General features: G+C 33.0%; 3 protein-coding genes and 1 long non-coding RNA gene across 7 annotated transcripts; 2 read left to right on the forward strand and 2 right to left on the reverse strand.

Moving 5' to 3' along the window:
* Nucleotides 1–781: 781 nt before the first annotated feature.
* Nucleotides 782–11,058, reverse strand: LOC127724301 (ubiquinone biosynthesis O-methyltransferase, mitochondrial-like). Its single transcript, XM_052231232.1, has 5 exons — nt 10,900–11,058; nt 7,866–8,151; nt 4,811–5,047; nt 3,017–3,176; nt 782–979 (listed from the first exon to the last, which is right to left on the reverse strand). The coding sequence occupies exons 1-5, from the start codon at nt 11,016–11,018 to the stop codon at nt 822–824; spliced, it is 960 nt and encodes a 319-aa protein (XP_052087192.1). The 5' UTR covers nt 11,019–11,058; the 3' UTR covers nt 782–821.
* A 286-nt stretch (nt 11,059–11,344) lies between these two features.
* On the forward strand, nt 11,345–32,824 carry LOC127724302 (arginine/serine-rich protein PNISR-like). Of its 4 annotated transcripts, none has more exons than XM_052231236.1 (13): nt 11,345–11,492; nt 13,814–13,917; nt 16,625–16,840; nt 17,890–17,969; nt 18,987–19,109; nt 20,360–20,513; nt 21,374–21,591; nt 22,407–22,538; nt 24,573–24,684; nt 25,841–25,894; nt 26,808–26,978; nt 30,505–31,450; nt 32,614–32,824. In XM_052231236.1, exons 2-13 carry the CDS (start codon nt 13,839–13,841, stop codon nt 32,618–32,620), a joined length of 2,292 nt encoding a protein of 763 aa, XP_052087196.1. In that variant the 5' UTR covers nt 11,345–11,492; nt 13,814–13,838; the 3' UTR covers nt 32,621–32,824. The 4 variants fall into 4 exon arrangements, with proteins under 4 accessions (XP_052087196.1, XP_052087193.1, XP_052087197.1 ...); XM_052231233.1 differs by having other exon boundaries at nt 11,345–11,459; XM_052231237.1 differs by having other exon boundaries at nt 11,345–11,459; nt 18,987–19,067.
* LOC127724303 (uncharacterized) lies at nt 27,995–30,498 on the reverse strand. The gene is made up of 2 exons (XR_007992439.1): nt 28,406–30,498; nt 27,995–28,240 (listed from the first exon to the last, which is right to left on the reverse strand). It is a non-coding gene; the product is annotated as an uncharacterized LOC127724303 (long non-coding RNA).
* Nucleotides 32,825–46,385: 13,561 nt separating the features above from the next.
* On the forward strand, nt 46,386–48,681 carry LOC127724304 (uncharacterized). The gene has a single exon (XM_052231238.1). It carries the CDS (start codon nt 46,493–46,495, stop codon nt 48,296–48,298), a length of 1,806 nt encoding a protein of 601 aa, XP_052087198.1. The 5' UTR covers nt 46,386–46,492; the 3' UTR covers nt 48,299–48,681.
* The last annotated feature ends 12,314 nt before the right edge of the window (nt 48,682–60,995 follow it).

Below are 60,995 nucleotides of genomic sequence, written 5' to 3' on the forward strand. Positions count from 1 at the left end.
TGACTTGTTATATATTCTCCCCTGTAATAATATCTGAATATTACACAATTGTTTCCACCTTTATATTGGCGTTGGATTACCACAGCTTTTTAAAAATAAAACAGCATATTCACATTTATAGACAAAATGATATGTCTAAATTAGAAGTGAATGAACTTATAAAAAAATTGATTATTCACTTTTGCCAACCAATTCAACTTTTTAGATATATGGGAGATAACTCCTTTTTAACTATTTTAGAGTCAATTTTGATTGAGGAAATGATTTACTTATTAGTGCAAAAAAAATGTATTAGCTTTTTGGACATTGTATCATGAAAGTTAAGGTCTCAAACTCATTTCTATTTTGTATTTTTTAGGGTTTTGGACATGTATCACTAATTTTACGTTTTTCTTTCTAATATATGCATTTATTTTAATAAATGTTTATTTTTTTTAAATTTATTTTGACAATCTGGCATATTTATCAAAAGATAATAAATTAAATTGAGAGAAATAAAATTGCAAATCTGTTAAAAAACAAAATATGAAAATATGCTTTAAACTTTTCACCAGATTTAAGATTTTACATGAATCCAATTTGAAAGTGCAATTTATAAGTGTTTGAAATAAATCAAAATTTAAGCTAGTTCTAAATAAGACAGAATTATCAGTGTTTTTTTTTGTTTTCTCTTTCATCATTGCTCAAAGTGTTCCACTGGAAGAACAGCATGAGTTAATTAAACTTTTATCTGTTGTTTAAGGAATTTTTTCATTTGAAGTCAAAAACAAAACAAATGCAATTATATCATTTTACATTTTAATAATGTGAATAATAGGAAATTAATAATCTGTCTGTTCTATTGTATCATGTGGGTGTATAGACTGGGTGGATTTTACGGCATACATGGCATAATTAATATTCGTGTTACTAATCCATGACCATCTGTTGATAACTGGGTTATAGCACATTCCATGTAACAAACGGACTGTCATTCCATCTGGAATCAAAAGAAAAATAAATTAATCCTTTAATGTCAGGGCTCTTACAAAATTTATCAGGTAAGGGGATGGGAGGCACTCAATTTAATTAAATATGGGTGGTTGCATTTTCCTTAATAGAATTTTGTAATAATTACAAGTAAAATGAAAATTTGCATTTTATGGGTGGTCAAGTTCTTAAATAAACAGCTGCGCCATGAGCGCATGATACGCCCGTCTTCTTGTGTGTGAATTTTTATGCAATAGGCATAAATAGTTTCTGACATACGGCGTGACATGCGAAAACCCCCTTTTTTTTTACAAAAAACTCAATATCTCTAAAATAAAATTTTGAATCAAAACCAAAAAGTATACAGATCTTTAGATTAATGTAACTAAGAAGTGTGTAAAATTTAAAGCAATAATCATAAATCGTTTTTGAGATACGGCGCGACATGTGAAAAAAAACACACACCTGTTTTAGTTACTAAGTCCCGTAACTCAAAAAGTTTTAATCTTATTTTCACCAAAAAGTATACAGATCGTTTCACCATCATAAGAAACAACTATGTTAAGTTTCATGAAATTTGGATAAGTCATTCTCAAGTTACGGTGCGACATGTTTACGCCAGATAGACAGACGAACAGACAGACGGACGGACACCGGACATTTGTATACCATAATACGTCCCGTCATCCCGACGGGCGTATAAAAAGTGCCCCCATGTCCCGCCATGCATTTAATTTTGGAACAGCCCTATTAAAATTGTATCTGAAATTTAAAATATAGATTATTTAATTAATCAAAATTTATGCAATTTACATACTGCTGAATGGCTTTTTTGGAAAACAAATTTGCCATTTGATATTTATTTCACCATATTTGTGATCAAATTTTTTTTCTGGTAACAAATCGCTTATATTCAAATGTACAGTATTTTTAAAACATTCAAGAGAATTCAAATCCTTTTTTTTTTTCTTCAGTGCCAGGGTCAACATTATTTTGTATGAAGAAAAATATCCTCCAAGTTTCCCTCCCTCTTTCCAAATCAAATTACACTCTAGAAAGCAGTTATCTCAATATCAAAGGTTGATGAAATGATTTGTAGATCTAAATTTGCTTATTTATCAAATATTTCTGCTTTCAGTCTATCTCTAACCATCATTGTATTCTAGAGAGTATACAAAAAAAACTCAAGTTCATACAAAAATCATCATAAAAGTCAATAACTTCAATAAACAGTCAATTGACAGCTTTGTTTATATGACTTTTTGCATAAAATATATCTTCGCCTTGATGTTTATTTTTGCTGGTTACAGTTTCTGTTGATCTTTTACAGTTTTCAAAATAACAAGCAAAAACATTAAAATTAGTTTATTTAAGGACAATAATTCTGTAAGGAAACAACTGTTTATTTGTATTTTGTAGACCATGTATTGCTAATCAGTTTTGCTGTTTATAGTTTGTCTATCTATTATAATTTTGGGATGATAAGCAAAAATGTTGAATGGTAAAAGAATGTCATGTAATTTTGGCATTCTGGTCAATCTTGTATTGCTGATCAGTATTGCTGTTCACAGTTTCTATCTATAATAGTTTTTAAGATAATCATGATAATAGGCAAGTCAAAAAGATATCATTGTAGGGCAATAAAACAAAAGGATATAAAATAAGGAGATGTGGTATGATTGCCAATGAGGCTACTATCCACTAGAGTTCAAATGACAAAGATAAAATGCAATTATAGGTCACTTATGGTATCATTTATTTAACCTTTTTTGTAGATATTGTATTGCTGCTCATTTTCGCTCTTTACAATGACTCAATGTACGGTATTATAGTTTTCTAGATAATATGCAAAAACACTAAAATTGGTCAATAATCATGATAATCATCAAAAAAGGGCAATTACTTCTATAAAAATTCAACAGAATAAATATGTACGTCTGATTCCCTGTGATGTCATGGTTGTTCACAGTGATATGTGGTTATTCCTGAGCAACTCATGGACATTTACCTTGTCTATGACGTAATATTTTATCTGCACAATACTTACTTTGCTCCAAGGAAAGTTGAAGATCCTCTGGTGGAATAAATTTATTCCAGTCATGTGTACCAGGTGGGACAATTTTTAACAAGTGCTCAGCACCCAGTACTGCCAGCAAATAGGATGGATAAGTTTTATTTAAAGTTGTCAGGAAGAAATATCCCCCTGGCTGAAATGGAAAAAAAGACTAAATACTTGAACAAGTTTTTACATCCTGATAACTTTGAAAACTTTGCGAATGCCATCTTGAAGTGTTGACCGTTATGGAATATCTGTTTCACAGATGACGACAGATATGTTCTAATTGTCATAACCACAATCCCAAACTGTTTTTCTTCGAATGTGACCTACTGAATTGGACTTATCACTGGGTTTGTACTTACATGAGCAACACGATGGATGTGGAGCAAGATCTGCTTACCCTTTCGGAGCACCTGAGGTCACCCATGGTTTTGTTGCTCAGTCTTTAGTTTTTTGTATTGTGTTTTGTATACTGTTGTTTGTCTTTTGGTAATTTTTCATTGTTGCCATGACGTTATTGGTTTGGTTTTTTGACTTATGAGTTTGACTATCCCTTTGGTATCTTCTGGCTCTCTTTGTTCAATGTTCTAAAGTCAATGGAATTATAGATTATCGATGGTTTTTCAAACGAGAGGTGGTTTCTCAGCTACAATCTCATTGAAGGGTGATAGCCCTGAGATGAGATGTTGCCGAGAAACATTCTGGAATTTGAAAGACCATTGATAATCTGTTTATCGCTATTTTGCCTATGAGGTTGTTGATGTTTACATTGACAATGTCCAATGCACCCTTAGTTTCTGACAATGATTTTATATCTCAAATGAATAGTGTGATATGATAAATTATCATAAAAAATAGATCAAAGGAAAAATACGGAAAATAGCAATAATAAATCATATCAATCAGATGCATATGTTTCAGATGAGAACAAAATATCTAACTGACCAATAAATAAGTTGGTTTATAATTATTAACAACATAGTAATTTTAATTGAATTGATAATTTTTTTTAAGCTGATTCTTTATCTTTTCTAGTTTGAATGTTCAGAGGTATTATACATGAATCCTATTTCTGCTTTGAGTTAATAATACCATATTCCTGGGTCCCATCAAAAAAGGAATGTTAATCCAGTGCCCCATGTCCTTGTCATGTGTCCATCATTTTAAAGTATAAAATATTCATTTTCAATCTGATAATTCAACCTTACAAGAGACAATAAAGCAATAAAGAAATTACCTCCCCTTTTCATATTTTCTGTAAATCTATTTTAACACATAACAAGAAAAGTTGCAATGCAAGAGATCTCTCATTGCAGATTGCACGTCCAAGAAGCTGAAATGTACTGTAGATTCATTTTTTTTCGTGGGTACCAATTTTTGTGGGTAGAAGAAAAATTGTAGTTTAGTGGATATCTGATTTCGTGGTTTTGCCAAATCTGCATACAAACCTATTGTAAATTTGTACTTCATTGAACATTTAATCTCTAAACCACCTAAATCCACAAAAATTAATATCCCACCAATAAAAATGAATCGACAGTTTGGTTATATTGGCTATTAGAGCAGCATAAAAATCACACATTTTGAGATGTACCAGTCTGCGCCAAAAACTTTTTCATCTACTAGTCCGGAAACTAAATATCAAAACTTGTTCCTATATGACTACATAAAATTTTGAAAATTTTCACTAGTCCGAATCAATATTTACAAGTCTGGGGCATCAGACTAGTGGCGAACGGTACAGACTGATGTACCATCATGTACTAAACACTTTTCCCTCACCTTTATGAGTTTACAACATGATGAGATAAACATGTCAACATCAGATACGTGTTCTACCACTTCAGAGGCCACTACAGCATCAAACTTCCCTTCCTCCGTCAAATCTTCTACGGCACCATGAATATAATTTACACGTCCTGCTATTTCTGGATCTTGAGAAATATGTGTCTGAGCTATTCGTATGTTCTCTTCGACCATGTCTATACCAGTTACTGTAGCTCCTAATCTTGCTAAAGGCTAGATAAAAAAGGTTATTTTGTTATATTGTGGATTCATTATTATTCATGTGATACAGATTTTCTAGGGTGGTTCTCTCCGGGCACTCTGGCTTCCTCCACCAATAAAAACTTACCACCACGAAATAGCACAATAGTGTTGAAAGTGGCGTTAAACATAAATCAATCAATACAAATTTTCTTTGATTTCATGGGTATATGGAAACCACAAATTCAAATTTTCAATGAAGTAACAAGTTTCTATAGGCTTGTATACAAACTTTTGCAAAACCACAATTCAAATTTCAAAGACAATACCATTTTTGCCCAATTTTCGAAAGTGACAATGGTACCAATGAAAATAAAAGAATCCACAATATGTCAAAAAATGTTTAATCTTGCCTTCAGTAATGAGGACACAAGTCAAAGAATATATCTGTGTTGAATTTATCCAAGAATAATGAAGATACATAGTGAGTCTGATGCACTGTACAAGAGAAAAACACCAATTACCCAGTAAACCATTGTATTCCTTATGTTATTGTCTACATTCTACACATACAGCTATATCATTGGTAATGATCTTAAAGACCGGGGCTAGGGTATAAAAGGGAGACAATCTATGAAAATATGGATATATTCAAATTTAAGGCAGGGTTTAGGTCTGTGGAACATTTTTTAATATTTCTTATTCATTACTTACTTTTTTTACTATAAAAAATGTACAGAGGTGGGAACATAAACAAGAATTATTTAGAGCCAAATAGTTTGAAAAAATTCCAATTGATAATTAAAACATTTTAAAATGAAATTCTGAGGTACAAGTATTTTCAAATTCAAATCTTGTGATTGACAGATGGGGAGGAGATACCCATGGCAACAGTTTCTTGTTTATATTTACACAGGAAGTAGTGTGCAACATGTGAATAAATTCATGTCTAGATTATACTTCATGCACTAATTTACTGATAATCCACTTACCAATCAACATGGGAATAAGTATTATTATCCTAGTCAAGTATCAAGAAATCCACAGAATGATCACTGATAAGTGTATTTTACACCACAAGAATTATATAAAATCTCTATCAGTATAAGTTTCAATTTCACAGATGAACCATGTATTCACTTTTTCAGCATGTTCAGTATTTTTGAGAATAAGATGTTTTATGAGGTCTGGATTTAAAACAAAACTAGGTAAATAAAGGATTATTAATTGTAAAACTTATGACTTGGCAATTGTGGCAAATATGGAAAAGACAAATAAACTCCATTTATCTGTGACCACATTTTTGATAGACAAGACACTTTTCAAAACTATTAAATTCTACATAAAAATTTGGAATTACGACAAAAAAATTAAGAAAGTGGATTAATTTTATTTAATTGTTATTTTTCATTCTCTATATTTAATCTGGATATTTATCATGTAAAATATGTGTACTTAAGGAATGACTGTAATATTTTTTCTGTCTATGAAGAAATAACATCAAAAATGTGGTGCACACTGAATAACACGCGTAGCGGGTTATTTTAAAGTGTGCACCACATTTTTTATGTTATTTCGAATAGACAGAAAAAATATTACAGTCATTTCTTATAATTTAATTTAAAATTCCATTTTAAACTGGAGTAAACCATGAAAAAACGTTGATGACGTCACGGTCACATGACAAAATTATGTCTATGAGCTGATAAACAAAACAACGTAAGCCAATCAGAAGACGCGTTACATCCAAAATTAAATTATAGTAAGTTATTTTATTTACATACATGTCCTTCCATTTCAACATGTGTTATTGTTTACATTATCATCATCAGCTGTTTGATCCATTTCTTATCTATCTTAAGACCGCCCATATCCAAATAGGCTTAATTGCTGTAGGGGTGTAAAATTTTCTAGGTCATCCCCGGTCTTTAAGTGTCTTTTCACAACTTAAAGACAAATTTGTGTCGTTATAAAAATAAAGGAATAATGTATCTATCATGTCCATGGGACACAGATGCACCTGCTTGTAAATATACGGTAAATTCAGCAATTTTTCCATTTACAAAGGGACATAACTCAACAACAGTGAAAACGATGCCACCAAAATTCAATCTTTATCTGTGTTTGGTGGTAATAAGCATTGTGTATAAGTTTCATAACATTTGGTAGAGGCAAACTCAAGTTAAAGAACGGGAACCAATTTTGGAATATACAGACGAACCAAGGGACAGATGTACATATGTACAGATGGACAATGCCGAATGGTAAACCTATATGCCCACTTCATATGATCATTTGCTTATATGTGAAAAATATAAGCACTTGATAAAGTATGACCATCATGTTAAAGCATATGGTCAAATTTTCCAAGAAGCATTATATGATCTTCATATTAAAGCATATATATGGCCAAATTCTCCAAGAAGCATTATAAATATGACTACACAGCAGTTAACTTACTATTTAGGAACTAACTGTAGCCATTCATACAAAATTTGATGATGACGGTACTCAAATAATCCTCTTCAACATTCATGAGACAAACATGAAAGGTTATTTCGTTGTTTTACAATGTGCTTCTGACTCTTAAAATTTAAGACAGTATACCTATATACTGTGGATTCATCTGTTTTTGTGGATTGAAGAAAAATTATATTTTCATTCATACTTGATTTCATGGCTTTGCCAAAGCTTGTTTACAATCCTTTGAAAATTTATACTTTGTGGTTCATCTATATCCACAAAATCCATGAAAATTGGTAATCAACATGCCCAATGAACAATAATGAATCCTCAGTAATAATTTTTCCTGCCCATAACTCCTGTCCAACTATTTTTACTTTTTACCTACCTCTGTAAGAATTCCACCTCCACTTCCAACATCTAGAATTAATATATCTTTCAACGGAAATATCTTTGATCCTTTATCTGTAACATCGACAAAAGCATCACGTATCAAAGGAATCCTCAATCTGTTCATGGTATGAAGGGCATAAAATTCTCCTTTCTCATCCCACCAATGAGATGCTAGCTTTGTAAACTTATGATGTTCGTCTTGGTCTATTGTAGTATTCACATTTGGATTGTCTGCAGTTGATGTGCTGTTGAATCTCAAAGACTGTGTAGCAATAGAATTTCTAAAAGAAAAAAAAAGATATCAATTGAGGTAAAATTTATGTTCTTAAAATTGCAAAGAACAGTGTATATTTTTGCATAATGACTATTTTCATGTACACCTATAGGAAACAACAACTTTTGAGTTCACTGTTTTCCATAAAGTTATAAAACATGGACCCTAAGAAGCCAGGTACTGTATTGCTCTCTAGCTAAGTAATACCCCTTTTATGCCTTTGATCATATTGATCAGGATGTCTTGGTTATAAAGGATTTTTGTCGTACAAATTACTGAAACATAAGTTATTATGCTCATTTCTATTTTATCTATCACATTTTGTTGAAAAATCTACTTAAACTTTTCTTACCTACCCTACCTTTTCTTCCAGGAGGCAGGAAACAATAATATTTTTACTTTGCACCTGCTGACAAAGCAGCCAACAATGTTGTTGGTGTTCAGCATAAGTACTATTAGAATATATGGAAATGATCAAAGCTGAGATAACAAATGCAAATACTATCATACATGTACATGAACCTTCTAATAAAGAAAAGATCTTAGATGAATATGCTTCAACAATGACTGAATTGAAAGCTGATGATATCACCCCAAGGTTCCCGTTATGTTTTGGCTGTCTCAATTACACAAGAAACAAATATAAATGTTGATTAATAGCTACAATCATGTTTCTGTAAATATCCATAATCATTTTAAAGATTAAAACTCCCATAAGGAGTCTGGTGAAAATTTATTTGTAGATCATATTATGTTGAATATTTTGCTGGTTACTATTTCTCTCTATCAGATACTGAGAGTTTTGATAAAATAAGGGAAACAATTGTCTTTAAAGGGCAATAGGTCCTATAAGGGGTCAGTTGACTATTTCCACCATGTTGACTTATTTGTAGATCTTATTTTGCTGAACATTTTTATCATTTGAACTAAATTGAAGAATCTCTAAATCTGCTGTAGATTCAATTATAAGCAATGCAAAAAAATAGGTTAAAATCATATATATGATTCCTCCAAGGTCAATAACTCCTAATGGGAACCAATTGACCCTTTTGGCAATATTGACTTATAAGTAGAACATTTTGTTTTCTGAACATTTATGATATCTACAACTTCCTTGTATTGATTGTAGTTTCTGCAAATAACACAAAAAGATGAGTAAAACTTGTTTTCAAGACAATAACTCCTAAAAGGGGTCAATTGATGATTTGGCAATTTTGACTTAGTCTTGTAGTTCTTAATGTACTAACAATGACCTTAATAACTTAATTAAGTCTGAACTTTAATTATTTTAAAACTTCATTTAAACATTATGTTTTTACAACAAAATTCACCTGTTTTAAACCAAAAAACTGAATATATTTCAACTTTAAGTAATTATATATTTTGAGAAAAAAGAACAAATGTAATTTAGTATATATGTTACAAACTAGGGCAAAAACTAATAACTTTTCAGGCGAATCTACCCAGCCCTAAACAACCATATGTGATTTTGAATTGGGGTGTAATGACCTGTTACCTTTGTTGAAGTAGGAAAGAATAACACTAGTTTTGCTGCATTGCCTTGGATAGTGCATATAAATAGCTTTGACTGAAAAGAACACTACACCCATTAGAATCAATAGATGAGAGGGCCCCCACCCCCTAGATGAGTTTCCAATTTCGCTTTTATGAACAAGAGTGCACACGCTGAAATGTCCTACCTGCTTTACTGACCATTGATTTAATGTTGAAATTCTTAAAGATAAAGGTTTTTACTATAAGTATCACATAAACCTGGGACTATTATACTAGTCATGCTAGTATAATAGTCCCAGCATAAACTTAACATTTTCAAAGATCCATGACAATGAGGTCAAGGTCCATTAAATCCCGACAGACAGACATGTACACCTTACAATCATTCCATACACCAAATATAGTTGACCTACTGCTTAAAGTACTTGAAAAACAGACCAAAACACAAAAACTTAATATTGACCAATGACCAGGAAGATAAGGTCAAGGTCATATAGTTGACCTACTGCTTATAGTATCTGAGAAACGGACCTAATTAGTAACTTTAACCTTGATCACTGATCCATGAAATGAGGTCAAGGTCAGTAAACCCTGTCTGACAGACATGTAGATGTTGCAAGGAACCCATATATACCAAAATAATAGTTACCCGATTACTCATTCAATTCACTTGACAAAAAAATCCAATTTTTTTCCAGCAGTCACTGAACCATCAAAATGAGGTCAAGGACAATGGAAATTATGACAGACGGAAACTTCGTAACATAAGGTATCCGCATACATAGTTTAAACATGTTAAGAACATCCGTTGTTCGACCTGCTAGTCAAATGCGTTTTGTAAAAATATACTTTTTCACTTTTTTGGTCTTTTGGAAAATGTTGTTTGTGCTGTAGTTTAGACCCTTCTACCAAGAAATTTGTTTTGCATGCACACGTATAAAAATTGCGGTTTTTATCCAACCCTTCATAGGTTTGAACGTTGTTTTCAATTTAGACTTATTTATAAAGCTTTATATTTATACAAATACTTAATAGTTTACATCACTGTTGCCGAATAGTAATCCTTATGTCTCGCATAATGCGACTTTTCGCAGGCAAGACAATAAACTACCCCAGTTAAAAAGGCGTCATAGGTCATTGTGATGTGAAGATCTTAGTATTCACTCTATTAAAATCTTTACTATTTTAATATATAATCAGTAACTTTTGACTTATTTTAATGTTTAAGGTGCATACTAACTGGCATTTTCTGGGATTATTTTGCAAAACTTTTCCACATGTCTTAATCAGCTGATATTGCTTTGTTCTAGTATTACTTAGGACAGTATAACATTTGTGGCATAATCTCAGAGATGTCATTTTTTCTAAAAGGGAGAGTCAAGGTGAGCTCATTGTTGAAATTTAGACAGAAAACCAGTCGGTGTGTATTATAGTGTTCATCAAAATATTTATATATTTTATCGCAGATATCACAAATAATTGTTTAGCGCGTATTAAGAAAAAATAGTAATTTAAGACCAGTATTATTTATTGCTGATGATGCAATAAATAAAAAATTTAGACACCAGTATTTAATCGTATGTATGCTAAAAAGTCAGCATTGAACTAAAATAGCGGAATAAAATACATGTCTTTTCCGTTAAAAGATTTATTCTAAATCTAAAATTTGATTGGTTGATTTACAGACCATAAAATATCAATGCAGAACATGGCGGCGGAAAATTACATGCGTTAATGAAAGACTTTCCTCAATGTATTAAGCTTTAATTTGACTTCATAATGTATGCAATATATTAATAGGTACTATCCGTCATCAAGTTATTATTAGCTAAGGTAAAAAAATGTTGGAATTGTACTGTTTACATTTAGATTTGTTTGCTCCTCAGTCCGGCTCAGACCTTACTTGTCCTTAGCACGAAAAAAACAGGCACTTGTTTCTATCCATGGGAAGATCCACTATCAACGTATATTTAGCTCCTAAATATACGCTGACAGTGGATCTTCTCCTAAATATACGTTGATAGTGGATCTTCCCATGGATAGAAACGTGCCTGTGATGAAAAAAGTCGCATGATTCACCATAAAATTGAGAATGGAAATGGGGAATGTGTCAAAGAGACAACAACCCAACCAAAAGTCAGAAAACAGCCCAAGGTCACCAATAGGTCTTGAACACAGAGAAAAAATCCTGCGCCCAGAGATGGACTTCAGCTTCCCCCTAAACAAAAATGTGTATTAGTTCAGTGAAAATGGATGTCACACTAAACTCTGAAACATTTAAATGAACTAAAATTCAAAAAAGATACAAGACTAACAAAGGAAAGAGTCTCCTGACTTGGGACAGGCAAAAAAATGTGGCAGGGTTAAACATGTTTTGTGAGATTTCAACCCTCCCCTATATATCTAGCCGATGTCGAATAAACAAACACACAGTAAAACTCTGTTTAAAAGAAGATGTCCGAATAGGTAACAGAAGAAACTAAGCAAAATGGCAATGATAAATAAATTAACATTTGGACTACTAGCAGTAACTGACATGCCAGCTCCAGAACACAATTAAACTGATTGAAAGATTATGTCTTCATCATATGATAATCAAGCACTGTCCCTCCCGTTCGGGGTTAAGTATCATACCATCATAAAATATATGAGAAGAATATAACCTGTATCATGCCGTACCATCATCACAATCGTAAATTTGTTGTAAAAGGATAGTTTTGCTCAATACTCTTTCATGCTTTTTAAAAAATGCAGAGTACCAAAGACATATGTAGATTCAAACACCATATCCGTGTTGGGAACTTCTAGTCTGGAGCAAATTTTCTGATTTGGCACCGACAGAACCCTTATCAAGCAACTATTTAACTGTATTTGGGAATTTTTTTAACTAATTACCTACCCTTAACCTGAGCATTTATGCCTACAAATGAACAGCATCATTGTACATGAATACCTGTTGGTTCGCCAAATTTGGTCTTGTTAAATATTTAAAAGTTCAATAGAGCTTATGTTTCATGACCCCTAGCATGGGACCTTAGCTCTTAGAACATGGTGGTATTTTTGACTATTTGCGGACCATAAAGCTACAGATTTTTCCTATTTCAAAACATTTGGAATTGCAACCCAGGTTCAGGTCACACTTATTTTCCAAAATGTTTATTGTTTATCGCCTGTGTATAGCTTGTCAATGTTTAAGGTTCGTTTGTTGGATATTTTCTAGGATACAATGTACCTATTATCATTATGTTTGAATTTTTATTTCCTTGACACTTATCTAATTATTTCCTTTTGTATACGTCTCTGTCTATTTCATTCAGCAATTTGATTCTCGTCATGACGTTATTAAAAACAAGAACAGATAACTCTAATATCGGGGTGGAGGGGGCAAATAGTTTAACCCTTGTATCATGTGTTAGTCTGTCTGTACGTCCCAAAATTAGTTTTCCTTCTCTAACTAGTTTCCCTCTACTAAATGTTATGAAACTTATACACAATGCTTATTACAACCAAACACAGATCAATTTTGAATATTGGGGGTGTTACTTTTGTTGTTCTCAAGTTATGTCACTTTATAAATGGAAAAATTGGGAAATTTTTAAGGTTTCCACACCTTAACTATGCCTTGCCACAACCAAATGTTCTGAAATTTATTCACAATGCTTAATACTGCCACATACAGATCAAGTTTAAATATGCTAGCATCACTTTTACTGTTCTTGAGTTATGTCCCTTTATAAATGGAAAAATTGATGTATATTTACAAGCAGGGGCAATCTGTGTCCCATGGATACATTCTTCTTTTATTAATATAGTATGACTAAAATAGATGTGTTTCTCAACAACAATTAAAGGAACAAGCAGATTGAAATCAAACAAATTTAAGAATCAAAATTGATGAAGCACTGCAGAATCAGACATAAAAATGATAAAGAAACAGTAGGCTGTTGATCATGTTGATGTTGAAGAAGTGTTTATATAATAATAACAAACAGTTATTACCTAAGCAGGGATCTCAATGGATGAAAATGTAACCTTCATGAGATGTTGTAACTTTCACCATTTTTATGCCCCACCTAAGGGCATTATGTTTTTCGGTCTGCGTTCGTTCGTCCGTCTGTCCCACTATGGACACATTCTTGTTTTTTCTCTTTCAGATATCATAAATTTTCTGGAGACATAATGTGGGCCAATCCATTTCCAGGGGGTATGAACCCCATGATGCAGCAGTCTGCTATTCAAGGCATGCCTCATGGACAAGGTAAGCTTCTTTTAGTTATCAAAGCAGTATCTATTAAGGAATAAAACCACTAATTCATAGCTCCATTGCTTTCTATGTTAAATACTTCTTCAATTTCAAGCCTTCATGGCTATTTTGTCTGAAGTTCAAATAAAGTGACCGTCATTTCATGTCAAAACTTTACCTTACCCTGAATTGTGCTGAAAAATTCAACATACCTTTAAATGCATATTAGATGGCACTGGTTCCCAGAAGTTAGGTAGTTCAAAAACAGGTACTTCTGATCTGAACAACAGGGCAAATATGAACTGCTATTTTGATTTCATATATATATTATTAATAATAGGAAACTTTTCAACAAGGGTCTACAATGATTCCAAGTCCTTAACGGCTGAAGCTTTCATTTCATGCCAAGTATATCAAAATATTTTACTTGTTCATAATAATTGACAAAGTTACAGCCATGCATAGGAACTATTTTGTTTAAATATGTACTACTTTCTTGTATGTTCTTTCAGACCAGGATTTGTGGTTCTATACCTCAATATATACTGTATTTAACTTTGTAACCTAACCATGCTAACTGTAAAAATAAGAAGGTGTGGCATGATTGCCAATGAGACAACTCCATCAGAGATGAAATAACATAAAAGTAACTATAGTTAAGCGCACAGCCTTCAACATGAGCAAAACCCATACCACATAGTAAGCTATAAAAGGCCTGAAAGGACAATTGTAAAACAATTCAAACAAAACTAAAGATCCGATTTGTGTTTATGTACAAAACAATAAATGTGATAAATGAAAAACTAATAAAATAAATTGCATGATTTGTAAAGCTTAAATCTGTTTGAGAAAAAATTGACATCGAAATATTTTTCATGCAGATAATCATGATCAAACTTTTATAATTTTTTAGCTCAATTTCATCTTGGATACAATCAATCAATCCTCTTAGATACATTTGTACATGTACATTTTTGAAATTTTATTCACATATACATGTATATACACTGAAAATTTTTTTTATATTGAAATCATGTTATTGCTTTGTGTATTGAATATTTGACATGAACTATTATTATATGACTAAAAATTCTCTTTTCATATTGGCTAAAACATAGGGAATCTTCATTGATAAAAGGTTTTGTTCACCGCAAAGAAAAATTATGAGAGGTTAATATAAGATTTTGAACAGCGAACCTGTACCTATAAAAAGTTTTTTCCTATGCAACATCAATAACGTAGAAATAACGTTATGAACACTGTCATTTTTCTTCTTCTTTTTTATACGACAGCAAAAATTAAAAAAATTTTGGTTGTATATTGGTATCACGTTGTCGTCGTCTTTGTCAGTGTTGTCCGAAGACAGATGGTTTCTGGATAATAACTTTAGTATAAGTTAATAGAAATCAATAAAATTTTAACACAAGGTTTATAACTACTAAAGGAAGGTTGGGATAGATTTTGGGGGTTATGGTCCCAACTGTTTAGGAATTAGGGGCCCAAATAAGCATTTTTGTAGTTTCCAGACAATAACTTGTGTTAAAGTGTATGAATCTCTCTGAAATTATACCACAAGTTTCCATACTACAAAGGGATGATTAGGATTGACTTTGGGGGGTTATGGCTCAAACCATTTAGGAATAAGCCATTAAGGGGCATAAAAAGGGTAAAAACAAGGGTTTTTCTGGTTAAAGGACAATTGAGACAATTTAAAAGCAGTGTAAGGGAGGTAATCCAAATCAATTTGAATAACAATGTTTGATTACCTCCCTTACACTGCTTGTAACTAATGTATTAAGAAATGATGATTGTCTGAAATACTGACAATAACTGAGGGAAAGAATTATTTTTTGGAATAAGGGAAAGGGGGAGGTGAAAAAAAAATTGGAGGGGGACAATTTTTCTCATGTCAGAAATTAAAAGAAAATTTCTTCAAATATTTTTTTTGGGGGGGTTAATATTCAGCAGCATAGTGTATTGCACAAATGCAAAAAAAAACGGGTACAATTTTTTTTTTTGGGGGGGGTTGGGGGTTGGGGGGGGTGGTCAATTAACATAGTGTATTGCACAAAAGCAAAAAATTGAATATAAATTCAAATCAAATAACCAATTTGAAGTTTTTTGACTACAGTTATTCTGTGTCAGAAACCTATGTGTCAAAAATTTAATTCCAATCCGAATTCAGACCTGTATCAAGCATGTATATTGTGTCCATTTTGGCCCCAACTTTTCAGGGTTGGACATCTGCAGTTGTATCCAGCTGCGCTCAGCGAAGCAATTTATTTTATGTTATTCTTTTAAAAAATGAAGTTACCCTCATCCCGAGTTAGAAATGGTAAGTCTTTCATTTGTGTGTGTCTGGTAATTTGAGAAATCCCTAGATATAAATTTTGGTTGGAATGACAGCAAATTACAGAGTAAGGTCCCCTTAATTGGTAATTTTTAGTGCATTTCAACCAAATCATGTCTTGAAATACCAGAAAAGAAAAAGGAAAAGAAGGTTATATTTGTGCACCATTATACATAATGAACTTAAATTAATGTAAACATGGAGTCGGTTTTTTTTGTCATGCTTTCACCACTGCCTGATTCTTAGGCAGATTGGCACTTAATCAAAATAATATTTCTTATATTCAAGTAAATGGTTTTGACTGATTATAATAGCATACTCTGTTTAAACAGTTGAAACTTGAATTGAAATAATGATTTTTTTTTTTGACAGTTGATTGGGCACAATTGGCAAAACAGTGGATACAACATAAAGAAACAGCTGACAGCAGCCAACCAAATCATGGAGGTGTTGACCTGGCACAACCCCCTCCTCCCCCACCTCCCATGCCTCAAAATGATGACATGGAGGTGGTGAATGAAGGGGAGACCTCTCAAGATTCTAATAGCAATAGCATGTATTCTGGAGGAAACACTGAACCTACATACAGTATGTATCTTAGCTTGATTATTTTGACTGTTGTGTAAACAAAAGTAGTCATTTTCAAAAGTTAGTTTGTAGATTTTTATAAGTGTTATCACCAATCTCATTGAAATACAGACCCTGCGTCCACGCTTTGCTTGCAAAGCTCTGACAATGCTCGTTCTACATTATGTTTTAAAATCCTTTCAGAACTATCTGGTTTTATTGTTATGAAACACCTTAAAAAATATGATGACTTAAATTTTATTGGCTGATGCAATAATTACCAGAACAGACTGTTGTCAGATTCTTCTAAGCAAAGCGTGGACATAGGATTGTATTGTAAGCAGATTTTGTTGTCACAATACAATTCTTATATCCTGCAATGTACTGTTATATGAAAGCAGATCATTGCAATACTAATTAATTTATTTCATAAACCAACTACCTCAAGCAAAATCTTATTCCAGAACACTAAAATCATATCTATTGCTTCAAATAGAAAATCTAATTATGTACATTTTTGTAGCTTTTTAAGCCATTCCATATCTAAGCAGATTTATTAATTAATACCAGAACCTGGTTCCAAAAAAATGACAGCCTGTTGTTGATTTTTTAGCAAGGGTTGTGTATTCAACATGTTTAAGTCAAATGTTTAGATTTGTGTACTTTTACTGAATTTACTGTTATATGGCTATGTGCAATATCTTTTAAGGCTTATTTCAGTACATAAAATTGAGAATGGAAATGGAGAATGTGTCAAAGAGACATACAACCCAACCAAAGAGTAGAAAACAGCCGAAGGCCTCCAATGGGTCTTCAACACAGTGAGAAAATCCTGCAACCGGAGGCGGGCTTCAGCTAGCCCCTAAACAAAAATGTGTACTAGTTTAATGAAAATGGATGTCACACTAAACTCCAAATCATATAAATATTTATGGATTCAACATTAAATGATGCAAATTTTAATAATTTTGATATATATATATATATATATATATATAAATTGTAATATTTATGCATCATTGTTTGGAGGTTTTGTATTATTTATCAATACTATTATTTTTATTTTTAAGCATACCCAGGTCAAACTGGATGGAACTGGAACACACAATGGAATGCACAAGGCTGGAGTGTGCAGGGTGGAGAAAACAAGGTAACATCTGTCTTAATGAAAGAAATCTGGTTGAGATCGGCTGGATTACCTGGCTATCTAGAAAAACCTTTTGTACATTTTTTTTTTTATAAAAAAGGAGATTTGGTATGATTGCCAATGAGATGACTATCCACAAGACTCCAAATGATATGGATTTAATCACTTATAAGTCTCGGTATAGCCTTCAACAATGAGCAAAATCTTTACTGTATTGTCAGCTATAAAAGGTTCCAACACGACAAGTTTTGATAATAGTCTAATGTATAAGAGATCCTTAGTTGTTCAATGTGGTGAATTTAAAAGGCTTGAAAAAACTAAATTGTTAAGAAAACAACTTTGTCTAAAATTTAGCTATCAGCATAGATTTCAGTTATCAGTTGACATCCAACTTGGAGGCAAAGGAAATAACTAACTCAAATTACGTCAACTAAAAAACTATAATAAAAGTAATTTCTCCCTATCCTTAAGGATGTACTTAGGTGAAATAAAAAAAATCTAGAATTTAAAATTGATACTATAAGTCAGAAGAGCATTAGTTAAGAAGCAAGATAAGCTAAAATTATTGATAGGTTATGGAGCTCCTTTTCGAGATAATTAATTTTTAGAAAATTGCGGGAAAAGGCTGCATTTGCATTGGTATTATTTGGGTCTCAAATCGAAAGAATAGAAATCTAGAATCTGCTTAAATTTTTGTAAATGACCTTTTATGAGCTATTGAAGTCTTCTTTGAAAAGAAAAATGGGTGTTATGGAGCTAAATATTTTACCCTGTATCGTAGGAAAAAAACCAAGGAGTCCGAACATCTGACACAAATTCCTAAACCTGACCTAAGTACATCCTTAAGTTCTTGCTGCTACTATATTATACAAATTTATCGTTTTTGGTACTGTATGAAGAAGTTGAGGAATCAAAATACTTATGAATACTTGAATCTTTAATTTAGTAAGATATTTTGTATGGGTTACCACAGCACACAGAAAGGATATGTATTTTGAATTGATAAAATTTATTCTCTAGGATGAAGGTACATTTGAGTATAGTCATGGTAACTTTGGAGAGCAATTTGAATACAATCATGGTGGACAATTTTATGATCAGGTATTTCAGTCAGATAATAATGGAGAACAGATGCATTATCAGGTTAGCCTTTCATTTGTGCATTTATTTGATGTTTTGGTGATATGTTCATTTCATAGCTGTTATAGACCCTCAAACTGTATTACAATGATAAACAGTAGTACACATAAAGATATTGGGCCATTTCTTGTCAAATACATGTATGTTGATTACTTTTGACATCACAAACAAAAACAATACCATCAATTTCACTGTTCAAAGCTGAATTTTGTCAAATATTTCTAGGGTTTTTACAGAAATATTTGTTATTCTGATGGGAGCTATTACATTTTACAGACCCTTTGATGCACAAAATGTTTCCTTTGATTGTTTCAAGCCCTTTAAAAAACTACATAACTGCATCTATTCAGGGTTAAAAAAAAATGTTATTAAGGATCGAAGTATCTCATATTTTCTAATGATTTGAAGATGTCATGCATGCAGTTAAAAAAAAATGTTTACTTGGAATATAAAATGTTGGTTATTTCAAGTGACATCATCACACATGGCAATCGTTTTGTCTGTCAGTCTGTTTGTCTGTCCATGTGCCTTGTAAGCACAATTCTTCCAAAACAGCTTCACAGATATTAATGAAACTTATCTCAAATTTAGAGTACTACCCAAGGATGTACATAAAGATTCTACATTTTTAAGGGGAGATAATCAAACTTACTTTGTTTCAATGTTGCAATATGTGGTAAAGGTCTCTTATTAGCCTAACCCCTCCTAAACAGATAGATGATTATTCAGAAAACTTGACACTTTTATGGAACACTACATGAGGATATGCATATTGGAAGATAGTATTAGTATATTATTATCTCCCCTTTATCCTACATGATAAAGGGGAGATAATAATATAGTAATACTATCACAGGGTTTGGGGTATCATTTGGTTTAGTTCACTCAAACTTCTAGTTTCATGCAGGTGTAAAGGCAAACTCTGTTACCAGATAATAAATTTGACGACATCATTGAATTTAAACCAAAGAAGTAATTAAAACAAATGCAAATGTGTTTATGAAAAACTGAAATATAAGAAAAAATGCATGCTAAAGAAATAATTTGATAAACATAGACACACAGGCGTTCATACCTATAAATATATTTTATATATATAATTGGTTGTACAGGTTTGGAAAACATTTGCATAAATTGGCACAGAATTAGAGAGTAAAATAAAAAAGAACAAAAACTAAAAACATTTTGAGTAATTACCAAAATCAAATAAAAATAGGGTATGAATAGGTTATAGATATCATTTATTTTTATAGGGCGATCAAGGAGAATACAATAACCAGTACTGGAATAATGAAGAACAAGAAAATCATCACTATCACCGCCCACGTAGGGATCGTAATAACAGACGAGATAGGGAGAGGTTTAGACACAATGAAGACAGTAATCCATCTGATGATTCTGGAATTGGTTTGTTTATATTTGTTATACCCCCCGCTTTAAAAAAGTGGGGGTATGCTGTTTACCTCTGTCTGTCTGTCCGTCGGTCCGTCCCCTGAATATTTTTCTTCGCATCTTTCTCAGGAACTACATCATAAGGATTTCAGAAATTTGGTTTCAGGGTTTATATAAGTCAGCTTTACAGTGTGATGCGTTTTCAGATTCATCACTCAACAACTTCCTGTTTACCGAACACTTACATATTTTTACACTATTAAAATTATCTAGTTGCGGTGGGGGTATCATCAGTGAGCAGGAGTTTGCAGTTTCATTTGTTTTGAAAGTGGCAAATACTTTTGCACATGTCAAATCCTTAAAAAATCCCCCCCCCCCCCCCCCCCCCCCTTTCCCCCCACACTGGTTTATTTATATATAAAAGTCTGCTGATGTGGGAAATTTCCATCAAACATTGAGGAAATGGCCAAAATATATTACTAACAAAAAATCATAATAAAACAAAATTTATTATCACTTATGACATAACTACAACAAAATGTAAAAGTATACAAAGTAACGGAAAAAACAGTAAAGACAAAATAGTCACCACAAAGCAGTACTAGACAAAAGATTTGCCAAAACCACAAATTAGAACTAGACAAAAGATTCACCACAAATCAGAACTAGACAAAATATTCACCACAAATCAGAACTAGACAAAAGATTCACCACAAATCAGAACTTTTATTCATATATATATATATACATACATGTATATATATGTTTGTGTATCCAAATCTTGATTTAATTAGCTTGAGAATAGAAATGAAAGGTATTCATTTGGTCCAGACATGACAATATTAACTTTATGTAAATTGTAAATTGACAAATAGATGCAGCCAAAAGAAAATCTTTACCAGCTTGGATAAGAGAGGGATTAGAAAAAATGGAGAACGAAAAACAGAGAAAGCTACACAAGGAAAAAATGGATTTGGAAATGCAAGAAGAAGAGAGACTGAAGGAAGAAAGAGAGAAAGCAGCAAAGGAAGCCATCATGGCTCAAAAAGAGGGTAACGACTCAGAACCTACATTGCCCAAGAAAAGTCGATTTGTAAGTTTATCTAACTCGACTTGTAAATAACATTTGAGAATCCATCATTTGTATAAAATATTAAAATTGTTTTGTCAAGATTAGAATGTGATCCAAACCACATTTGGAAAGAAATGTTGAATCAGAGCTGTGTGATTGAAATGTGTATTCTTGTATTGCTGATATCCATAAAATATTGTTTAGTATGTAATCCTCATTAACACTATAAAGGGAGATATGCCAATTACATTAATCATCACGAATTAGAGAAAGATGATTTACATATAAATATCAGTAATTGATATGTTAACCTGTGCTCCAGTATGAAAATGAAAGGGACAGAGTACTTTTTGAGGTTGGGGAAAGGGTACTTCTCAATTTTTATGGTACATTGCCAAAAGGCACAAGTGAATAGGGTTTAGGGGGCAGAGGAGCTCGGATAAGGGCACCAAGGGTGCAGCCCCCTTCTATTTTGGGCTAACGAGACCACTGTTAATTTAAAAATCCCTAATTTTAATCAAATGTGACACAAGATCGTAAACAGTAGTGTTGCTTAAATGTCAATTTTAAAATTTGAGGAAGAAATCATTTTTGTACGATACTGCTATGGAACACACATGTATATACAAAGCTTCCTATGTAGAATTGAAGCAATGTATACTGACAAAGTGAAGATGTGCTGCCATCTGTTAGTCCTTTCTTATAAAAAAATTTCATAGTTTAAGTTCCAGCTTAAGAATAACACTTTTAGAAGAAGAAAAAAATCCTAACTAAGGAAAACAGATTTAACAAGGCTTTATAAATTTATTTCTACTGTTTTATTTTATTCATTTTAGGACTCAGATGATGAAGCCAGTGACAAATCTAGGTCTCCAAGTAAAAGTAGGTCACCAGAGCCTAGTCCTATAAAGAAACGAAGTCCTTCACCAGATGAATTTAAAACTGAGGAGGAAAAGCAAATGGAAATGGTAAATGGGAAATTTTTTAAAATATTGAATTCAAAATTAACTTAAATTTATATAGACCTAAGTCAGGTGAAAGTCAAAGGTGCATAAAAGTGCATCCAATTTCAGGAAAAACATTGTTAAAAAAAGAACATACAGCGTGAGTAGAAAAAAAAGTATATTTCTGAAGGTAACATTTAAAAAGAAAGTTTTAACATTTAAATTTATGTTATCCAATTTTTGTTGACAAAAATGAAATAATGAAGTCGGTGATAGGGCTGCCTTTTGTCTTTTGCGAAAGTTGTAAGATGCACTCAAATCTTCTACCTGTATGTGATCCAGCTTTTAAGTTATGTCTATGGATGATAGTGCACTCTGGTTTTCTTTAACAAAAAATCTGGCCACCATGTAAAAATATGATAGTAAAGAGTTGATATAGGTTGTTCTGGACATGCATGAAAAATTTGCCACTGGACATTAAGCAACCAACAATCAATGATATGTTGTCAATGAGGCAAGACCAAAGCACCAGAAAGAGAACATCTTCAGATCATGCCTTAATTTTCAACTACATGTAAAGGCCCAAACCACATATTAGAATGAGGTATTTAAGCCTAAATCAATTATCAAGTCGGCTTTATTTAAAGTTAACTAGATAAATATAACAATACAGCGTATTTGCATTGAGTTTTGTAATTGACATTTATAACATTTATGCAAATAATAGATTACGTGCAGAGGGACTGTAACACATATAACACATTCAAAGCACATATAGAATACTAAGTTGTACATAATAAGCAAATACACATGTAGCATAAGTAGTTAAAAAGCAGATACACATATACATAAAATGAAATACGAAAGCAGAAAGCAATAAATAAAAATATTCTGGCCTATCCAACTAACAATATGGCTGAGAAGTACATCTTTAATATACATTTTGAAAATAATACAGCATTGTATATTTAATTACTGTTTTAAAATTTGCTTTTCTTGTATGTAAAAAGTGTATAAAAAATATTGTTTCTAAATTTAGCAAAAACAGAATTGAAAATTTGTTTTACGATACATTTTATAAGATATTTTTTTATACAGAAAAGCGTGATTAATACACAATGTAAATATAGCCATGCTCCCACAGAATGGGTGTATACTGTCAACCCCTATCTGTCTGTCTGGTGGAATTTCCGTCACATTTTTCACGAGAACTACAGATTGCTTTATGTTAACATGTTATGCCCTGTAATGCATTTTCATATTTATCGCTCATATCAATTTCCTGTTTACTGAATACTCACAAAATGGCCATGTATGAATGAATGAGACGGCAAACTGCCAACACAAAAAACCTAAAAACATCAAGATATCAATGGACAGGCTTCTCCAGTCTAAATATAATGTGAATCAAAACAAAAGACCTATCAAAACATCCTGTCATCAACACCAAATTCCTCAAATTCAAGCCTTGATATCTCAAAGTTGATCACACTGACAATTAATATTCTAGATTGATTGATTGTTGGTGTTTTAACACCACTTTTGGCACTATTGGCTATATTGTGACAGCCAGCTTTAATTGATGGAGTGAGCCGAGTGCCCAGAGAGAACCACCGACCTTTGGAAGGAAAACTGGCAATCCTAGTGAATTAAGATTGGAGTTGAGCGCACCTGGTAAGTTCAGGGTTCTAACTCCCAACCTCAGTGTGGACAGGCTAGTGATACAGTAGATTAACTACTGTGGATTCATTATTATTCGTTGAAAACCAATTTTCGTGGATTTCGTGGGTAGAATGAACCACGAATTCAAATGTTCAACGAATTACACATTTTCTATAGGCTTTGTGTGCAGAGATTGGCAAAATCACGAAATCAAATATCCAGGAAAATGCAAGTTTTCCTCAATCCACGAAAATTGGTACCCACGAAAATAAATGAATCCACAGTACTAGACAACTAGGCCAGTGAGGCCCCATATGATTTAGGATAATGGTAATAAAGGATGTACGATAAAAATGGGAAAAGAAATTAACTCTATGATATCATTTTTCTTTGCAGATGATCAAAGTGAAAAAGACATTAACAGAAGTATTATTAGATGTGACTAACAGTGAAATACAGGAAATTGCTAGAGAAGTGTTCTCTAAAGCTAAAACAAAAGCAGCTAAAGGTACTCATTGTTTATAATAACAAAACCTTTATCCTGGGTGCAATTTGACCTGATTGTGGATGTCTTCTTATAATTACATGTGTAACTTTTATCTGCATGCAGAGTTTATTTTCATCATGGCTAAGAAAACTACAAAATTGGTACCAGTGAATACATTTGATTCTGCACTATCTTTTTTGCACACAAGTCTGATGAGACATTTTACTATGACAATTGAGAGATCAGCGTGATGCAAAAACAAAATCTTCAAGTTTTATTATTCCAGGGCTCTTGGTCATAAAACTTGACTCAGTACTCAGGGCACAAAATTTGTTCTCAAAACACCAAATCCAGTATTTTGATTGGGTGAATTCTGAATATGATAATCGTACTGGAAATTTCATTGACCGCAAAGCCTGATGTGCAAAAAAGGATTTGTTTAGAGATCAGTTCCTATTATTACAGAGTTAACATTTGAAGTTTACGTATTTTCTGTGAGCTTTTTTGTTTGTTTTGATGTCGTTTTAATGTGTAAATTTGAGCATATTTTTATACCTATCGCCCTTTTGAAAAAGTGCACCCCAGAGTCATTTCTGTCTGGATACTTGGAAAATAAAACCCGCTTTAAATTTTTAATTTGCCAAAAGAATACAGTTGTGCAGCAGGTTTGAAATTGGTAGATCCTTACTCTGCCCGAGTCGAAGAAAATGCTGAAGAAAATAAATTTCTGAATTCATATTGCTTTTATTCAATTAGATAAATTAAAAATTAATGAACAAAACTCGGTTGCACCAAGTCCTGAGTAGAGTGAAGGTATTTAATAATACACAGGACCGGCAGATATGCGTTTTCCTGGAAAACGAGTGGGTTGTAAGTGACTCAATTTTTTTTTCACCCATAATTTCCAAACTGGGTTTTATGAAAATGATAAATTTTGTTCATATAAAGTTAACAGTATCATTTATAGCAAATTGTTCAATATCTACTGATACTAAGTAAAAAATGAAAAGTGTATAATGATTCATAATTTATTATGTGTGTTGTAACTATGTCCATATATTAATCAAGATTTGTATTACAGCATTTTTGAGAAGAAAAAGTTACCTTGATTTTCAGGGGATTTTCTACTTTCACTTTTACTTTGGAGACTAATCATATTTCTCTATAATTATAAAAGCTCCAGCTAAGCAGCTTGCCAAGTCCACTGCTTTAGCCACCATCACTGGTCTCGGTAAGTAATATTCTAATTTTAGATTTGTTCTTGTTATGTTAAAAAAAATGGTTACAGTTGGTATTATGCTAAGTAAAATTAAGGCAGGAAGGTATATTTTTCTTTCTAAACATGTGAAGTCCTCCCTTGAATCTTTTTTCTCTAATTTGAGTGGTAGAAATTTCCATTGCATTAGATATTACAAAAGATTATATCACATATTACCTTATTGCTACCTTTACAGATTTTTTTTTATAAAACCCCAGACTATCGTCTTACAGTGTATGTGTTCTTCAAACACCCTTTTGTAATTAGTTGGAAATGTTTCTGCTTTAGGAATTTATTCTGATCTTTTTTAAAACTTTCTTAATCATTATAGTCTCTAAACTTTTGTTTGTTGTATTGCATAAGTACTTTTATTTTCAGAATTCTTTTTCAAGTTTGGATAATGTCTTAAAAATACAATGCATATTTTGTATATAATTCTTTCAACACTAAAATTCCAATGGTTTAAGTAAAAATATCTAGTAGAAGTTAAATTCATATATGGGCTGTTCCAAAATGTATCAGGTGGGTGATGGGAGGCCCTCAAATTAATAAAATATTGGTGGTTGCATTTTCCTTCGAGTTTTGTAATAATTATGAGTAAAATGAAAATTTTATATTATGGGTAGTTGGAGTCTAAAAATAAGTGCCTCCCATCCTTCCATACTCAAATGTGGAACAGCTGTTATTGTAGTAGGACTTAGCTCAAGAAATTTGTACATTTTTCTGCAAGGTCACATGATAATTCCTTTTCTATAAATAACTCATATTCAATATTGAACTGATATTCAGATTTAGTACTTAATTAATTATTATAATATAAGTTGAGTAAAGTTTTGGGAACTGTAAGGAATGGTCTGTATTCAATAGTTTTCTATGTCCCATTTAGGACTAGGCTATGGTACAGACAGTGAGGATGATGAAGATGATAATGTAGATGGGAATGACAATGGTGGTGGTGGTGACTCAGATGCTGAGTTAGAGGCATCAATCAGACGAAAGAAAAGAGAGTTCGCGGAAAAGATGAAGAACCAGGCAATCTATATGGAGGACGAAATTGGTAAGTTTAAAAGAAAAAAAGAATATTAAGACAGTTTAAAAACTGACACTGCATTGTTGACTATTAACCATGTTAACAATGAAATACTAAAGTAGATTTATTCAAGACAAATGCTCCTTTATATAAATAAAGTGTTTACCATATTTTTATAGATAAAAGTTTGAAATTAGAATAGGAAGTATTGAAAATAAAGATAATACAGAATGAAAACAACACTAGTACTTTATGAATTTCATGCGTCCGAAGCGCTATCTGGATTTACCTTCACCAAGAACGCTCAAGCTGAGGATGTATAATAATAGAAACAGTTAAAGTGATTTATGACCAAAAGGACCTAAAGATAATAGCGAAATCTATCAAGTTCAACTTTGCCTGAGGAAAGATCACAATTAGATATTACATCTTAATAAATTAAAAACGAATGTGCAAAACTTTCATTGAATATACCATATGAAAATATGATAAATTGATATTGTATTCTAACCATATACTATAGTATTGTTTATCTCTACGTTTTTCATGAAACAATATTTTGAACAAACAAGATTTGGAGTAAATATATATGAGATTGTTGTAAGTGATTTTTTTACACCAGAACCTTTACACACAAATACATTGTGTAAGTTCATTGCCAAATGGCATATTTTTATCTCTTCAAGAGTATAGTGCCTTCACATACATTGTCCGATAGAACCAAATAAACATTTTTCTGTTCTATGGGTAATAAAATCTGTGAAATAAATTTTCAATACAAGAAAAATAGCCATAAGTTGAAATTGGGTATTAAATTGTTCTTATGTATGTCTTATTCTGATTTACTTAGGCACTATCATAGTGAATGTTGTTGAGGAAGAAAAGTTATTATACCCCATGCAACGAGTTGCGGAGGGTATAATGTTTTTGACCCGTCCGTCCGTCAGTCCTGTTTCTTGTCATCGCAACTCCTCTCAAACCACACAACAGAATTTCACGAAACCTTTTTAGATAATAAGGACATACTATGTAGTTGTGCATATCGACAGGAAATTACGATTCAATTCTTTTTCTAGGAGTTACGTCCCTTTGAACTTATTTACTTTAATGTACTACTGCAACTGTTTGTCATCGCGACTCCTCTCAAACCACACAACAGAATTTCATGAAACCTTTTCAGATAATAAGGACATACTACGTAGATGTGCATATCGACAGGAAATTACGATTCAATTTTTTTCCAGGAGTTACGCCCCTTTGAACTTATTTGCCCAATATACTACTGCAACCTTTTGTCATCGCAACTCCTCTCAAACCACACAACAGAATTTCATGAAACCTTTTCAGATAATGACATACTACGTAGATGTGCATATCGACAGGAAATTACGATTCAATTTTTTTTGCAGGAGTTACGCCCCTTTGAACTTATTTGCCCACTATACTACTGCAACCTTTTGTCATCGCAACTCCTCTTAAACCACACAACAGAATTTCATGAAACCTTTTCAGATAATAAGGACATACTACGTAGATGTGCATATCGACAGGAAATTACGATTCAATTTTTTTTTGCAGGAGTTACGCCCCTTTGAACTTATTTGCCCAATATACTACTGCAAGCTTTTGTCATCGCAACTCCTCTCAAACCACACAACAGAATTTCATGAAACCTTTTCAGATAATAAGGACATACTACGTAGATGTGCATATCGACAGAAAATTACGATTCAATTTTTTTTCCAGGAGTTACGCCCCTTTGAACTTATTTGCCCAATATACTACTGCAACCTTTTATCATCGCAACTCATCTCAAACCACACAACAGAATTTCATGAAACCTTTTTAGATAATAAGGACATACTATGTAGATGTGCATATTGACAGGAAATTATGATTCAATTTTTTTTTCTGATACAATTTTTTTTCTTACACTTATTTTATTTCTCCAATAACAATGTGGGGACGTGGGGTATGTGAGCGCGCTGACTAAGGTTTTTTAATTTTGGTCATAACTCTTGTTTCTGCAATGTTAAATTGTATTATCAAAATCATCAGTATTTTTGAAATTAGGATAGAAACTAGTGACTAGTAAAATATAAACAATTAATAAAATATACATAGAAAAAACAAGTAAAAAATTTGGAATTGACAATGTTCATTTGTATAGAAAAATAAGGTAAAGTTATCAAAATATCATTTATTTGAGACATTATTTTTTTAAAGTAAAATTCATCAATGATCAAGATGACAACAACATTTAAGTAAAAATGATTAGACAAGAAATGGAAATCCCAAGCGGAAAAGGACGAAGAGTGAAAATTAACAAGAAGAGATAAATTTAAAGTTCTATGTTGTTCTGTTTTTCCCCATGGTATTAATCATGTTCACATATATATATATAATATTTCTACACCCCTGATTCCTAATAGGAATTGTCATTTATTATTATAAAAGGATCATGGTTTAATTTCTGTTCCTCATCTTGATAGTTGCTGGCAGGTCACACCTTACAAAAAGATTGAGAATCCTAAGTGTTGAATTTTGCAGTTAATTAGTATTATGTAGTCTTTAGAGGAATACAATGGAGTGGGGAATCAGAAATTAAAAGCAGAAATTCTCTGTTAGAGACAGAGCACTGAAAAGTGCAATTTTGTAGCATATTCGTGCACCATGATTAAAAAAAAAGAATTTTATTGGTACTAGCAAATCTCTACAATTACTACAACTAATAAGACACAAATGGAAAGCTGAAAGCAACAGCTTAATCTCAAATATGAAAATCTGATATCATAAAAACTGAAATAAAAAGTAAAATCACAAAACGAGGAAGATTCAAAAAGGAAAGTCCCTAATCAAATGGCAAAATCAAAAGCTCAAACACATCAAACAAATGGATAACAACTGTCATATTCCTGACTTGGTACAGGCAGTTTCTTATGTAGAAAATGGTGGATTGAACCTGGTTTTATAGCTAGCTAAACCTCTCACTTGTATGACAGTCGCATCAAATTCCATTATATTGACAACGATGCGTGAACAAAACAAACAGACACAATAGTTAAAAATGTCAAAAATAGGGGTACAGCAGTCAACATTTTGTTATCATCTTAATCATTATAAAAACAAACAAATGTAACAATCATACATGGTAAACATGGTGTCCATTAATGAAACATTCTGTGGATTCCTCAGTATTTGTGGAATACCAAGTTTCATGGGTACTGGTGAACTACAAGTTTAAATGTTCAATAAGGGTCAAATTTTCTATAGGTTTGTATGCAGAATTTTGTAAAACCATGAAATCAAATATCAACAAAAAAATGAAATTTATCCTTAATCCACGAGAAATTTTTATCCACGAACATAAATGATTCACAGTATACAATATTCTTCTTTGAATATCTGACATTTGAAGAAATCAATTTTCTTATCTTAAGGTCTTCTGTTTATATTTAAGCTCGTCATACATACCAGGCTTAAAATGTTGCATGAACAGATAATTTTTATTGCTTTGACAATTGGCAATTTGTTCTTACTATTGTCTTTTCAGAACCAGAGACACCAGCCTATTTAAAAAACCCTATTTCTGAAAAGAGTAGTAATCCATTTGAAAGCAATTATAGTGAAATTCCAGGACTAGAGGTTCAAAAGGAGGAAAAAGAACCTCCATCAAATCATGATAAATCAAAAAAATCTGGGGGCAAATCAAGAGAGAAAAAAATGAAAAAAGAAGATAAGGGAAGGGCTGTGGGTTCTAGTGAAAGTTCAAGTTCTGGGACCGGAAGTTCTAGTTCTTCTGACTCCTCTAATTCAAGTAGTTCTTCCAGTTCAAGCTCAAGTTCTTCTAGTTCAGATTCTGAATCAGAATCTGAGAGTAGTTCAAATGCAAAAAAGAAAAAAGCACAAAAAGTACCGAAAGTACAACAAATAGAACGAACTTCAAGTAGAGATGAAAATGGTAAAAGACGTAATAAAGACTATATTGAGGAATACAATGACAGCAAATCCAAAAGGAGAGATAAAGAATCACGGACCCAAAGTAGGGAGGGGGGTAGGTCATATAGTAGGGAAAGGGACCGTCAAAGACGCAGAAGCCGTAGTTATAGTAGAGATAGAGACTATAGTAAGTCACATGACAAAAGTCATCGTAAATCACATGACAGCGATCATAGAAAGCGGCATTCTAGTTACTTAGATGAAGAGGAATATAAAATTCGTGAAAAACATAATCACAGAGGCCGTAGTTTGGAAAGGGAAAGTGATCGGGAGAAAGTAAGGTCTAAACGTTCAGAAAAATCTGAACGACATAGGGAAAGTAAGTCCAAAAAACGTAAGCGATCTAGATCTTATTCTGTGGAAAGTAATGAAGGTCGTAGTAAGCATAGGAAATCACAAAAGAGTCGAAGGAGTCCGTCGGAAGAATCACGATCAAGTAGGAGGAGAAAGGAAGAGCGTAGTGGTAAGAAGTCCAGTCGTAAACACAGGTCAAGATCAAGGTGGGAAATCTTTTATTATGTTACTTTTCTCATATATAAAATTTTAGCTCTTTGTTTCATTGATGCACTCTTGTGTATCAATGATTTTGTAAAGAAATCAGTATTAATAATCAACATATATGTCTATCATTAAAAGCCTTTCATCTTAGAAAGTCAGTAACATTATTCAGATAATTTTAAATTGTGTATGAAATATAGATTGATTTGCAGTTTTTGTACTTGTATGAAAATTGACAGTTAATTTATGTATGATAAAGTTGAGTTAAACATAATGTACAAGTTTCTTTTTTTTATAAATTTTAGCAAACAGATAATTAAATCATTTATTGCTTTTTCTTTATGGTCAGAGAAGGAACCTTTTCAATATTCCTGAAGTTGAGCAGGGATTTAAAATGAGAAGTCAGAACTGCTGATCAGAATGATTTTATGATCATGATGATAGACACTTTCAGAAAGTACTCAAAAGTACATTTTTAGCAGAAAATATAAAATGTTGTTCTTATATTATTTGGCCTTTAAAGCCAGATTAATTATAAATTTTTAGACCATTAAGTATATGTTCTTGGGAGATGCACAGAGAAATACTACATTACACAGTTTAGGCCCAATAAGTTAGGGTTATTCCATTAAAATGTATGTGGGAGGGTAGGAACGGAAGTTTAATTATTGAATGTGGGTCATTGATCTTTTTTCAGTATGTGTGTATTACCATTATGCAAAATTATCTTAAAATGATTCTTGGTTGTAGGGATATTTTGAAAGTCCCTTCCTACCATCCCACATACATTTTAATGGAATAGCCCTTATCAAACTCTGTGTTTGTGTGTACTGCATAGTATTGAGCTTCAGTTTACTTCACCCAATTAGTTTGAATTTTTCAATATAGCAACTCCCTGGTTTTATTTCTACTAGAAATCCAGGTTCAGGAATAGTATGTTTTCACGTCTTTCAAGCAATTTATAATCATAAGAATATGATACAAAGTTTTTCTTATTACCTTTGACCAAAGTCAGCATTTCAAACCAAGCTTAAGGTTTTGGGTTTATATGGACTGACTCAGTTTGATATGGGAGCAATGAAGGAAAACCCATATGATATTATGTTAATTATAACAAATAGAATGTTTTTTTTAATTTTATAATTGTTATTCATGTCTTTTTCAGGTCATAATAGACAGTATTTAGAGTGGATCGGTAACATTACCAGCCCTTGGATTTGTATCAAATTATTTCTAAATTTTTAGCCATGTAAATGATCAGTTAATATATCTTCGTGAATGACTGCAGTGACAGATGACACGAAGGCAATTTGTGCACAACCAAAACTTTTCTCATTGTTCAAATTCATTTTGTACAATAAATTAATTTAAACATAGACTAATTGTCCTTAAGATGTAGTGTTTTATTGTTTGTACCAGGCATAATGTAGTAAAGCTGTGAAATTAAGTGTGTGCACTAGTAAACCAATTTTTATACGCCCGTTTACGGGACGGGACGTATTATGGTATACCATTGTCCGTCCGTCCGTCTGTCCGTCGTCAACATGTCGGACATTAACTCAAAAATGCTTTAACCAATTTGCATAAAACTTTTGTGAATTGTTTATATCTATTGACATGAGCTCCCTTTCGTTTTTTATAAAATTTAGATTTTACGTTTCCGAGTTGTGGGGTTTTATACATTAAAAAAAGGGGGATTTTCCAGTTTTCGGACAATAAGTCAAGAATGCTTTCACCAACTTGCAAGAAATTGTGGTGAATTGTTTATATCTATTGACATGAGCTCCCTTTTGATTTTTATAAATTTTAGATTTTACGTTTCCAAGTTACAGGGTTTTATTCATAAAAAGAGGGGGGTTTTCCAGTTTTTCGAACAAAAACTCAAAAATGCTTTCAGCAATTCTTATGAAACTTTGGTGAATTGTTTACATGTATTGATGTAAGCTCCCTTTAGAATTTTATAAATTTTACATTTTACATTTCTGAGTTATGGGGTTTTATTCATTAAAAAAAGAGGTGATTTTCCAGTTTTCGGACAATAACTCAAAAATGCTGTCACCAATTCTCATGAAACTTTGGTGAATTGTTTATATCTATTGATGTAATCTCCCTTTTTATTTTCATAAATTTCTAATATGACATTGAGAATTAATTGAACTTTATTTGTATATAGTCTGACAACAGATTTACTAAGTATTGCACAACAGCAAGAAATCTTTAATTGAATATAAGTTCAATTCATATAACCAATTTCAAGTTCTTTGACTACATTTATTCAGAAACCTATAATATGTCAAATATTTAATTACAATCCAAATTCAGACCTGAATCAAGCTTGAATATTGTGTCCATTTTTGCCCCAACTGTTCAGGGTTGGACCTCTACGGGCGTATCTAGCTGCGCTCAGCGAAGCAGTTTATTATATGAAATGGTCATTTTGATCTGAGCAGTAGTAAAAAGACCAAACAATGAATTTTAAAGCCATGTTCAGTCTTTCTGTCAATTTTCAGACTCATCACCTACGGTTAATTCAATACTGTTCAGTCAATGCACTTGCAATCAATTAAGATCTTTTCAGACTGTTCAATAGTTGTTACTTACCTGTACACATAAGCAACATACTGAATTGTATGAAAAGCTTCTGAACAGTATTGCATTGACTGCAAGCGAATTGTCTGAACAGTACTGCAGTAGATAAGTCTGAAAAAGTGACTTCAAGACTGAACATGACTTACTTTTCATATCTTTAATAAGCTTTGGATTTTCAAATATTTTGGCCCTGAGCTTCACTGAAGAGACATTTATTGTCGAAATGCACATCTGGTGCAGAAAAATTGAAGTGAAATGAATAAAAACCATGCAGTGCAGTATTGTCCTTTAAAAAGTATTAAAAAGTACTTACGAAGTATTTTTGTCTGGCCTGCAATGAAAGTAGCAGAATGCGAGACATAAGGATTACAATCAGGCGGCGGCAGCAGCGACAGAGTAAAGCTTTATATTTCAGAAGGTAGAAGACCTGGATGCTTCATAGCTTGTATACAGATACCTTTAGTCAAAAAGTTTCTGTCTGTAATGTGTCCATTGTCCATAACCTCATTTTTATGGTTCAATGACTGCTTGAAAAAAAAATAGTTCTTTTGTGAAGTGAAATAGGATAACTATATTTGGTATATGAGTTCCTTGCAAGTCTACATGTCTGTCAGGTAGGGTTCACCTGACCTCAACCTCATTTCATGGATCAGTGAGCAAGGTTAAGGTTACATGGTCAAGTCTATATCTCAGATACTTTAAGCATTAGGTCAACTATATTTGGTGTGTGGAATGATTGTAAGATGTACTTGTTCATCTGGTAGGTTTCATCTGACCTTGATCTCATTTACATGGTTCATTGGACAATGTTTAGTTTTTGTGGTTTGGTCTATTTACCAGATATTATAAGCAATAGGTAAACATATATTTGGTGTATGGATTGATTGTGAGGTGAGCATGTCTTTTTATCAGGGTTCTTATGAGTTTAACCTCATTTTCATTGTGCATTGGTCAATGTTAAAATTTTGTGGTTTGATCTATTTCTCAGCTACTTTTAGCGAAAGGACCACTATATTAGGTGTATGGAATGATTGTAAGTTGTACATGTCTGTCTGGCATGGTTGATCTGACTGTGACCTCATTTTCATAGAACTTTGATAATGTTAAAGCTATTGTGACACTTGTAGTAAAACCTTCATATTACAGACTTTCAACATGAATTCAATAAGTAAAACAGATGATACATTTCAACGCGTCCACTCTTGTTTTACTTTAGCATAGCATTATTTAAGCGTAGAAGTTTTTTTTCAGTGAACGAGGTGAATCATAAACATATAACATAAGGACTATTGAGCTTTATTCAGATACAGATATGTAAAAAATAGACATACAAAAAATGCAGAGACATACATTTAGCAAACAAAATATCAATATGCAAGCATCATGAAGTGGGATAAGACCTGCATAAAGCAAACAAATAAGCACATATAGCCTATAAATTATGATTCAAGTCTAATTATGGTCCAAGGAGCCTTGGAAATTGGGTCTATTGAACTAATATTCAAGGACTATAACAAGAACCAATGAAGCATGACAGGAATGTTCCAGTGCATGTCAGTATAAGATAGTTCGGAGAAATCAAAACTTAAGTAAAAGAGAGAAGGACAGAATCGTTGCAAAAAAAACAAAAAATACGAAAAGACCAACATATGTCATTACATAACAAAACTAAAGATTAAGCAACAAAACGAGGGAATCGCATGTTCTCTGGAAAGATGAGAAGACCCTGCTAAACATTTTGCACTCCATATGTGTTGATCATTGCTAGAACAAATTAAGTTACATAAGGTGATGTCATAATCTAGGAAAAAATGACGGGGGGAAAATGGTTACGACTATTGGAATGTATCCATGTTTAATGGTGATAGATATTCAATTAGAGTTGGAAGTGATGACTTTCAACTTTATCACTAGGAATTCTTGGTTCAATATATTTTTTTAATCAATAACCCTATATAAAGGCAAACACAAGCTCTGGAGTACCGTTCCAGATGGGAAATATATACTCCTTATGCAGGCGCTGCTTGAATGTTCCTACATAGAACTGAAAGTTCACAATAGGAAAGCTGAAATCATATCTTGTAAAGTTTTTTCTCAACCCACACTCGTTGCCAATTTCTAGATTTCAGTTGAGATGTAAGGCTGACTTATACCTATATCTGTGGTATCCATCTTTCAAGTTCGATGGGATGTATGTATTCAACCTACCGGGGGTAGTCACCAAATTTTGAATTAGAGAGACGCCATCAACTATATAGCGGAACATGAAGTTAAAGAATGATCCTAGCTTTACCGAGAAGCTCCTGTATGGAGTCTGCCTCATATGAATAAAGGAACAAGTCAGCAAGACCACGTTCTTCAATTAAATACGTTGTCAATTAGAAAGATCAAGTCTCAGAGAATTTTTTTATCGAATCCGTTTTTATACGACCGCAAACAATTTTTGCGGCCGTCTATTGGTATCACGTTGTCGTCGTCAGCGTCGTCTAAAGACATTTGGTTTCTGGACAATAACTTTAGTTTAGGTGTATGGATCTCTATGAAATTTATCAAAAGGTTCAATACCACAAAAGGAAGGTTGGGATTGTTTTTGGGGGTGATGGTCCCAACCGTTTAGGAATTAGGGGCCAAAACAAGCATTTTTCTAGTTTCAGGACAATAACTTATGTATAAGTATTTTGATTGCTCTGAAATTGTACCACAAGGTTCAATACCACAAGTAGAAGGTTGGGATTCATTTTGGGGGTAATTGCCCAAACCATTCAGGAATTGGGAGGGGGGGGTCTAAAACAAGCATTTTTCTTGTTTTCAGACAATAACTTATGTTTAAGTGATATGGATGTCTCTTAATTTGTACCACATTTTACGAAAAGAAAATTGCTTCAAAATTATTTTTTTTGGAAAAGGGGGGGGGATGTAAACAAATTTTTTTTTTGGGGGGGGGGGCAATTTTTTTTCCTCAAGATTTAAGAAATTGTCAATTTTCCAAAGAAAAAAATTGGGGGTCACAATTTATTTTGCTAATTCGTTTATATATAGTCTGAAAACAGATTTACTAAGTATTGCGCAATAGCACAGTGTATTGCACAACAGCAAGAAATCTTCAATTGAATATAAATTCAAATCATACAACCAATTTCAAGTTCTTTGACTACATTTATTCTGTGTCAGAAACTTATAATGTGTCAAATATTTAATTACAATCCAAATTCAGACCTGTATCAAGCTTGAATATTGTGTCCATTTTTGCCCCAACTGTTTAGGGTTGGACCTCTGCGGTCGTATCCAGCTGTGCTCGGCGAAGCAGTTTATTTTTTGTGTAAACATTTATCCATTATTTTTAACTAGATATTTGTATCTACGTTGGCCATTCTATGGTTTATGATAATGAAACAACAAAGTTGGACTAATTATTTCAATCTTTCCTTAAGTTTAAAATGAGAAAAACTTGTGTAAAGAGTAGAGAAGTCGAATGTGGTTGTACTAATGCAAGAGGAAAGGGATATAGATTGTATGTAATCTAACAGATATATTTGGAGTGGAGTTGTTTTGTAATCACACCCGATTCATACGGCCCCTACTAGAGTAGGAAGTTACACATAAGCTCTAAATCCCGACTCTGAGTCCTGATAAAATAGATGTTAATAATTTAGAAAGAGATTTCGTTGAGCATTTGGCAGATCCAGCAATATAAAGTTGTATGTATTTTTGGTATCCAATACAGTAAAGAAATTTCCAGTTCTTCATCTTGGGTTTAAATTCCAAATAATGACTATTCAGTACGTGTTATGGGATTATATGTTGAATTTTCAAAGGCAATGTCAACACTCGTATCTTTACTAGCAGTTTATAAATCCGGTCGTTATGTGGACTACAACATATTTGTCATGGAAGTAGGGCAGGTGTTCAGCAACATTTCGGTGAAGATAAATGTATCATTGGTTATCGTAGATCCATTATGCATATCCTATCATGTTTATTTTTTTGGTCAGAAGATATACCTTTAGCTAATGATTACCCATGATCACTCTAATTCATTGCGACATTAAAGGGGCATTAGCTACGAGATATAAAAAAAAACATGATTTTTTTGGGGTTCAATCATTTATGAAAGTCAAGCAGTGAAACAATAATTCCCTTTTATCAGTTATTTTGGTTCAATTTTGTCAAAATATGCTAAGAAACATCGCTGATGAATTATTCAATTGCAAGTGAATAATTCGACCTCATTCATCCGTATTCATGTGACCTTCAATTTAACCCCTTAGCTAGAGATGGGTTACGCATGAACTAGGCGTGATCAGCTATCAAAAGGGAAAAAATGTCAACATTGAAAGTGAAACAATTGTAAACCATTTGGTTGACTGAATCGATTCAACAAAGCTCATTCTTATACAGGTGAAAACGAGGGTTAACATATTTTTTAACCTATAATATGAAATCAAACCGACCTAGAAAAATCCAATTGCACGTGTTCACTATCTATTTATATCTATACTTATGTTTATATCGGGTTATATGACCGTCGGTAGTCCTCGGAGGTCACCTCGATGGTTAATAAGATGGCGTCTAGACTAAAATACACACGAATTGCTTTTACATATTACCGAGTACATGCATCGTAAATTGTTTATTTTAGACTTTATAATTTGGATATACGTTTTAGTATGTTATAAATCAAATATGAGAATCGGTGAACATAAATTTTGACAGCTAATGCCCCTTTGATAGATTTGACAAATATCTGATGCATTTACGACCGGTTTTAATGGCATATGTGAAATTATTTTTTACATCTAAAATTGAGAATGGAAATGGGGAATGTGTCAAAGAGACAACAACCCGACCATAGAACAGACAACAGCAGAAGGTCACCAACAGGTCTTCAATGCAGCGAGAAATTCCCGCACCCGGAGGCGTCCTTCAGCTTGCCCCTAAACAAATATATATACTAGTTCAGTGATAATGAACGCCATACTAAACTCCAAATTGTACACAAGAAACTAAAATCAAAAATAATACAAGACTAACAAAGGCTAGAGGCTCCTGACTTGGGACAGGCGCAAAAATGCGGCGGGGTTAAACATGTTTATGAGATCTCAACCCTCCCCCTATACCTCTAGCCAATGTAGAAAAGTAAACGCATAACAATACGCACATTAAAATTCAGTTCAAGAGAAGTCCGAGTCTGATGTCAGAAGATGTAACCAAAGAAAATAAACAAAATGACAATAATACATATATAACAACAGACTTCTAGCAGTTAACTGACATGCCAGCTCCAGACTTCAATTAAACTGATTGAAAGATTATGTCTTCATCATATGAATATCAGGCACAATCCTTCCCGTTAGGGGTTTAGTATCATACCATCATAACATATATGAGAAGAACATAACCCGTGTCATGCCAACAACTGGTTTTTAAATAAATGTGTTTAGTGCCGATGCAAAGACCCTATAAGTGAATCAATATTAACGCCAAAATATGCAATCTTTAATGACCTGACAACAGTATCGTAACTATATCCCTTCTTAATAAGTCTATTTAAAGGTTTTGTTAGCTTCAGAGGTGAATACTGACATTTTTGTGCTTTATAAAGAATATTTCCATAAAAAATTGGATGTGAAATACCTGAACGTATAAGAAGTCTGCATGTTGAGCTATATTTACGAATGATGTCCTTATACCGATGATAAAATTTAGTAAATGTTTTGCTTAGTTTGTGATATCGAAAACCCTGGTGTAATAATTTTTCAGTAATACATAAATTTCTCTCGTTAAAATCTAAAACATTGTTACATACACGAGCGAATCGTACAAGTTGAGATATATAAACACCGTAAGATGGTGACAAGGGAACGTCACCATCTAAAAATGGATAATTAACGATAGGAAATGAAAAATCATCTCTTTTATCATATATTTTAGTATTAAGCTTTCCGTTAATGATATAGATATCAAGATCGAGGAAAGGGCAGTGGTCATTGTTAGTATTAGCTTTATTTAAAGTAAGTTCAACAGGATAAATTTCTTTAGTATACATACTGAAGTCGTCATTATTGAGAGCCAAAATATCATCCAAATATCTAAAAGTATTATTAAATTTGTGTATCAGATGTTGTTTCGATGGGTCTTTGCTGATTTTTGTCATAAATTGTAACTCATAGCAATACAAAAAAAGGTCCGCAATAAGTGGTGCACAGTTAGTCCCCATTGGAATTCCGATAACCTGACGATATACGGAATCTCCAAAGCGAACAAAAATGTTATCTAGTAAAAATTCAAGGGCATATATAGTATCAAAGCATGTCCAATTGACATAGTTTTTTTGTTTATTGCTACTAAAAAATGACCTAAAAGAGTTTGAACATATATATTCACATTCTGACTTTTTAAATGCCCATTTAATTAGGTGTGTGAATTTTTTCTTAATGAGAATGTGAGGCAATGTGGTATATAGGGTAGAAAAATCAAAACTTTGAACAGATTCAAAATCACCAATATATGCATGCAATTTATCAAGTACTTCCAACGAGTTCTTGACACTCCAAAAGTAATTAATTCCACTATTTTCGAAGGCCTTATTTGAACAATTTATTATCAGGTTTTTGATTGTACCAAGTGTACTGGTAAGAAGAATAGACAATTTAGTAGTGGAACAATGGCTTGAAGACGAAATGAATCTATATTTGTAAGGTGTTTTGTGCAGCTTCGGAAGCCAATACATAGTTGGGACTTTCATTGTATTTGGTTCTGCTTGTAAAGCGGTAGCTAAAAGTTTATGTTTGTTACAGATGTCGTATTCTGAAAATGGAGTCAGTTGGAATGTTGGTGAATTGGTGATTTCTTTTTTCAGAACCTCAATGTAAAATTTACGTCAAACAATAATAATATTATTAGCAGCTTTATCGGCCGGGACAAAAACAAATTCCTTGGCTAGTTCTTTTAGTTTATGTTTGATACGAGAAATAGGTTTATTGTGGTTATTGTTAAGGGTAAAATGTTCTTTAAAATGTTGAATACGTATATCAACTATGTTCATTACTGATTTAAAAAAAAGAGTCCAAAGATTTTTGTCAGCTTTTTCCCGTTTTATCCATTTCAAACAGTAAGTATGGAGTGAGTCGTGGATGATATTACGACACTCATTCCAATTAATAATGGACGGGGGACGATATTTAGGTCCTTAACTGAGGAATGATTTTAACTCTCGGTCTTGAACGATGTTAAGATCTGTTATAACATGGGGAATGGGTCCATAAATGTATTCGAAATTAATGCAATTACATGAAGTAGGTGTATTTTCACTGATATTAACATCTTTACTCAATTGGCTATAATTAAACACAAATTTCCGGGTAGATTTCTTGTAAATATAACAAATAAGAGGGAGCTCAGTATTATCAAAATATCCTGGAATTTGTTCTTTAACAGAATGGTCGTTAAAAATACCGGCAATATTTACAAAATCAAAACCTTTATTGACATACTTTATTTTAATAAACTGTTTTTTATGATCTTCAAGGCGATCAATTTTGGGAAACAGTTTAGAATAACAATATGCCATTATAATTTGAACGATTTCATACTTAGGACTGCTATATGAAATTGTGTTGCAATTCTCTAAAATTTTATTTAACTTATTAACCGGTAATGAACAGAGCTTTGTTAATCTGTTCATTTCTGTTCATTTTCAGAGATTTAATCAACTACCCTGTCATATATTTTGTTTAAATTTCTTTGACATTATCGTATATAATGAAGCTTACATTCTGAGTCATCTATTCAAGCGGCTCATCCATACCACTAATTAAAGTGTTAAGTAAGTGCATGCCCCCTTCCCCATGAACCATTTGTACCTCTTTTATTCTATCCATTTACAAAAGGGGGTTGATCCAAAAAATTTCCCTCGGAAATTTATCAATTTATAATGATAAGTTTTATTGTTTCCCTATTTCAATCGATAACTTCTGCAAAATAAATACGGCGACCAATATTTTGCAATCTTAAATGCGTCGAAGTCACGTAAACGGCGCCGTCAACATTTGTTATGTTCGTGATTAGGTAGGGTTTAGAAGAACCGACGGATGGAAAGTCATTGATATTTGGTATTTATTTGTGAATAGCCCATTTTATACCACTCAATAGTCCTTATTTTTTTGTTACCAACATGACCAATTTGGTCAGGGATTGATGGGTAAAACTGGCGTCTTACAGACAAAATAGTTTTTCGATCATTTCGGAAACTATTTGACCAATCTGTATAATTTTGCAGAACAAACATTTTAATTAATCCTTTTCAGTTGTAAATGAGCAAAAATGAATCAATTCTTGACTTCGGTCAGTTATCTTCAAAGTTTCTTTCACTCAAACTAAAAAAGCAAAATCTTACAGCAAAGGTAGTTTATCAGATACGTTACAAATATTCATCATTTCGTGCGGATCAAGTGTCATGCATTGCGGCGATGTTGCCCCATACGTTCCCATTGAATCCCGGAGAGTTGCACATTTATACCTCTAATCCGTACTATTTGGGTAGAACATATTGAATATTTATTGATTGATTTAAGAATTGATTGCGTCTTTTTGTAAATTTATTGGGGTGTAAACATGGTAAAAGCGTTGACCGAAGTACATTTTGTATGAAGCGCAGATCGAAGCGCTTCATTCTAAAAATGTGCGCACGGTCAACATAGGCGGATCCAGAGGGGGGGAAGCATGACTTGAGCGCCCCCCCCCCCTTTTAGGTCAGTCAGTGGCCCCCCTTATAAAAAGTTCTGGATCCGCCACTGGTCAATGCTTTTACAACCCTATAAAATTACTAAAAGAAACATTCAATACTTATAATTACGTTTTTTTGCTAGGATCATGAAAACACGATTTCTATCAAGTTTTTCTTTTATTTACCTGCATGTGGACTTTATTATGGAAGCTCGTGTCATCATGATGCTACATTTAATTTTGAAATGAAGGTTAATTTCAGAATGACGCGAGATTACTGTTAGCCTATCAAAATAACGTATTATAATAAACAAACATGTAATGTAATTATATTCGTTTGCTTAACGTCTAGTGGCAAATATTTCATGTATATTCAGGATAACAACAAATTAACAATTAATCCAATAGGTGTAGGTTCCATGCATTGCTTTAATTTCGACTGACTAGTAAATGAGGGTATATGTTGCACATGTACCGAAATTTTGTCTTGTAGCAGGTAATTTGGAAGGGTTCTTAAACGCGACACAAGACATCGAAATCGACGTTTCATTTCCGACTGGACGAGAGTGCGTATTTCTGCATCCGCCCAGACAAAGGATGCCCGCCTTCAGTATTGATTTTACTGCCGACTGGGAGAAGTGCTTGTATTACCAAATGTCTATATATTCCATGGAACTCTTGGGGATAACATTGTGACGAATTAAAGTTATCAAATATGGTTGGATCCTCTTCGACAAAAAACTGTACAAAACTTATTTCTATCTGCATCGTCTCAACACATCTCTCACAAAATTGGCCCTCCCTAATATTTGTCCATTGATTCTTGATTTGTCATTATAGCGCTGTTTTTTTTTGTCTTTACAATGGCAGATATAATTAGAAAAAAGTAAAATAACAAAAATACCGAACTCCAAGGAAAATTCAAAACGGAAAGTCCTTTTTCAAATGTTAAAATCAAAAGCTCAAACACATTAAACGAATGGAAAACAACAGTCATATTCCTGACTTGGTACAGGCATTTCCTTAGTGTAGAAAATGGTGGATTAAACCTGGTTGTTCAGCTAGAATTGTCAGTATTAAAAGCCTGGTATCTTTGATGAGTTTTGTTTTACAAAAGTATAACACATTCAATGGTGCATTTTGTCATTGCGTTTGAAACAGCTTGCTTTTCGAAACAATTATTTTTTATAGATCTACCTTAAGTTTTGATATAGTATTATTATTATTATTATTATTATTATTATTATTATTATTTTGATATAGTATTATTATCATTATTAATATTATTATTATTGTTATTATTATTGGCCAGATGTAATGTCCAGACTTGTAGAAGATAGCTGTTGCAACCGAAACAACGTGGTAACGAGATTATACAATTTGTAAGGACAGTATGCATATGTTTTTCTCAATGAATTTTTTTTAGTGTTAGTTGCATGAAACTTAAATCATACCGCGCTGGTCGCCTCTTTCTACTGTAAATGGAATAAAATTAACACACGCAAGTTAAGCGCCATATTTATAATATATTGAATGAAAAAGAAGAGTTCTTAACTGTTAACCCATGAATGAACTGATCGTGACAGCAAATGATCTGGTGTTCAGTTCACAATTTTATACAAATAATCCAAATTGGGTGGCAGTTGAACGGCTGTTATGATCATATAATTTACCCCCCTCTTTATATATGTAGGACTCTAATGTGCGATGGTACTTTAAAGTGCGATGGTATACGCTAAAGTGCGATGGTATACGCTAAAGTGCGATGTTGTCAAACGCTAAAGTGCGATGGTATAGCACGCTAAAGTGCGATGGTGTAACAGGAATGGGGTTCAGGCAATGGTTTTCGTTTGTTTCTGTGTTCCTATTATTGTAGTTTTTCGTTTATTATTATGTTTATTAATCAAGCCATTGCCTTTCTCTTCTTATTTGTTTTACACTGGACATTGTGTGGCCCTATGTATGTATAATATACCACGCTGAAGTATATAATATATAGATTGCTATGCGGCGTAGGCTATAAGGCTCCACGTTAAACGCCGTAGTTATTAGTTGCATATATCAACGACATTTGGTCTTGGGTATATATGTGTCTCATTTTTTTATTCAAAGTACGATAGTTGTCAAAAAAGTGTAATGGGTACATTGCAGTTGCTAGTATATACGTTCAAGTTAGAATACTTTGCGGTGATAGCCAATGCTCCGCGTTAAAGGCCATGCGGTAACCTATAGTTGCTTACATTAATGACATTTGGTCTATCTGGTCGTTAGGTTACTGTCTAGTTGACGTATATCCATATCTTTAACAGAAATGACGAACCATATTGTAAAAAAAATGTTTTATAGTCTAAGAATGATTTCATTAGAAAGTAAAACAGAGTAGACTTTATTTCACGCAAGTTCATAACATGGAATTACAAACATAGAAGGTGCTGCTAAATTTTTAAAATTGGACGAATTTAATTCCTCAACATCCAAGTGAGCCAGCTCCAGAATCTTCTTTTCCTCTTAAGTTAGATTATATTTTGTAACCTTAACATGAATAGTAGAAATACTTAAATTATTTCAGTATAAATGATCAAATGGTCATGCGTATGATCGTCCTGTATATGCATGTGATATTTGCCACTGTATGTTCAACAAGCAAAAATTAGTTTACATTACTTTAATTTATTGATTTATTTTACCGAACTACTGGAAAATATGATTTTCAAAGTGTTTCATACACAGCGTCACTTTTACGGTAATCCGCTCTATCATTTTTGTTGATTTCCACTGTTATCGGGAAAACGCACTTTAGCGTATTGAGGCATCGGACTTTAGCGTGTTCCATAAAATAGCACTAACCATCGTACTTTAGCGTATCAAACCATCGCACTTTAGCGTAGACCATCGCACTTTAGCGTGACCATCGCGTTTTAGCGTCCCCATCGCACTTTAGAGTCCTACATATTTCCAATGGTCATTTTTTTTTTAAATAATTCAACAAAAATTATATGACGTTATCCGTTAGATATCCGCGTAACAGTAACTAAAGGGTGGATATGAAATAAAATTAAGATTTTTGTTATCATTATTGTTATAGTAATGATTAATAATAGCTAACTGTATTTAATAATTCGCTGTTTCCACTGGGAAGACAGGAATAACATCGAGTGCATGTTCGTTGTTAGTTGTATCATACGAAAGTGGTTTCGCTTACAAGATAAACTTTAAATTATACATTTAGTGTCTATCGTGAATACATTTTGATCCCTATATAAATCATAACACTTGATGCGTTAAACTGTATTGTTTGATGGATAGTATCTTCTTACACTTTTGCTCATATTTCATCTTCAATAATTTTACTTTGTCATCTTGGGTATATTCTTACTTTACAAAGAAGAGGTTCACCTCGGGGATTCCAAAATATGCATTACTTAAATGCAATTGAATACCATTATGAGGATTATATTATATGTATCAACTGCACTTGACTATATCACTGATTCACTATTATTTGAGGCATGTCTATAGAGTGTTTCTTGCCCCCGGTTTTATTTTTAAGGATGTTCTTATAAAAAAAACTCTTTAGTACCCCAAAATTATAATCTAATTAAAAAGTCAATCTGAAAATGAATATATTTTTACTTACATTCAGTTGGTATACAAACTGTTTAGTGTAACAGTTAGTAATCATATTTTAAAGAATGGAGTGAAAACAGGAAGAAAAGATAGAAAGAAAGACAATGTTGAAACGAGGGGAAAGTTTAACAAAGATATATATTTTAGCCACATGCGACAAATGTCTGAAACAAAAATGTGCACGCTGGAAATGTGTAACCTGCAAACAAGCATTTTGTGAAAATTGTAAGAAAGGCCATGTTCGAAAATCAATCTTTAAATCCCACAGTTTTGTGAACCTTTTTGGATCAAAAGACGGCACTGCAGAAGCTGTCGTGGACATTTTATGTTCTTGCGAAGTAAAAGGCAAAATTTCTCTATACTGTACAATTTGCGGTGAGCTTGTTTGTCTTGACTGCATCACCTCCAATCACAACGGACACACATTTGAAAAACTGGAAACTGTAAACGAGCAACAGAGAAATAAAATTCAGTCCATTACATCAGAAATTGAGGGGATCCAGATACCAGCTGTGAATGATTTACACGAGCGAATACAGACATGGAAATCAGAACATACAATTACAACAAAACATCTTAAAGATGATGTTCTCCGTAGAAATGGGGAGATTAAGGAGCAAATTGATGGATGGACGAAGTCCTTGTTGATGGAATTGGACGAATTTTCTAAAACCGAACAGAGGAAAGTTTTCGATTTCCAACCACGTATTCTAAAGCGTAATAAACGTCTTATCCAGGAAAGGGAGCGACTTAGGTTGCTAGCTCAGTCGAACGACACACATTTGTTATTACAAGGTGTTAACGCAAGTGTTCGTGATTGGGAACCGTTCGATTACCCGGAACTGAATGATATTCAATACCTTCCAGGCCCTGACATTTTATCTAATTTCCCTTCACCTCTTGGATCGTTTATGTTCACCCCAAGAGGAACGGAAAATGGATCCATCTCAAATTCTGTTAGTTCCGGAGACCAATCGTTGGACAAAACTGTGGACCACGCTTTCAACTTCTTGGTAGATGAAGATGAATCCCACGGGAATTCGAATGGATTCTCGGTCGATTTGAGTCGAATTACGTCTTTGAGTATAGTAAGCCCAGATATAATTTGGATTGGAGACATAAGAATGAAACGTTTGGAACTTTTAAGAATAACGAACGACAAATCAATCCACAAACTTACCCAGGTAAACGTTAACTTCCTGGACTTTTATATACAAAAGGAGAGTGAATGTCTTTGGGTATCTTGCGTTGAGGATAAAAGTCTTTCTGTATTTACCCGTCGTGGAAAAAGAAGAGCAGTAAATTGTTTCCAGTCTCTTTTACCGACATGCGTTTGCATTACAGCTGCTGATACAGTTCTACTGGGACTTTCAGAGAAAAGAAACTTGTGGGTAGATAAAAACAGTGTTAGAAAAATTGTCGAAATCGAACCACCTAATACGGTTTTGCTAGAAATAGAACGTGATCAGAATGGGAAACTTCTTTTTACATTTCCACTTAGATGTTCTGTGAATACTAGAACAGGTGGTATTATTGCGATCGATTCCACTGGACAGACAAACGGACGTCTGATCATGTGTGACCCAAGGGGACATCTCAAACACATCTACACCGGGGAAACATTTCACAACTTTAGAAAACCATTTGATCCAACGGGAGTCACTTCCGTTTCGACTGGAAACGTTGTTGCATGCGACCACAGTAACGAAACATTCCACGTTTTGGATAGTGATGGAATTCTCTTGAAGGTATACCGAGCTGTCGAACTTGACGTGGAAGTGCCATACAGTGTTGCATGTGACGGAAATGGCAACTTTATTGTAGGAAACTGGCCCAAAACTGAAGAACAGGGAGCGAAAGTATTTTTATTAGAAGAATCTGTCTTTTCGGCATCAGAAATTTGCATTTGAGCTACTTTATTTAAAACATTCTTTAAAATAACCGGAGCAATAACCAGAGAAGTTAACCCGATGCTTGTAACATATAGACAGGAGTGTAACTGGAAACATTAATATCGTGATCGGAATAAACGATATTTTGCCGTTTATTCTTTATGAATCGCTGGAAATATAAGGACTATATAAGATGCAGACATAAAACATGGTACTTACCAGCTAAGACGATAACATACGGACAGTTGCCAGAAAGTTGCATTTCAAACGTTTAGTACCAATAGGTGCTTTGTGATAAGGACAAAAGACATGTTTACACGATTTTGAACCAAATGTGATATACTAGTACGTCTGAATATGCGGAAAGCTATGATTTTAAACAGATATAAAATTTAATCAAATTTCCTTGTCTGATCTTATCTGTATTTGTTTTATTCGTTCCTCAAATGTTGTTTTAAGCGGTGACCGGTGACTCCTTCTTTTATTGACGCTAACTTGTTCCCATCTAGCTGACAACGGTGATGGTTCCCGGCTGGGACTAATAGATATTTCCTTAGTCCTATTTCCCTGCTAGATACTAATGACAATTGAAAATTTACATAACGCCCAGATGTCTAGGTCATCGATGATGATCGATGGTAACCGTGCCACAACGGGAATACGATAATGCCAGGCGTCTGTCAGATCGTATTTTGGTATGAATGAAAGATCATGGACATCCGTCAATGAGACAGCCACCCAGTGACATCTAAAGAGCTCAACACATGATCTTCAACAAAATACTGGGGTTTTTACAAGATGATAGCCTTTATATATTGATATTCATGTACACCTTACTTTTGATTCGAGCATCACTGATGAGTCTTTTGTAGACGACACGCGTGCCTGGCGTACTACAAGATTTAATCCGGGTATCTATGATGAATTTATTTACAATCATTCCATACAATAAATATAGTTGACCTAGCGCCTAAGGTATCTTAGAAACAGACCTAATCATGTAACTTAAACCTTGATCATTGATCGATGAAATGAGGTTGAGGTCAGGTGAACCATTTTGACAGATACCTAGACTTTGCAAGGAACCCATATACCAAATATAGTTATCCTATTACGTATAATAAGTGAGAAATTCACAAGATAAAACAAATTTGTTTTCAAGCAGTCTGTGAATCATGAAAATGAGGTCAAAGACAGCAGACATTTGAGAGAAGCATACATTTGTATACAAAGTATGAAGAGGGGTGTAAAGGGGGTATCGATTTCAAGAAACACGGTGAATAACGAACCTTTTTCATGACTGCACGTGAAATAAAAATGGCAAAACACGTTGCACGAAAATAACCCTTTAACACCCTCTATGAAGCATCCAGGTCTACTACCCTCTTCAACACGGCCAGTTTGTAAACCATATGTATCGCATGCTGCGACTTTCGTCGAGATAAAAATCAACTTTCAAGGGCAATAACTCCTGAAAGGAGTTTGTTGACAATTTCAGTCATGTTGACTTAGTTGTAGATCTTATTGTGCTAAACGTCTTTGCTTTTTCCAATTTCTCATTACCTATAATGACTTCTGCAAAAATAAAAAAAAAATGAATAGAAACCATCTTTCATGAGGGTCGAATTGAGGGTACCTTCATGACGACTAACGCCCTTACGGTAAAAAATCTTGCCAAATGACGTTAACGGTAATTTTTGGTGCATGACGATGAAATGTACATTTTCTTTATGACGATAAAAAAATCGACTGATTTTGACGATTCATGTTAAATTCTTTCCAAAATTAACGGTAATGGATAATTATTTGAGACCTCTGACGAATCACGAAAAGGATATTTTGACAAATCACGATAAAATTTTAACCAATTTGATGCTTACGGTAGCAGAAAATGACCGTTTGACGCCTGACGGTAAACATGGGCATTGCTACCTACTTTCATTGCCAATATTTTTTGTAAGCGGTCAATTGACATTTTTGGTTAAGTTGAGTTATTTGTATCTTATTTTGCTGAAAACGTGCCTTTCACAATTTTTCTCAAACTAAAATCGGGCAATAACTTCTATAAGGGGTCAATTGACAATTCGCCCATGTTTACTCAATTGTAGCTCTTATATTGTTCTAGTCATTTTTAACGATAAACATTTCTCTCCATCTGTACCAAGTCAGGAATATGACAGTTATTTACCATTCGTTTGATGTGTTTGAGCTTTTGGTTTTGCCATTTGATAAGGGACTTTCCGATTTGAAATTTCCTTGGAGTTCGGTATTTTTGTTATTTTATTTTTTAAGGTTTTCAAGATAACCAAAAACCATTGAAATTTAGTAGAAAATTACATTTCAGGGGGAAGAACTCCAAAATGGGTTGTCTGATTTTTCTGAAAATTTCGCTGGAGATGACCTTGGTCTGCTGATCATATCACCATGTCAGATTTGCTCTTACCGCTTTAATTTTTGAGATATAAACATAACACTGCATTTTATCCCTATGTTCTATTTTTAGCAAAAGAAGCCATGTTTGTTGATGGATCAAATCCCCAGATACATTTTTTATACTAGATACACTAAGAACATTGAGTTAAAGCTAGGTAACCTTTGGCCTTCTAGTTTCAGAGAAGATTTTTCAAAAAAGTTTACGATGATGGAAGGTCCACAGACGACAACGGACGCAAAGTGATGACAAAAGCTCGTGTGGCTTTTTAGGCCAGGTGAGCTTAAAAGAGAGGAACCATATATCGAAGGAAGACTTACAACACTATGGCCCAACAGAAAAAAACAGACATGCAAGTCGACAAAAACACTGACGACTGAGCATCATGAACTTCGTAAAAACAAGGGGTGAACTTAGGTGATCTGGAAAAATATCAGAAGCTGCTCCACAAGTGACAGCAGTCTAACTGCCTTAGTTGATCTTATAAAAGATAATAAGTTCACATCATAGCAGATGTTTCTAGCCTAACCCTTATACATTAAAAAAAACATCAGTGCATGTTTTAATAAGTGGAGAATGTGTCCATGGGAAACAGATGATGCCCCTGCTTGCATATAACGTTATAAAGGACCATAAATCAAGAACTGTAAAAGTGACACTACCCAAATTTGAACTTGATCTGAGTTTTGTGGTAATAAGCATTGTTTATAAATTTCATAACATTTAGTTGACGTAAACTTAAATTAAAGAACAGAAACTTAAAAATCAGCAATTTTTCCATTTTTAAAGGGGTATAACTCTAGAACGGTAAAAGGTACGCCAACAAAATTAAACCTTGATCTGTGTATTGTGGTAATTAGCATTGTGCATAAGTTTCATAACATTTGGTTGAGGCAAACTCAGGTTAGAGGACGGAAACAAACAAATAAAATCAGCATTTTTTTCATTTGTAATGGGGCATAACTCTAGAACGGTAAAAGTGACGCCACCAAAATTCAAACTCAATCTGTGTTTTGTGGTAATCAGCATTGTGGATAAGTTTTATAACATTTGGTTGAGGCAAACTTAAGTTAGAGAACGGAAACCAATTTTGGGATGTACGGACGGACGGACAGACGGACAAGGGTGAAACTTAATGACCCGCTCCGCTACGGCGGAGGCATAATTAACCTTAGCAAGTTAAAAATGCTCAAGAAAGCTTTTTAATAAATTCTCTTTTTGAATTGCTGTTAGGTGTGAGCTTTTAAGTTCAGGGTTGAAGACTTAATTTCTAACAACTATACAAGAGGCTTGCGTCGCTCACCTGGATCTAAGTGCATGTGCGTATCAAATAACCCCTATAAGGAGTCAACTGACAATTTCAGCTATTTTAACATATTTGTAGATCTCGTCTTGCAATACAAGTGTCCCTCTATATATTAAAGTGTTCAGATAATGGACAAAAATGGATAAAGATTATCATTTAAGGGCAATAACTCCTATTAATGAGTTTTCTGACCATTTCAACTATGTTGATTACTTGATGCTTCTTTTTGCTATTTAAAGTTATTCTCTGTTATAGTTGTCAAGATAAAAGATAATAAAGAGCTGTGAAAACTAAAAGGAGGTTATTTTAATAGATATAAACCAGTCACCAAAGTTTCATGAAAACTTCTCAAAGTACTTTTGAGTGTTTGTCAGAAAACTGGAAAATCCCCACTTTTTTATGAATAAAATCCCATCACTTGGAAAGGTAAAATCTAAAATTCATAAAAATAGAAAGGGAGCTTACGTCAATAGATATAAACAATTCATCAAAGTTTTACAAAAACTGCTCAAAGCATATTTGAGTTATTATCCGAAAACTGGAAAATCCCCCTTTTTTAATGAATAAAACCCCATAACTCAGAAACGTAAAATCTAAAATTTATAAAAATCGAAAGAGACTCACGTCAATAGATTTAAACAATTCACCAAAGTTTCATGCAAATTGGTTAAAGCGTTTTTGAGTTATTGTCAGACATGTTGACGACTGACAGACGGACGAACAATGGTTTACCATAATACGTCCCGTAAACGGACGTATAAAAAGGAAAAAAAAATATGTTAAACACCAAAATCTCCATTAAAGGGCAATAAATCATGTAAGGAGTCGTTTGATGATTAAGGCCTTGTTGATTTATTTGTAGATCTTGTCTTCATGATCATTTTTGCTTTTAAAAGTTTCTCTCTATTATAGTTTTCAAAATAATAGACAAAAGTGAAAAAAAATGGTAATATTCGTCATTAACAAAGTTTGACAGTTTTAATATGTACATGGACATTAAGTAGATCTCAAAATTTTGCCATATTTTCCCTACCTGTTTCAAAATGATTAAAAAAACTTTTTATTTTCTGTTTTAGCCATGTCTGCCATGTTGTTGGGAGGTAGGACCATAAGACATTTTTTTTAATAAATAACTAAATACCCTTATGACAATATTAATTGTGGCCAAGTTTGGTTCCAATTGGCATAGTAGGTTCAGAAGAGAAGATTTTTGTAAAATTTAAGGAACTACAGAGGCAAAGTGATAAGAATAGCTCACTTGACTCTTTGGGTCAGGTGAGCTAATAAAAACAATAAAAGCATTCTTCCTTTGATATATTGCTGTTATTCTCCAGTGTTTCAATTGATTTTTATTTACATCCAACAATACTTTTTCTCTTCCAAGTGATGGTTGGTAGTACAACAGGACTAAGATTTTCCTCTTATTTCACAGTGTTTCAAATGATTTTTTATTTACATCCAACTTAATAATCTTTCTTTTCAAAGTGATGGCTGGCAGTATAACAAGACTTAGTTTACCATAGTCTTATCTTTGTCAGACTGTTGCTGAGCAATATCTAGAAAGCTTGATTTTTGAGCCTTAACTTTTGAGATGTTTTTAAAAGAAACAAAAAAAAATCATGTACGTGCCAAAACAGTAACCACTACTCGATATAAATAAAACTAACATAGAAGTCTTGGTCAAAACTAAAGTCAACACAGGTTTAATAAAATGCTTCGCTGAGCGCAGTCTGATACGACCGCAGAGGTCGAACCCTGAACAGTTGGGGCAAATTTGGACACAATATTCAAGATTGATACTGTCTGAATTTGGATTGTGATCAAATTTTTGACATAATATAGGTTTCTGACACAAAATAAATGTGTTCAAAGATCTTACAAATCCATTGCGCAATACAGTGCAATTGAAGATTTCATCTTGAAACTTTTCAAAAATTCGAAATTTTAAAAATTTTGAAAAAAAATATGAATCCCCTAAAAAAATAGGAAAAAATTCCACCCCGCCCCAACTTTTTGAAACCCCCCCTTGGAGCATTAACCCCAAAACTCAATCCCAGCCTTTCCTTTGTAGTATGGAACCTTGTTGTACAATTTCAGAGAGATCCATACACTTACACACAAGTTATTGTCTGGAAACTAGAAAAATGCTTGTTTTTGGTCCCCAATTCCTACATATTTGGGGCAATCAACCCCAAACTCAATCCAAGCCTTTCCTTTGTTATATGAAACCTTGTGGTACAATGTCAGAGAGATCCATACACTTACACACAAGTTATTGTCTGGAAACTAGTAAAATGCTTGATTTTGGCCCCTTTTTTGCCCTTAATTCCTAAACTGTTGGCCCCCATAACCCCTACAATAAATCCCAACCTTCTACTTGTGGTATTAAACATTGTGGTTCAATTTCAGAGCAATCGAAATACTTATACACAAGTTATTATCCCGAAACTAGAAAAATGCTTGTTTTGTGCTCCTTTGTGGGCCCCTAATTGCTAAACGGTTAGGAACATCATCCCAAAAATCAATCCTAACCTTTCTTTTGTGGTATTGAACCTTCTTAAAAAATTTCAAAGAGATCCATTTACGTAAACTAAAGTTATTGTCCGGAAACCAATGTGCCTTCGGAAGACGACGCAGACGCAGACGACGACGACATCATACCATTATACGATCCCAAAATTTTGTTTGCGGTCGTATAATAATAATAATAATAATAATAATAATAATAATAATTATAATAAATTCTTTATTTAAAGAGGGTAACTCAATTAGAAGTAGTCTAATTTTCATTGAGGCTCTCAAACAAAATACATGTATACAGTTAACATTCATACATTAAAATACAATATATATTACTAGTATATACACAATTCAATCATTCAAACATACAAATGGCAATAAATGGCAATAATTGGTAAAATTTTGATTAAATTTTCTTATTCTTACAACAAAAGAAAGAAAACAAATTAATCGACTTGCATAAAAATTTCAAGAAAATGATTATAACATTGTTTCTTAAGGTAGATCATAAGTATATACTTTTTGAGATAGAATTTTCTTATACTTTGCCAAAAGGAAGATTTTTCTATGCTTTTTTCAAAAATATATTAAAAAGTATGGGCCACCGTGCTATTTTCCAACCTATGAGTCGTTGAAAATTGCCTTAATTTGGTTTATATATAATAGATTGTTCATGAAAAAACACATTTGTGTGCATAAAAAAAATGAGATAGAATTTTGAAATAAATTGTAAGAAGATAGGTTATATAATATGTTTTAAGAAAATAGAAAGAAAAAATGGTGTCACCGAACTTGTTTTCTTGCTACAAGTAAAAATCAAAAATTTCCCTATCAGTCCAGTATATATTTTTTACTAAAAGAGTCATCTCCCCTTGAATGGCTTATTTGAAAAAAATGATTCTAAAAACACAAAATTTGATATTTTGAATAATACAATAAATCACCAAATTTTCTTTATATTAATAAACAATCTAACCATTAAATTGCAAATCTGTCTCCAAATTTGCAGATTTGGGCAAATAACTAGACCATTTTTGTACTGAGATTGTACAATCCAAGATGGCGGTATACCATGAATCTACCTTAAATAATTCCACATTTCGACTATTTTTTATTTTGAGTGGTAAATTATTCCATACCTTTATTTTTATAAAAATTTGTATTTGATCTTGGAACAAATAGATCATTATTAGAGACAGATCGTAAGTTGTGGTATTGCATATATCATTAATATTTAGCATTGCTAAGTAATCAGGTGTTAGTCCATTTACAATTTTATACATTAGAATTGATTGTTGGTATTTTATTCTTTTTGTAAAAGATAGCCATTCTAAAGATGAAAACATAAAATTAGATGGAACAGAAATATCGCATTCAAGTATAATTCTTGCTACTCTTTTTTGAAGTTTAATGATTCTATCTGAATCTTTTTGTAATAAATTTCCCCAAACTGAACTACAATAGTCTATATATGGTAGAATATATGCATTATAAAATAGTTGTCTTGTGTGTATAGGCAAATATACTTTTAATTTTAAACAAAAGTGATATTTTAGATGAGATAATCTTGCATATACCATCAACATGATCTTCCCAGCTTAAATTTTCATCAATATCAATTCCAAGTAATTTGAAAGAATGAACATTTTCATTTTCAATACATGTTTCATTGACGGTAATACATAATTCTGATAGTTGTGTAAGTTTTTGTTTCGAACCCAATTTCATACACTTTGTTTTTTGTGCATTAATTTTCATACTGTTATTGTTACACCAAGATTGTAACTATATAGCATTTAAATCATTTTGCAATATGCTGTTAAATTTTTCGATGTTTTTATTATGAAAATGCAATGTTGAATCATCAGCATATAAATCCATGTCGGATTGTTTAACATGAAGTGGTAAATCATTTATATAAATTAAAAATAACAGAGGACCTAAAATAGAACCTTGAGGCACTTTTACAAACGATTTATCAGATTTAATGTAAGCGAAAAAAGTATTGCATTAATTTGTCTTGAAAAGAGCTGTTTCTAAAATTATTGTAAACCAACCTATTTCCAATGATACTTTATTTTGCGATTTGAGCCCTTTCGAGACAACTTTTCGGCGATTATTTTCGCGATATTCATAAGTTTTCTTGCTGTATTTATATAAGGGAAGATCAAAGTTTTATATTTTCGCGATGATCTATATTCGCGATATTTCTCACCTTGCGAAAGTCGCGAAAAATAAATCGCTCGCTAACATTTATTTTAGTTGATTTACAATATATAGCGCTTTCTAACACTCTCGATAGCATTTGAGATCGAAAACCTATTTCATATTTTTGTATCTTTTTTTTGCTCATAATCCGTTGTTATTTGGTATAATTATAACTGTATCCTGGAAGAAGTATTACGGTTTATGGTGTTTTATTGAATTCTAGTTTTTCATTGAAATAAATGATCGGTGAATTGACTGCATATAATAACTCGGTATTTCCACACTAAAGCTAGCGAATAATAGCTTGACTCACGGAAAATTTAATGCAAACGTGTGTCTTGCACTATCAGAGATTTACAGCATATGTAGAATGTTTGGGTGTTGTACAGATTGGCTGGGCGGAAGCGAACGTCATAATTCAGGAGACGTTGTCAATGTGACGGCACCTCCCTTCACTACAGAGTTACATCTGTACCATGATGGTTTGATGTAATTTTAGAAGAAGCAAACATAATTGAATTATTTCAGTCTGTTTACAAGAGATTGCAGAAGAAAAAATGAAGAAGAATCGGTATGCATATTAAGCTTAATTTAAGTTAATATTAATTTTATAAAACGTCATATACCTAATGTTCAGTGGTTGTCGTTTGTTGATGTGGTTCATGAGTCTTATGTAGACGAAACGCGCGTCTGGCGTATTAAATTATGATCCTGATACCTTTGATAACTATTTACACCAGTAGCTGGGTCGATGCCACTGCTGGTGGACGTTTCGTCTCCGAGGGTATCACCAGCCCAGTAGTCAGCACTTCGGTGTTGACATGAATATCAATTATATGGTCGTTTTTATAAATTTCCTGTTACAAACCTTTGAATTTTTCGAAAAACTAAGGATTTTCTTATCCCAGGAATAGATTACCTTAGCCGTATTTGGCACACCTTTTTGGAATTTTGGGTCCTCAATGCTCTTCAACTTTGTACTTGTTTGGCTTTATAACTATTTTGATCTGAGCGTCACTGATGAGTCTTATGTAGACGAAACGCGAGTCTGGCGTATTAAATTATAATTCTTGTACCTTTGATAACTATCATAAGTGTTTCCCGTTTTTTTTTATATAGATTATATTAGTTTTCCTGTTTGAATTGTTTTACACTAGTAATTTTGGGGCCCCTTATAGCTTGCTGTTCGGTGTGAGCCAAGGCTCCGTGTTGAAGACGATGTTATAAATCGACACAAATCTGTTGCATGGCAGGTAAATGTAAGCCTGTGAGACCTAGATGTTATTTGGGGTTGCTTTCTGTTTCATTTGTCTGACTTTTATTACTTTTTGGAAGAATCTGAATTTGTGCCATGCAACATTTCCTTGATTGTCTGTCAAAAAGGAAGTCACAGTACACCAAAACAAAATGGCACATTTCATAGAGTACACCTGCTTCATATTGTATGGATGGCATGAGCTATGACTTTAAACTTAGATAAATTATAACAATCATGTTTTACAGTCTCAATATATGCTATCATAATTCCAGTGGTTTATAGATGTAAGAAGATGTAGTATGAGTGCCAATGAGACAACTCTCCATCCAAGTCACAATTTGTAAAAGTAGACCATTATAGGTCAAAGTTTGGTCTTCAACACGGAGCCGAACAGCAAGCTATAAATGGCCCCAAAAATGACTAGTGTAAAACCATTCAAACAGGAAAACCAACGGTATAATCTATATAAAAAAACGAGAAACACTTATGAACCACATCAACAAACGACAACCACTGAACATCAGGTTCCTGACTTAGGACAGGTGCAAACAAATGCAGCGGGTTTAAACGTTTTAATAGGTACCAACCTTCACCCTTACCTGAAACAATAGTGTAACATCACAACATAGAAACACACACTATAAAATATCAACTGAAATGGTCTAACTCAACCAAAAGACATATTAACACAAACAAGTGAAAGGTATAATACATTTGTAATATACCGTATAAGTGTATACAACTGAAGGTAACAAATATCAATTAAGGTGAATTAATTTGAGCATGCACACTCACAATCATGTGTAACCCCACCATATTCTATATGTGCCTACTCTAAGTCTGGAGCCTATTATTTGGTGATTGTCATGGAGCTAAATTGACTAGGCTATTCCCCGACGATTAATTTTGGTTCAGATTTTTTAAAAATAATAATAATAATCGGCGGATTCAGCAGATTATTTTTGGTTTGGATGTTATAATAATAATAATCGGCGGGTCCCGCAGATTATTTTTTGGTTTGGATTTTATGAAAATAATCGGTGGGTCGTGATTTTTAAAAGCCGATTATTTTATTATTGAAAATAATCGGCGGGCTCTTGATTAAAAGCCGAAGATTTTATAATTGATAATAATCGGCGGGGTCGTGAATTTTAAAAGCCGAAGATTTTATAATTGATAATAATCGGCGGGGTCATGAATTTCTAAAAGCCGAAGATTTATTTGTATCCATGTATTTCTAAGGGGAAAATAATAATAATCGGAAAGGGGGGGGGGGGGGGGGGGGAGGTTACTGTGGCTTTCCATACATATACATATACATCTACACACTCTTATGTCTATCTCTAGATTCGCCTTACGTGACAAGGTAACACTACGACTATTGAAGTTATATTTTTATATAGCGGATGTGGTCGAGTGGTCTAGAGCGCTGGACATGAGGCTAAGCGATTATTGACAAAAACATATACAAATTACAACAATGATGGAAATCTGGTTTAATCATGTTTAATTTAGTGGTGTCAATTCTTATGTGATGACAAAGTTCAGATGTGATTGTGACCCATGAATATAGCATAGATCCCAAATACACCATTAGTGGTGCGCCTGACAGAGGCGGAACTAACAATAATAAGTTGCAGGTATATAGGTTTAGGCGATATAACCTAACCAAACCTGACGTATTTCAGCCAATTTTGAAAATACTTACTATACTCTTTTGTAGTGATCAAGTAGAAAATATTACACCTAAGGTGCAATTTTGGGCCAGGGAGACACAAGAAAGAAGTAAGTTGAAAAAGAAACTATTGTATATTCATCAATATTTGAGGTCATAGTTGGATGATACCGTCTTTTTGAACAAATTACTTTCAAAAGGGAACATTAGAACTTTTTTTAATGAGTATAATTGCATGAAATTTTTTTTGCCTAATAAGGTAGCCGATACTGCATTCGACCAAAACATGTTTTCTTCGAGAGACGAGAGTTATGTATGTAGATTTGAAAATTAGGTTATGGTTGAAAGGGCAAAAATGTCCAACAAGAGACGAGCATTTTGTTGTAAAGGGTCTACAAGCGAACTTCAATTGAGGTTTTTTAACCTCATTTATGATTATAAATTATTAGTAAATACTAAGTACTCAAGTGTACATTAAATTGGACCGAATCTAATTAAATTTGATATAAGCATATCAAAGTGTAACTCAGGGCTCATAGTTTCGATTTATTTGACTTTGAAGAACACATTAATAAACAAAACGTTTTTCTTTGAAGATATTGCTTTATTAAACGTAGAATAACTTTAACATGGTTAGAGTAAAAATCCATTGGGTTGACACACATCCAGAATTTATTGTTTTCTAATAGCTACAGTTCGTTTAAACTCAGTTTAAACAATCAGGAATTTCCCATCTTAAATGTCGATTCAACATCCGCCGCAAGAATTACTATTTTTATCCGACGTTTAAAGGACACAATTCTACAGAATTATAGCTTTTGTTTATAACCATGAGCTCATGGATTGAAATTGAAAAGAACCATGCATCATTTCTCTTTCTTTTGTTAGGGGGAGTTAGGTGTATGTGTTCTTGTGTTGCTGTCGTTCACATTTTACCAAAATTTCGCTAAAATAAAGCCGCAGTACTTTTATCAAAACTGAGACCATGATCATGACTTGAGCAATGGGGCTTTCAAGGTTCAGCACTGGTCTACTTAAGTATCTTGCTGTTCAATCTTTCACATAGCACGTCCGCTGAGAGACGATATACCTTCTTTTGATTTTTGTCGGATCAATCTTTGTTTTCTTAGTGAACGTTCTCAATGTACGATGTGTTAACTAACAAACAAAAAAGGTTTTCAATTAAAAGATGCATGGTTTGTTTTATGAATACTAATTCAACTTAAATTTAAAAAAAAAAGACAATCAGTATAATGAAAAGTGTAAGATCTTCAAAAACATATGGGAGGATGAAGAACGTTCGCGAACACTGATAAA

This window comes from Mytilus californianus, unplaced genomic scaffold (assembly GCF_021869535.1).
Source record: "Mytilus californianus isolate M0D057914Y unplaced genomic scaffold, xbMytCali1.0.p SCAF_14, whole genome shotgun sequence".
Lineage (NCBI taxonomy): Eukaryota > Metazoa > Mollusca > Bivalvia > Mytilida > Mytilidae > Mytilus > Mytilus californianus.

Coding starts and splice junctions, on each gene's coding strand:
- LOC127724301 (XM_052231232.1), bottom strand. CDS start 11,018: ATGACATCTCTGAGATTATGCCACAAATGTTATACTGTCCTAAGTAAT. Junction 8,152..10,899: donor AATAATCCCAGAAAATGCCA/GTTAGTATGCAC, acceptor TTTTTCTTTTAG/AAATTCTATTGCTACACAGT. Junction 980..3,016: donor TCAACTTTCCTTGGAGCAAA/GTAAGTATTGTG, acceptor TTTTGATTCCAG/ATGGAATGACAGTCCGTTTG.
- LOC127724302 (XM_052231233.1), top strand. Junction 24,685..25,840: donor TAAAACAAAAGCAGCTAAAG/GTACTCATTGTT, acceptor TAATTATAAAAG/CTCCAGCTAAGCAGCTTGCC. Junction 26,979..30,504: donor CTATATGGAGGACGAAATTG/GTAAGTTTAAAA, acceptor TTGTCTTTTCAG/AACCAGAGACACCAGCCTAT.
- LOC127724304 (XM_052231238.1), top strand. CDS start 46,493: ATGTTGAAACGAGGGGAAAGTTTAACAAAGATATATATTTTAGCCACA.